Source organism: Vicugna pacos, chromosome 30, assembly GCF_048564905.1.
Source record: "Vicugna pacos chromosome 30, VicPac4, whole genome shotgun sequence".
Taxonomy (NCBI): Eukaryota; Metazoa; Chordata; class Mammalia; order Artiodactyla; family Camelidae; genus Vicugna; species Vicugna pacos.
This window is the reverse complement of record NC_133016.1, coordinates 34,040,600-34,112,688: the sequence shown is the minus strand read 5'-3', so window position 1 is coordinate 34,112,688 and position 72,089 is coordinate 34,040,600. Positions and strand designations below refer to the sequence as shown.

The following is a 72,089-nucleotide window of genomic DNA, read 5'->3' as shown; positions in this document are numbered from 1 at the left end:
GTCATACATTTGAAGACAATTATTCACCAATTCTACCCCAAATCTTCCAAGAATTTGAAGGGGGTGAAAGATTCCAAACTTGTTTTATGATGCCAGATTTATTTGCATAACAATGCTAGAAAGGACATTATATGCAAAATATAGAATATTATCCCTGATGAACATATGTGCCAAAATTCTCAACAAAACACAGGCAAAATGAATTCAACAACACATTTAATGTATCATACACATACATGAGTAAAGGGATTTATCCCTGGGTTTAAGGATACTTCAAAATATTCAAATCAATAAAGGTGACATGCCACACTAATAGAATGAGAAATAAAACACATAATCATCTCAATAGGTGCAGAAAGAGCATTGTATATAATGCAACATCCTTTTATGATACTCCCAACAAATTAAATTAACCCTGTCAGTGGCACGATATCATATACACACAAACACTGTGTGGAGAGAAGCGAAGCAGTTCTCTGTTTATTGATTCTTAGAAGAAGGTTTTATATAGGACATGCACAATGCCTCACATATCATCTAAGTTATAACAATGTGAATAAACATAAACTATTTATGTCCCCATGCTCCTGCAGTAAGCACAGGATGTTAAATAATCAAGGATTGTTTTAAAGTTCATCACGGAAATTCATTAAGTAGGCCATCTCTTATGCAGCCGGCTGTGCCTGTCTTAGTTTGTCCTCATCTGAGGATCTTACCCAGCATAGGCTATCCAGCCATCCATACTAGATACATTGATTAGGCCATTTTTTATCCAGCCTGGATATGTGACATTCCTCACAGCTTGTTTATCATTTCAGCCCATGGGCTTATTCTCTAGAGCCTTCAGACAGGGGCCTACACCCAACATCCCTTGATAGCAAACTGGATGAAAAAAATTTGATGTATATATGCACTGGAATCAATACTTTGCATTCCTATCAAGAGTGTCCACGGTGTTCCTTGTTCTCCACAATCTCACCATCATTTATTTCCTTTCTTTTTGATGAGAGCCTTCTGACAATTGTCAGTTCTTGTCTCATTTATGGTTTATGACTTTCCTAATAATTTATAAATCTGAATATAATTTCATGTGTCATTTAGCCAACCATAAGTTTTCTACAAAAAATTGATTCAGATCTATCTGTTCATTGCTATGAACTTTTTTTAATTGGATTGTTTGGTATTTTTTGTTGTTGTTGTGGGGTAAGAGTTTGCCATATATTTTGGATATTAACACTAGTTTGGAAAATATCACTTGAAAATATATTCTCCCATTGTGTTGGTTGACTTTTCATTTTATTGATCATTTCTTCAGCAGTGTAAATCTGTTTACAGTGATACAATCATATTTTGTTAGATTTGCTTCTGCTTCCCTTGCAAGAGGAAACATATGTAAAATCAAATTAAGTCCAATGTCAGAGTGTACTTCTTATGTTTTACCCTAGGATTCTTTGTTTTCAGGTTTCATCTTTTATATGCCCAGGAATGGGATTGCTGCATCATATGATAGGTCTATGTTTATTTTTTAAAGAACTTCCATACAGTTTCCAATGTTGTTGCACCAATATTCATTCCCACCAACAGCGTTGGAGAGTCCCTTTTTCTCCACAGCCACCTTAGACTTTATTATTTGTAGACATTTGCATGACAGCCCTTCTCACTAGTGTGAGGTAAAACATTACTTTATTTTTGTCTTCCCTTTGTATAATGATTAGCAATGTGAGCATAACTTTATGTTCCTGTTTGTCATTTGTGTGTCTTCTTTGGAGAATTGTCTTCTGCTCATTTTCTGGCTGAGTTGTTTGTAGATTTTTGAAATGGAGTTCTATGAGCGATGTGTGTATTTTTGAAATTAGCCTCTTGTTAATTGAATTGTTTCCAAATGTTTTCTCCCATTTGGAATTTCATCTTTTCATTTTGTTTACTTTGCTGCGTAAAAGCATTTAAGTTTAATTAGGACCTTTTTGTTTATTTTGCTTTTATTGTTTTCAGCTTGGGAGAGGGACATAAGAAAATTTTGCTACAATTTATGTCTTGTTTTGCCTATGTTAGTTTCCTGGAGTTATATTTTGTCATATATTAGATTCAGATATTTAAATCATTTTGTGTTTATATTTGTACAGTGTGTGGGAGTGTTCTTTTTTGGGTTTTTTTTTAACATTTTGTATTGATTTATAATCATTTTACAATTTTGGGTCAAATTCCAATGTTCAGCACAAATTTTAAGTCATTTATGGACATATACACACTCATTGTCACATTTGTTTCTCTGTGATTTAGCATAACATTTTGTGTATATTTTCCTGTGTTATACAGTGTAATCTTGTTTATCTACTCTACAATTTTGAAATCCCCATCTATCCCTTCCCACCATCTACCACCCTCCTCACCACAATTCTGTATTCTCTGTCCATGAGTCTATTTCTGAACTGTATTTTTGCTTTGTTTTTGTTTGTTTGTTTGTTTTTGTTTTTCTTTTTTAGATTCCACATATGAGCGATCTCATATTGTATTTTTCTTTCTCTTTCTGGCTTGCTTCTCTTAGAATGACATTCTCTAGGAGCAACCATGTTGCTGCAAATGGCATTATGTTGTTGGATTTTATGGCTGAGTAGTATTCCATTGTATAAATATATCACATCTTCTTTATCCAGTCACCTGTTGATGGACATTTAAGCTGTTTCCATGTTTTGGTTATTGTAAATAGTGCTGCTATGAACATTGGGGTGCAGGTGTCATCCTGAAGTTGATTTCCTTGTTGATACAAGCCCAGGAGTGGGATTCCTGGCTCATATGTTAAATCTAATCCTAGTCTTTTGAGGAATCTCCACAATGTTTTCCACGGTGGCTGCACCAACCTGCATTCCCACCAGCAGTGTAGGAGGGTTCCTCTTTCTCAACAGCTTCTCCAGCATTTGTCATTTTTGGATTCTTGAATGACTGCCATTCTGACTGGTGTGAGGTGATACCTCATTGTAGTTTTGATTTGCATTTCTCTGATAATTAGTGATATAGAGCATTTTTTCATGTGCCTTTTGATCATTTGTATGTCTTCCTTGGAGAATTGCTTGTTTAAGTCTTCTGCCCCCTTTTGGATTGGGTTGTTTATTATTTTCTTTTTGAGTCGTACGAGCTGCTTATATATTCTGGACATCAAGCCTTTGTCAGTTTCACTTGCAAAAATTTTCTCCCACTCTGTAGGTTTCCTTCTTGTTTTACTTCTGGTTTACTTTGCTGTGCAGAAGCTTGTAAGTTTCATTAAGTCCCATTTCTTTATTCTTGCTTTTATTTCTTCTAGGAGAAAATATTTGAAATACATGTCAGATAATGTTTTGCCTATATTTTCCTCTAGGAGGTTTATTTTATCTTGTCTTATGTTTAAGTCTTTAATCCGTTTTGAGTTGATTTTTGTATGTGGTTTAAGGGAGTGTTTTAGCTTCATTGTTTTACATGCTGCTGTCCAGTTTTCCCAACATTTGCTGAAGAGACTGTCTTTTTTCCATTGTATATTCTTGCCTCCTTTGTCGAATATGAGTTGACCAAATGTTTGTGAGTTCATTTCTGGATTCTCTATTCTGTTCCATTGGTCTATATGTCTGTTTTGTTACCAATACCATGCCGTCTTGATGACTGTAGCTCTATCGTATTGTCTGAAGTCTGGGAGAGTTATTCCTCCAGGCTCTTTCTTTCTCTTCAGCAATGCTTTGGCAATTCTAGGTCTTTGATGGTTCCATATAAATTTTATTATGATTTGTTCTACTTCTATGAAATATATCCTGGGTAACTGGATAGGAATTTCATTAAATCTGTAGATTGCCTTGGGCAGTGTGACCAGTTTAACAATATTGATTCTTCCAATCCAGGAGCATGGAATATCTTTCCATTTTTTAAAGTCTTCTTTTATTTCCTTCATCAACGGTTTATAGTTTTCTGTGTATAATTCTTTCATCTACTTGGTTTGATTTATTCCCAGATATTTTATTATTTTGGGTGCTATTTTAAAGGGCATTGTTTCTTTACTTTCTTTTTCTGTTGATTTATCGTTAGTATAAAGAAATGCAACTGATTTTTGAAAGTTAATTTTGTAACCAGCTGCCTTCCTGAATTCTTCAATCAAATCTAGTAGCTTTTGTGTGGACCTTTTAGGGTTTTCTATATATAGAAACATGTCATTAGCATATAATGACACTTTTATCACTTCATTTCCAATCTGGATCCATTTATTTCTTTCTCTTGCCTCAGTGCTGTAGGTAGGACTTCCAGGGCTATGTTGAATAGGAGGGGTGATAGTGGGCATCCTTGTCTTGTCTCAGATTTTAGTGGGAAGCTTTTGAGTTTTTCAACATTGAGTACTATGCTGGCTGTAGGTTTGTCATATATAGCTTTTATTATGTTGAGATATGTTCCCTCTATACCCACTTTGGCGAGAGTTTTATCATAAATGAGTGTTGAATTTTATCAAATGCTTTTTCTGCATTGATTGAGATGATCATGTGGTTTTTGTCCTTTCTCTTGTTGATGTGATGTATTACATTGATTGATTTGCGTATGTTGAACCAGCCTTGTGTCCCTGGGATGAACCCCACTTGGTCATGATGTATAATCTTTTTTATGTGTTGTTGGATTCAATTTGCTAAAATTTTGGTGAGGATTTTGGCGTCTATGTTCATCAGTGATATTGGCCAATAATTCTCTTTTTTTGTAGTGTCTTTGCCTGGTTTTGGTATCAGGGTGATGGTGGCTTCATAGAATGTATTTGGGGGTATTCCCTCCTTTTCAATCATCTGGAAGAATTTGAGAAGGACTGGTATGCGTTCTTCTTTGTATGTTTGGTAGATTTCCCCGTTGAAGCCATCTGGTCCTGGACTTTTATTTGTAGGGAGGTTTTTAATTGCTATTTCTATATCCTTTCTAGTGATCGGATTGTTCAAGTGTTCAGTTTCTTCTTGATTCAGTCTTGGTGGACAGTATGTTTCCAGAAACTTGTCCATCTCCTCTAGGTTATCCAGTTTGGTTCCATATAGTTTTTCATAATATTCTCGTATGATATTCTTTATTTCTATTTTGTTTGTTGTAATTTCTCAGTTTTCCTTTCTTATTTTGTAATTTGTGCTCTCTCTTTTTTCTTCTATGTGTGTTTGGCCAGATGTTTGTCGATTTTATTTACTTTTTCAAAAAACCAGCTTTTGGTTTGGTTGATTTTTCTATGGTCTTGTTAATCTCAATTGTATTTAATTTCTCTCTGATCTTTATTATTTCCTTCCTTCTGCTGCTTTTTGGGGCTTTTTGTCCTTTGGTGGGTTAACTTGTTTATTTGAGATTGTTCTTCTTTTTTGAGGAAAGCCTGTATCGCTATAAACTTCCCTCTTAGCACTGCCTTTGCTGTGTCCCATAGGTTTTGAGTGGTTGTGCTTACATTATCATTTGTCTCAAGGTATTTTTTAATTTCAGCTTTAATTTCCTCATTGATCCATTGGTTTTTCAATAACATATTGTTTAATCTCCATGCTTTCCTTTTTTTCTCCTTTGTTTCTCTGTTGTTGATTTCCAGTTTCATGGCATTGTGGTCAGTAAAGATGCTTGGGATAATTTTATCTTCTTAAAATTGTTGAGGTTTCTTTTGTGCCCAAGCACATGATCGATCCTGGAAAATGTTCCACGTTCCCTTGGAAAGAATGTATATCCTATTCTTTTGGTGTGTAATGCTCTGAAAATATCCACCAAATCTAGTTTTTCTATTGTAGTATTTAATTTCTCTGTTGCCTTGTTTATTTTCTGTCTGGAAGATTTGTCTAGTGATGTTAATGCAGTGTTAAAATCTCCAACTATGATTGTATTCCCATCAATATCCCCCTTTATCTCTGTTAGTAATTCTTGTATGAACTTAGGTGCTCCTATATTGGGTGTATATATATTGATGTGTGTAATATCTTCATCTTGTATCACTCCTTTAATCAGTATTAAATGTCCTTCTTTATCTTTCTTTATGGCCTTTGATTTAAAGTTTATTTTGTCTGAAATTAGTACTGCAACACCTGCTTTTTTGGCTTTTCCATTTGCATGGAATATTCTTTACCATCCTTTCACTCTCAATCTATATGTGTCCTTCTCCCTAAATTGGGTTTCTTGTAGGCAGCATTTTGAAGGTTCTTGCTTTATTATCCAGTCTGCCACTCTATATCTTTTGACTGGATCATTTAGTCCATTAACATTTGCAGTAATTAATGATAGATGTGTGTTTATTGCCATTTTGAACTTATCTTTGCAGTTGAATTGGTATATCCTCTTTGTTCCTTTCTTCTTCCTTTTGTGGTTTGGTAATTTTCCTTTGTATTATCATGGATTTTATTTAATTTTTGTGACTCCCTTGTAAATTTTTGACTTGTGGTTACCCTTTTTTATAAATCTATTAACCTATTATTATAACTGTTTTTATTAAACTGATAGTAACATGATCTCAATCCCATCTTACGCTTTAGAAAATTTAAATAAGAAAGAAAAAATATTCTATATTTCCCTGCCTCTCTCTTCCACTCTCAGTGATTTGTATGTTTTCTTTATTTGTAATTCATGAATTATTACCTTTCCAGTGGTGAGTTTCTCATTTCTGTAGCATCCTGCTGCTTTCCTATTTAGAATAGCCCTTTCAATATTTCTTTTAGCGTGGGTTTAGTGTTGCTAAACTCCTGCAGCTTTTTTTTTTTTGTCTGTGAAACTCTTTGTTTCTCCTTCTATCCTAAAGGATACCCTTGCTGGATAAAGTATCCTAGACTGCATCATTTTTTCATTCAGGGCTTTGAATATATCTTCCACTCCTTTCTGGCCTGTAGTGTTTTTGTAGAGAAATTAGCTGAGAGCCTTTTGGGGGTTCCCTTGTAATTCACTCTTTGCTTTTCTCTTCCTGCCTTAAGAATCATTTCTTTAACCTTGACTCTGGCCATCTTGATTATGAAATGTCTTGGTGTGGGTCTATTTGGATTCTTCCTCTTTGGGACCCTCTGTGCTTCCTGTACTTGGATATCTGATTCCTTCTTTAAGTTTGGGAAGTTTTCAGTCATGATTTCTTCAAAAACCTTTTCTATCCCCTTTGATTCTTCTTCCCCTTCTGGGAACCCTCTTATGTGAAGATTGGGATTGTTTATATTATCCCATAGGTCCCTTATGCTATTATCATTATTTTTTTTTTTTTGCTTATCTAGTAGTTCTTCTGAATGGGTGCTTTCTATTGCTCTGTCTTCTAGATCACTAATTCGTCCCTCTGCATTAACTACTCAGCATTGCACAGCTATTAGGTCATTCTTTGTCTCTGTCAATGAGTTTACCCATTCTTCTTGGCTCTTCTTTATAGCTTCAATTTCATTTTTGACATATTTTATATCTCTAAACACTATCTCTTTTTATTCCTTCAGCAATTTGATCAATCCTTTTTTGAAATCTTGATCTAGTTGGCTATCAATGTCTAGTTCATTGATCTTTCTTTCAGGGGATTCCTCTTGTTCTTTTAATTGGGAAAGGTTTCTCTGCTTTTTAATCTTGCTCATACCTCTCTGGTATTGTGCTTTATGGAGTATCAGTTGTCTATTTTGGATCTTAAGGATTTTATCTGTCTAGTGCCTATTTAGGAATAGAACTTAGAAAAAAAGAAAAAAAATAAGAGAGAGAGAGAAAGATTTTTAAAAGAAGGGAGAGAGAGGGTTTGAAAACAGTGTATAATGAATAATAGAAGAGCAAGGTAAAGAAGAGTATTAATCGGGTTGAGACGTCCTTTTAAAACCTAAAAAAAAAAAAAGAAGCGGTGGGGAAATGAATAGATGTATTTGAAACCTGTGTCTAATCAATAACAGGACATCAAAACCCAAGAGAAATAGAAATGAATTAAGAAGTAAAAATTAAGGGTGTAATTGAAAATAGAACAGGTAAAAACAGATTTAAAAAAAAGGGGGTTGTCGGTGTTCTCCTGGAGTCTGTGTGCTTTTAATGTGAAGTCTTTCTGTCTTCGTCCTGTTTTGGTAGCTCAGCTTGTTTTCATAAACCCTCTGTTGGCGCCCTCATCTGTGCTGCTCCCAGCACCTGTCAGCAAGCAGATCGCTCCTCCTCCTAACCCAGGGTCAGATGCAGCTTTCCTCTGCTGTGGGCGGGCGGGTCACTGCCCCTCCGGATGCCATAGTCAGATGTTGTAGACAGGACAGGTAGGAGGGCGGGTCGTGCCCCCTCCCAGCACTTCAGTCAGGGGCTGTGTTCTTGCCCGACAGGCGGGGGCTGCTCTCCCTCTACCTGCGCCGCTGGTAGCTCCGCTCCTCTGTGCGGCTGCGCGCTCCGCCCTGGTCGGCGCTCCGTGGGTGGCTCAGGGAAGACTGAGGGACAGCCTCATCCCTGCTCCGAGCCAAGACCCAGCTCCTTGTTTGTCTTTGTGGAGCAAGTTCTCTGAGGGTCCAGGATGGAAGGATCCTATCTGCCCCGGGCTGTAGGCGAGTCTCAGTCTGGCCTTTGAGGCTGCTAAACCCTTCAATGCGGATGAAGGTTTCGCCCCCGCCCCCGCCTGAGGGTTCAGCACCGGAGAATTTGGCGGCTGTGCCTGAGCCCCACCTCTCTTCCCCTGAAAAGTTTCTGCGGGTTTTCAGAGATGGGGGTAGGCACCCTTCCCCCGAGAACACATCAATCTTGCCGTTTTAGAGGGCCCAGGTTTTTCTGTCCTGTACACCCACAGCCACGGCCCCCAGCCCCTTGCAGTTCCCAGGGGCTGCCTCCGTGCAGCCGCCCCCGTCCTCCGCCCGGCTTGTGCAGCCTGGCCCTGCCCACCGCTGCCTGCCCGCGTCTCAGGCTGGGTGTCGGGAGAACGCTTTGTGCCCGTTTAACTTAGTTCTGTCAGACAAGGTCTACTCTGTACAGGTCCGAGCCTCAAAGGCTCCCCCTCCGTCCCGCTGGCCTCTCAGTTGGAGAGGGGAGACCCAGTGAGCGAGCTCCTGCCCTCCTTTGCCGCTCCCTCCCCGCGGGACCCGTCCCGTGCTGCTTTGCCTTTTGTTCTTTCTTTTTTCCTTTTCCCCTACCAGATTTTTGGCGTCTATATCTTTTGAAGAGGGCGATGTTCTGTCAGATTTCCGCAGGCACTCTGGTTGGTTGAGTGGGTCTGTAGATGTGGGTATTGCTGTATTTGTGGGAGATGGTGACTTACGAGCCTCCTTCTACTCCGCCATCTTGCCTCTTCTGGGAGTGTTCTAATTTCATTGATTTACATGTAGCTGTCTAGCTTTCTTAACATCACTTGATGATGACTGTCTTTTAGGCATTGTATAATTTTGTTTCCTTTGTCATAGTTTAGTTGACCATAGGTGTGATTTTTATTTCTGTCTCTGTGTTCCATTCCAGTGATATAGATATTTCTTTGTTTTCCAGCATTGTGCTCTTTTGATTACTGTATTTTTGTAATATAGTCTGAGATCGGGGAGGGTTATGGGCTATGCCTCCAACTTTGTTCTTTTCCCTCATTGTTACTTTTGCAGTTCTGGTTCTTTTGCAGTTCCATACAAATCATAGGACTGTTTTTAGTTCTGTGGAAAATATCATGTAGTTCAATCTGAATCTCTATATATGTAGACATCTTTTGTAGTATGAATATTTTAACAATATAAATTCCTTTAAACTAAGACCATGAGATTTTTTTCCATTTCTTTGCATCATCTTCAAATTTCTTTATCAGTGTCCTATTGATTTTATTATCTTGGTTTTTTCATAGGTTTATCATTTTTTGATCTGATTTCATATGGATTTTTTAAAATTATGGAATATTTCATTCTTAGTGTAAAGAAATGTGACAGTTATTGTATATTAATCATGAATCATGCTACTTTGCTAAATGTCTTTATTAGTTTTAGTTGTTTTGGTGTGGAGAATCTTTAGGGTTCTCTATATAGATTATCATGTCATCTAAAATAATAACAGACTTACGACATTGAATCCAACATGAATAACTTTTTTTCTTGTCCGAATTCTGTTGCTAGGTCTTCACGTACTGTGTTTAATACAAATGGTGAGAGTGGGCATCCTTATCTTATTCCTTAATTTGGCTTCCAGTATTTCACTTTTGCATGTTATGTTGTCTGTGGTTCTGTAATTAATGACTTCAGTTATGTTGACATATATTTCCTGAATCCTAATTTGCTAAGAGGATTCTGTCGTTTTTAATGTTGTTCTTGTAGTTGTTGGTGTGAGGTGATACCTCACTGTAGTTTTGATTTTCATTTCTCTGATAATCAGTGATATTGAGCATTTTTTGATGTGCCTTTTGATTATTTGTATGTCTTCCTTGGAGAATTGCTTGTTTAGGTTTTCTGCCCATTTTGATTGTTTTTTTTATTTTTTCTTATTCAGTTGGATGAGCTGCATATATACTCTAAAGATCAAGCCTTTGTTGGTTTCATATGCAAATTTTATTTCCCATTCCGTAGGTTGTGTTTTTGTTTTACTTCTGGTTTCATTACTGTGCAGAAGCTTGTAAGTTTCATTAGGTCTCATTTGATTATTCTTGCTTTTATTTTTTCTATGAGAAAATTTTCGAGACTTATATCAGATAGTGTTTTGCCTATATTTCCCTCTAGGAAGTTTATTTATTTAGTCTTATGTTTAAGTCTTTGATCCATTCTGAGATTTTTGTGTATGGTGTTCTAGCTTCATTGAGAGTGTTCTAGCTTCATTGATTTACATACTGCTGTCCAGTTTTCCCAACATCATTTGCTGAAGAGTCTGTCTCCTTTCCATTGTATTTTCTTGCCTCCTTTGTCAAAGATTAATTGACCAAAATTTTGTGGGTTTATTTCTGGACTCTCTGTTCTATTCCATTGGCCTATATGTCTGTTTTCCTACCAATACAGTGCTGTCATGTTGACTGTAGCTCTATAGTATTATCTGAATCATTAGCATAAAGAAATATCACTGATTTTTGAACCTTAATCTTGTAACCTGCTACCTTGCTGAATTATTCCATCAGTTGTAGTAATTTTTGTCTGGATCTTGCAGGGTTTTCGATATATAATAACATATTATCTGCATATAGTTATAATTTTACCACTTCCCTTCCAATTTGCATCCCTTTTACTTCTCTCTCTAGTTTGATTGCTGTGGCTAGGTCTTCCAAGTTTATATTGAGTTGGAGTGGTGTTACTGTGCATTCTTGTCCCAGATTTTAGTGGGAAGTTTTTAACTTTCTCATCATTGAGTACTATACTAGCTGTAGGTTTGTTATCTATAGCTTTCATGATGCTGAGTTATGTTGCCTCTATGCCCACTTTGGTGAGAGTTTTTATCATAAGTGTGTGTTGAATCCTATCAAATGATTTTCCTGCATGTATTGAGATGATCATGTGGATTTGCTACTTTCTTTTGTTGATGCGCTGTGTTCATTGATTAATTTGCATATGTTGAACCACCCCTGTGTCCCTGGCATGATCCCAACTTGGTCATGATGTATAATCTTTTTTCTGTGTTGTTGGATTCTGCTTGCTACTATTTTGGTGAGGATTTTGGTGTCTGTGTTCATCAGTGATATTGACCTATAATTCTCTTGTTTGGTAGTGTCTTTGCCTTGTTGTGGTATCAGGGTGATTGTGGCTTCACAGAATGACTTTGGGTGTACTCCTTCTTTTTCATTATTCTGGAAGAGTTTGGGAAAAACTGGTATGAGTTCTTCTTTCTATATTTGGTAGAATTCCTCGGTGAAGCCATCCGGTCCTGGACTGTTATTTTTAGGGAGGCTTTATATTGCTATTTTGATTTAATTTCTAGTTCTCTGCATTTTCAAGGGATCAGTTATGTCTTGAATCAGTCTTGGTGGACAGTATGTTTCCAGAAAACTTTCCATCTCCTCTAGGTTATCCAGTTTGTTTCCATAAACTTTTCATAATATTCTCGTATGACATACTGTATTTGTATTTTATTTGTTGTAATTTCTCCATTCTATCTTATTTTGATAATTTGTGCTCCCTCTCTTTTCTTCTATTTGAGTTTGGACAGAGGATTGTTGCTTTTACTTACTTTTTCAAAAAACCAGCTTTTGGAATGGTTGATTTTTTTCCAATTATTTTTCGAATCTCTATTTTGTTTATTTCCTCCCTAATATTTATGATTTCCTTCCTTCTGCTGCCCTTTGGGGTTTCTTGTTCTTCTTTTTCTAGTTCATTCTGCTGGTGGGTTAAATTGTTAATTTGTGATTGTTCTTCTTTTTTGAGGAAGGCCTGTATGGCTATAAACTCCCCTCTCAGCACTGCTTCTGCTGTGTCCCATAAATTTTGTGTGGTATTGCTTTCCTTTTCTTTTGTCTCAAGGTTCTTTTTCATTTCAGCTTTGATTTCTTCTTTGACTCATTCGTTTTTTAGTAACATATTGTTAACTCCCCATGTTTTCCGTTTGTTCTCATTTGTTTCTCTGTTGTTGATTTCTAGCTTCATGGCATTGTGTTCAGAAAAGATGCTTGAGGTAATTTCTATCTTCTTAAAATTGCTGAGGATTCTTTTGTGCCCAAGTACATCATGAATCCTGGAATATGTCCCATGTGTACTTGAAAAGATTGTATATACTAATTTGTGGGGGGGTAATGCTCTGAAAATATCCACAAAGTGTAATATTTCTATTGTATTTTTTAACTTCTCTGTTGCCTTATTCATTTTCTGTCTCAGTGATAGGTCCAGTGATGTTAATTCAGTGTTGTAAATTCCAACTATGATTAGATTCCCATCACAATCCCCCTTTACATCTGTTAGTAATTATTTTATGTACTTAGGTGCTCTTCTATTTGGTGCATATGTATTAACGGGTGTGCTATCCTCATCTTGTATCACTCCTTCAATCATTATAAAATGTCCTTCTTTATCTTTCTTTATGGCCTATGTTTTAAAGACTCTTTTGTCAGAAATCAGTACTGCAACACCTGCTTTTTTGGCTTTTCCATTTGTATGGAATACCCTTTTCCATCCTTTCACTCTCAATCTATATGTATACTTCTCCCTGAAGTGGGTCTGTTGTATGCAGCATATTGAAGGTTCTTGCTTTATTATGCAGCCTGCCACTCAATGACATTTGACTGGAGCATTTCGTCCATTAAATTTACAATAATCGATGATATGTTTTTATTTATTGCCATTTTGACCTTATCTTTGCAGTTGATTTGATATTTCCTCTTTGTTCGTTTCATCTTCCTTTTATGGTTTGGTCATTTTCCTTTGAATTATCATGAATTTTATTTAGTTTCACTGACTCCCTGATATGTTTTTGTCTTTTTGTTACCCTTTTATAGAAGTCTTTTATACCATTATTATAACTGCTTTTATTAAACTGATAGTAACAAGATCTCAAACCCATTCTACTGAGAAAGAAAAATTTTAAAAGAAAGACAAAAAAATTCTCTATTTTCCTGCCTCTCTCTCCCACTCTCAATTATTTATATGTCTTTTTTAAAAATTTTATGTTTAATTTAGTTATGATTAATGAGTTATCACCTTTCCAGCTGTGTGTTTAACATTCCTGCAGTATCCTACTTCTTTTGATTTTAGAGTATACCTTTCAATATTTCTTTTAGCATGGGTCTAGTATTGCTAAAATCTTGTGGCTTTTTCTTGTCTGTGAAATCTTTATATCTCCTTCTACCAGAAAGGATACCATTGCTGGTTAAAGTAGCCTACAATATATCATTTTTTTCATTCAGGACTATGAATATATCTTGCCAGTACCTTCTGGCCTGTAGTATTTCTGTAGTGAAATCAGCTGGGAGCCTTATGGGGATTCCCTTGTAACTCACTCTTTGCTATTCTCTTACTGCCTTTAGGATCTTTCCTTTATCCTTTTCTATGGCCAACTTAATTATATGTCTTGGTGTGGGTGTATTTGGGTTCTTCCTTTTTGGGACACTCTGAGCTTCCTATACTTGGATATCTGATTCCTTATTTAAATTTGGGAAGTTCTCGGTCATTATTTCTATGAACACCTTAGCAATCCCCTTTAATCTTTCCCCCATTCTGGAACTTGTATCATGCCAAGATTGGCATGCTTTCTATTATCCCATATATTCCTTATGCGTTTTTCATTTTTTTCTCATTGTTTCTCTTGTAGCTCTTCTAATTGGGTGCTGTCAATTGTCCTGTCCTCTAAGTCACTAATTCTTTCCTCTGCATTATCTAGTCAACATTGCAACACCTTTAGATCAATCCTCATCTCAGTCAATGAGTTTACATATTCTAATCATTTCTTCTTTATAGCTTCCATTTCATTTTTGACATATTTTGTATCTCTAAATACTTTATTTCCTTCAGTCATTTGATCACTCCTCTTCTGAACTCCTGATCTAGTAGGATATCGATGTCTATTTCACTGATCATTCTTTCAGGGAATTTCTTTTGTTCTTTTAATTGGGAATGGTTTCTCTGCTTGTTCATCTTGCTCCTACCTCTCTGGCACTGTGGTGTATGGAGTATCAGTTATCTAATGTGGTCTTAAAGGAGTTTGTCTACCTAATGTCTATGTGGTAATACAACTTAGAAAAAAAAAGAGAGAGAGAGACAGAGAATTTTAAAGAAGGGATAAACAAAAGTTTGAAGACATTGTATAATTCATAATAGAAGATCAAGTTGAAGCAGAGTTTTGAAAAACAATAATAATAAAATTATTTTTTAAAAATTTCAAAGGGATTAAAATGGGTGTGTATATAATTGCCTTAGAAGTAAAAATTAAGAGGTTAATAAAAAATGGAACAGTTAAAAACAGATTAAAACTTTGGGGTGGTCCGTGTTCTCCTGGTGACTGTGTATATTTAATGTGAAATCTTTCTGTATTCATCCTGTTTTGGAATCTCATCTTCATTTTATCAGAGGCCCTCCATTGGAGCCCTCACTCTGCTGCTACCAGTGTCTGTCGGCAAGCTGATCGCTCTTACCCCCAACATTGCATCTGGAGCAGCTCTCTTTGACTTGGGCTTGTTTGTCACTCTCCTGCCGGATGCTGCAGTCAGCTGTTCCAGACTGACCAGGCAGAAGTGGGCATCACACCATCTCCTGGCACCATGTTCAGGGGCTGCGGTCCAGCCCAAAAAGTGAGGGGCCACACTCCCCCTCAGGGTGCTGGTCACTTCGCTGCTCTGTGTCACTGTACTGTCTGCCTCGGGTTTGCACACCAGAAGTTGGCTCCAGGAAGACAGAGGAACAGCCCTGTCCCTGGTCTGGCCCAAATCCCAGCTCCTTGTTTGTCTTGGTGAAGCAAGTTTTCTGAGGAACCAGGACAGAAGTGTCCTATCTGCCTCAGGCTGTAAAGAAGTCTCCGTCTGGCCCTTAAGGTTGCTATGTCCTCAGAGGTGCATGCAGATTTTTCCCCCACTGCTGCCTGGGTGCAAAGTACCAGAGGGTATGGTGGCTGTATCTGATCCCCAGTTATCTTCACCTAGAAACTTTTGTGGGTTTTCAGACATGGTTATGCACCCTTCCCCACACAGGGCACATCTGCCCTATTGTTTTATGGAGGGCCCAGATTTTTCTGCCCTGTGCACCCACAGCCATGGCACACAGCCCCCTCCATTTCCCCTGGCTGCCACAGTGCAGCCATTCCCATCTACCACCCAGCTTGTGCAGCATGGCCCTGCCCGCAGCTTCCGGGCTGCATTTTGATCTGGGTGTCTCTGCTTGTTTAACTTAGTTCTGTCAGCCTACTTATACTCTGTACAGACCCAAGCCTTGGAGGCTCACCCTCCATCCTTCCGAATTCTCAGTTGGAGAGGGGAGACCCAGTGAATGAGCACCAGCCCTTCTTTGCAGCTCCCTCCCTGGGGGACCTGACCCCCTCTGTTTTGCCTTTTCTTCTTTCTTTCTTCCTTTTCTCCTACCAGCTTTTCCACATGTTTACATAGTGAAGAGGACAATGTTCTGGCAGAGTTCTGCATGTTCTCTGCTTAGCTGAGTAGGTCTGTGTGTGTGAGTCTTGGTGCATTTGTGGGAAATGGTGAGTAACGAGCATCCTTCTAATCCACCATCTTGGCCTCTGCCCCCAAAAAGTTTCACTTTATGGTGGAAGATAAACACAGCCTGGAAATAGATGGAAGAGATATTTCATGGAAATTACAAGAAAGTGCATATTGCAATGATAAACTCATACAAAATACGTTTCAAAATAAGGGCCACAATGAAAGATAAATATGAGATTATATAATGAAAAAGAGATCAATATTAAAATAGGGTATTACACTCATTAAATTATATATGGACCCAACACCACAGATCCAAATTATATAAAGACATATTAGTAGACATGAAGGAATTAACTGATTATAAAACAATAATAGTAGATGAATTTAACACCTCTTTATTCTGAAGGCCAGTTCAACCAGAAAGAATATCTGTAAGGAAACAGAGGTCTTAATAGTATATTAGATCATTTGAACCTAACTGGTTTATTGGTCATAGCATCAGAAAATCAGAACACATAAACTTTTCAAGTGTGCACAGGATGTTATCTAAGGAATTAACCACAAATTATGTCATGAAAAGTGCCTCAGGAACTTTAAGCAAATATAGATTACAGCAAGTATTTTTTCATACTCATAATTATGAAAAAATGCATCAACTCTAGAAAGAAGAACAGGAAAAGCACAAACATGAGATTAAACCACACCCTTTAAAAAAATAAAACAACGTCAATTATGAAATCAAAGGGGTAATAAAATCATACCTAGAGACAAATTACAATGAAAACACAGCTTCATAAAATGTATGGGATGCAGCAAAGACAAATCTATCAAGTAAGTTTAGAACAATTAAGGCCTTTTACAAGGAACAAGAAAAACCTGACACAAAGGACCAAGCATAACACCCAAAATTACTTGATATAAAAACAAGCAAAACCCAAAGGCATTAGAATAAGAATTCTTTAATGAGTACTTTGAAAATAAATGAAATAAAAATCAAAAAATAAATTAAATGTCCTAAAATCAAGAGTTTTTTTCTTAAAAATATTAACAACCTGGTAAGCATTTAGCCAGGCTTATCAAGAAATACACAGAATGGACCCAAACAAAATAAGAAATGAAAGAGTAGAAATAACATTTGATATTACAGAAATACAAAAAAAGATTATGAAAGCACTGTGAGAAGTTATGTGACAAAAAACTGGACGACCTTAAAGAAATGGATACATTTCTAGAAACGTGTAGCCTACAAACACTTTATAAAGACAAAAAAGAAAACTTGAAAAGCAGAATCAGTATAAGTTAAATAAAATCTTTAATTTTAAAAACACCCCTTGAACAAAATGCCTGGGTGCCTTCACTGAAACCTCTTTCCCACCAACTCTTTCAAAAAATGCAGGAGGAAGGAAAATTCCCAGATTTATTCTATAAGGCCACCATTACCCTGATAACAAAACCAAAGACACTACCAAAAAAAAAATGAAAATCCAATATCCTTGATGAATATACATTCAAAAATCCTCAAAAGAACATCAACAAATTAATCCAGCAATACATAGAAAGGATTATACACGATGATCAGTTGGATTCCTTCCAGAATCACAAGGATGGTTCAACAAACACAGGTCAATCAGCATGACACATATCTAACAAAAGAAGGACAAAATTCACAGGACCATGTCAATACACACAGAAAAAGCATTTGACAAAATTCAACATACATTCATGATCAGAACACTCATGGATGTGAGTATAATGGGAACATCTCCCAGCATAATAAAGGCCATTTAAAACAATTTATAATTCTCAGGGGGAAAAGCTGAAAGCCTTCTGGGTAAATTAGGGTAAAATATAAGGGCTCCTACTCTCACCATTTCTGTTCCACAGTAAAACAATAAAGGAAGAGGAAAAGAAAAGGAAGTAAAAGAAATGCAAAATGGAAAGAAAGAGGCAAAACTGTCGCCAGTACTGATGACATAACAATCTGCATAGAGAGTCCTAATGGATCCACACTGCCTATTATGAATAATAAATAATTTCAACAAAGGAGCAGGGTACAAGATTAATGTAAAGAAGTCTCTTGCATTTCTACACATTAATCATGAGATACCCTAAAATGGACGTTGAAAGCAATACTATTTAAAATCCATCCCCTCGAATATCTTGGAATAAATGTAACCACATATGGGAAAGGTCTACACACTGAAAATTATAAAACATTGACAAAGAAATTAAAAATTATTCAAAGAAATGGAAATATGTCTTGTGCTCTTGGATTGAAAGAGTTTGTATTGTTAACATAGTCGTACTACACAAAGAAACCTGCAGATTTAAGCAAATTCCTGTTAGATAGCTATAGTGTTTTCCGTAGAAGTAGAAAAAAATAACTGTTTTACATGAAACCATTAAAAAATTGCCAAAATGATCTTGAGAAAAACAACAAATCTGTAGATATTACCCTCCCAGATACCTTACTATACTACAAACCTACAGGAATAAAAACAGCATGGAATTGGCACAGAGATATAATCAATAAAAACAGTCTAGAAATAATTCAACACACCTATGAGTAATGAATCTATGATAAAAGAGGCAAGAGTACACAATGGGTAAAATGTCACGTCAATGGATGGTGTTGGGAAAGCTGGACATCTACATGTAAAACAGTGAAATTAGAGCATTCCCTGACATCATATACAAAAATATACTCCAAGTGTATTAAGGACCTAAATATAAGACCTGATACTATAAAACTGCTAGAAGGGAATATAGGTGATACCCTATTGGATATATATCATAGGAATATTTTCTTATATCAGTCTCCATAGGTAAAAGAAATAAAAGCAAACATAAGCAAGTGGGACCTAAACAAACTTGAAAACTTCTGCACAGCTAAGGACACAATCAATGAAATGAAAACGCTGCCTGTGTAATTGGAGAACATATCGGTAAACAATGCAAATGACCAGGGTTTAATAGATGTAGGTAAATAGATGCAACATACATTTAGGTTACACAACTCAATGTGAAAGGCAAAAACCCAATCAAAAACAAGGGCAGAGTAACTGAGCTAATATTTTTCCAATGAAAACATAAAGATGAGCAACAAGCAAGTGATAAAATTGCTCAACATTACTAATTATTAGGTAATTACAAAACAAAACAACAAAGAGGTATCACTTCACACTTCTCAAATGGCTATTATCTAAAAGTCTACAAATAGAAAGTGTTGGAGACCATGTGGAAGTAAGAATTCTCTTGAATTCTCTTGGTAGGAATGTAAATTTGAACAACTTCTATGGAAAACAATAGTCAGATTTCTTTAAACCTAAAAGACAAATACCATATGAAACATTAATAACTCTCCTCAGAAAAATCTGGGGAAAACACCATAAATTGAGAAGAATCAATGTTCAAAACAGCACTGTTTATTATATGCAAGACAGGGAAGCAATCCAAGAGTCCACAGTAGACTATGGAATTAAGAAGATATGATATTTCTATAAATATGCAATGGTATAAAATGCAGCCATGAAATAGTATAACACATTGCTATTTCAACGTCATGAAAGGACCTAGTAAATAATGTGCTTAGTGAAGTAACTTATACAAAGACAAAACTATATAATATAATTTATGTTTGGAATCTAAAGAATAACAGATATCTATGTAAATCTATCTATAGCTATCTATTGATAGATGGCAGATAAATAGATAGATAGAAGGATAATAAATGATAGAGAGATAGATAGATATATAGATAGATGATAGATAGAAAGATAGATAGATAGATAGATAGATAGATAGATAGATAGATAGATAGACAGATAGACAGACTGATTGATTGATTGAATGATTGATAGAGATATGGTAGAAAGAAAGAGAGATTAGATAGACAAGACTGAAGCAGACTGAAATATATGGGAAAACATTTATCTTTACCAAAGTGGAAGGGAAGTGCAATTTTATGGTATGATATTGAGGGATATAATATAGAATACATAAAGGAGAGAAGCAACAAGATAATCTGTATAGATCAGGGAATTATACACAATAACTTAGAATAATTTAATGTTAAAAATATTGTCATAATTTATAATGCAATATTATCCACAAAGAGGTTGGTATCCCTTAACTGTACATCTGAAACTGCACAATATACTACATCAACTGTACTTCAATTAAAAATAAAACATCTCATGTATAATTTAGCCCTTTTTCCGCTGATAGCAGCTCCTTTAATATTGATTTATTTTTACTCTTTAACTTTTAATATTACTGTCTCAAATTAGTTCATTTATTCTTGTGAAGTTGTTACCAGATTGATGTATATATATTTATTGCCCCTGATTTCCTATTTTTCTTTCTTGAATACATATAGTAGAGAAGCTTTTAAAAACATACCCAAAGAAACAGTTGCAAATTTCTCATGGTGTCTACTTAGCATTTTGTTCAATGTTTTGCATATTTTTGCTCTCTTATTTTTCTTAGTAGAGCTCTTTTCTGCACCCCGTATAAGGTGTCTCAGTTTTGTTTTTTCATCTCATTCAGGTTTTTTTTTTGTCTGGTAAAGACTTTATTTTCACTTTATACCTAAGTGATAACTGTGCAAGGTAGGGTATTCTTGGGTGAGAGGTTTATTATTTCAGGAGTTTGAAAATGTCATTTTATTTACCCTTGGCCAATGTTTTCTGCTGAGAAATCTGCTGAAAGCCTAATGAGGTTCCTTTGTAGATTATTATAATATTTTTTGGCTGCGTTTAAAATTTTCCTCTGTCATTGAGTTGTCAATTTGCATCTGACGTATCTTGAATGTCTCTTTGCCTTAAAGTTATTGGTGTTTTGTTTGCTCACGGACTTGTATATCAGTTCCTTACACAGGTTTGGGAAGTTATCAACTATTACTTCTTTAAATAAACCATCAGCTACATTCTAACTTTCTTCTCCCTCCAGGATGTCGCACTAAAGTGCATTTCCTGAAGAAGTCTGATGGCTATTGTAGAATTTCCTCACTTTTTAATATCTTGTATCTCTGCCCTCTTCTATCATTTCTAGTTTTGTATTGGTCAGCTTGGTAAATTCTCTTCCACATAGGCAGTCTGCTTCCAGTGCTTTCTGTTGCATTCTTCGTCTCAGTTTTTGAGTTCATCTCGTCCTCCAATTATGTTTGGTTATTTTATAGTTTCAGTCTCTTTGGTAATGTATTGCTTATCAGCATTTAATTTATTCCTAAGCTCACTAAACTTATATCTGAGTTTTGTTTTATGTATTGAGATTCTGTATGACACCTATTTGGAGTCTAAATTATATGGCAATATACCATGACTTTAAGTTTGCTGCAGGGTTGACATTGTGTGTGTGTGTGTGTGTGCGCGTGTGTGTGCTCGTGTGTGACTGTGTCTGTTTTGGTGTCTGTGTCTGTGTATCTGTATGTTACCATGCCCTATAATTTTACTGTGATTGGTCATGGTCTTGGTAATTTACTGCTCTGATGACACTAAATAACAGATTGGGAGTTGAAGACCTTGCTTTTGTTTTCTGGTAGTTTGCAATATTGCACAATTTTTGGTTTTACTTACCTGAGCTACCTCTGATAATATTTCAAAATGGCACTTTCCAGTCGTTACTGTCTGGATAAAAGATGTGCTTTCATTGTCACTTCTTAGAATTCTCCGGTAGTTAATGCCACTCTTGTCACTGGTATGGTGAACACTTCCTTTTATCTGATATGCCTTGAGACTCAGTGTACACATTGAGGAAACATGCAAAGACAGGTGGGTAATTGGAATCAGGCAAGTGCCTTTCCCATGACCAGTTTTGCAAGGTAACTTGTCTCCACCAATATGAATTGGGAGTTAGGACAATGTCATGAATGTCTGAGTGTCTGAAGGATGGAATTCCTGTCTCCATTGTGGCTCCCTCCTAGTTACCTGTGACCATGAGTACTGGTGCAGTTTGAGGCTGAAGCTGTGTGAACCACTGAGACCCTGTTTCTACTGGGTTCTCTGAACCTGTAGGCTCAGATACCCTAGTCAGTGGTCCTTGGTTGCAGGCACCAAATCTTCTCTTCCCTCAGTAGAGCCTCCTTTATGTGTTTTAGCCCACCAAACGTCAGCTGTACATATGCGTTCTGGAGTATTGTTTTGTGTTGTAGTTATTTTTGTTGAGATGTGAACGTTTTACTGACTGTAGATTTAAGGGGAGAGACAGAAATAATTTAAACTTATGTCACTTTTTTCAAAGTATATACTTTTTCATTTAAATGCTTAAATTATAATAAGGACATTATAAGAAGAATAAAGAAATTGAACAAATCACCCCCCTTAATGTCATAGTACTACAAAATATTTTATTTTCCTGGGTTCTTTTCTTCAATATTTTTCCCACATACACGCACATTTTACTAAAATATATGCCTATAATTTCTTTAAAATCATTTAAATTATTAAAATATTTCTGTGCTGTAAATATAGCACTGTTGCTCCTCTAATTTATAACTAGTAGCTTGCATATTTCTGTCTTCCCCATCCTTCTTGTCTGTCCCCAAAGGAAACCACTACTTGGAACAGTACACATATATATGTGATTATGTTACTGTTTCTTTATGATTATTACACTTATATCTTTAATTTTCTCATGTAAGTTATAACTTAAAGTGTTTTTGTCTGTATGATTTATTTTCATATATACAACACTCTCTGGGTCCAGTCACATTGTTCCAATTTGAAGAATTTTATTTTTTGATATGGCAATGACTATTTATTATGTTACCTATATCTCACATCTACTTCAGCCAATCATCTCTTGATGGGCAGTTGATTTGTGCATCTATCCTTGGCTATTATAAATGATGATGTAAAGAACATTGGGAGTAAAATATCCTTTAAAGTTAATGTTTTCATGTTTTTACAGATTTATACCAAAAACTGGAATTGCTGCAACATATAATGCTTCTATTTCTAGTTATTTGTGCACTGTTTATACTTTTATATAAGTGGATGCATCAATTTTTATTTCCACCAACAGTGTACCTGGGCTCCATTTTATCCTTTGATGGTTGTCATTTGAAGACTTTTCTAATAGCCATTTTGGTTGCTGTGAGATTATATTTCATTCTGGTTTTGATTTATGATTCCCTTATGAATAGCAAAATTATGTTTCTTTTTATGTGCATGAAAATCATCCACATGTCTGTTTTTGAAAAGTTTACATGAAGACCCTTAAAGTGTTTTTAAGATGGGGCATGTGTTTTAAAATAATGGGTCTAATATGCTACATATATATTATGGCTATTAACACCATCTTGGTCTCATTGTCTGAAGTTTTTCCTTCTATTCTATGTGTTGTCATATTTCTTGTAGAAGGTTTCCTTTGCTCTGAAAACGGTTTTGCACTTCACACTTATACAAGAATTAGAATCCCTGTATCACGTAGAAAATCTAATTTTTCCTTAGTAAACTTAAAACTATTATTAATTTTCCTTTTTTTAATTAGGAGACATATCAAAAATAAATATTGCTATGATTTATCTCAAAGTCAGTTCTCCTCATGTTCTTGGTCAGAAATTGTATAGTTTCAGGTTTTACATTAAGGAAATTAATCCATTTTTTTTGTATTCTATGGAAGGAAATGCTCATACATCTTCTTTTTACATGTACTGTCCTGTTTTCCCAGAACTACTTGTTGAAGGGATTGCCAATTTTCCATTGTATACTCTTGCCTCCTTCATTGTGGACTAATTGACCATATGTGTGTGGGTTTATTTCTGGACTTTTTATATTGTTCCATTGATCTATGTGTGTCTTTTAGTGATAAATTTTGATGTTTTGAATACTGTAGCTTTGTAATATGTTCTAAAGTCAGGGAGGGTAATACCCACAGCTTTGTTCATTTTTCAAAAATAATTTTAGGAAATTTGTGTCTTCTGATTTTGAATATTATTATTTTTCTCCTTGTTTTGTGAAGAAACATATGGATTCTGGGAGAATAGAAATTTTCTAAAGGAAAAAACAAAAGAAAAATACTAAAATTTAGATTATAAATCATACAATATTAAACAACCAATGGATTGCTGTATAAATCAAAGGAAATATATATAAAGAAAATGACAACAAAAACAAAGTCCATGGGGTATAGCAAAAGCAGTATTAATAGGGATGAATATAGCAAAATAATCCCACTTATTCAAATAAGAAATATCTCTCTCTTATAACATAATCGTACAAACAGATGATGTAGCAAAATATGAAACAAACTTGTTAGTAGAAGGAAAGACAGCTGAAAGATCATAAGATACACGAATAAAAAGATTAAAAATAGAACCATTCAATCATACTGAATAATGGCTATTGAAAGATAGATAAAATTGATAAAATTTAACCAGACTCATGAGTAAAACCAGAATACAGATAAATAAGCTCATAAATAAATGGAAGTTACAGTTTATATCAAAGAAATACAAAACATTATAAGAAGATACAACAAATTATATGTCAATAAAATGGAAACCCAAGAAGAAATGGACAATTTCTTAAAAAGACATAATCTCCAGGATGGAATGAGAAAGAGAAAATATGAACAGATTATCACTAATGAATTTGAATAAGTTATTAAACAAAATCTTCCAAGAAACAAAATTCCAGGCCTAGACAGCTTCACAGGTGAATTCTGACAAACAATTAGAGAAGAGCTATCACCTATACTTCTCAGAGAATTCCAAAAATTTGCAGAGGAAGGAAGGCTTCCTACCCCAACTTTCTGTATCACACTACTATTAAAACTGGAACAAATACCTCAAAAAATTACAGGTTATATACTACTGATAAGCATAGGTGTAAAAATCATCACTAAAATGTTAGCAATGAAAAAAATACAGTAAAAGGATTATACAGTATGATTAGTCCATTTTATTCAAGGGATGCAAAAGCGATTCATTACCCACAAATTAATTAATATGATACACCACACTAACAAATTGAAGAAAAAATAATATGCTCACTTCAAAAGAGTCATAAAATGTTTTGAAATATTCAGTATCTATTTATGAGTAAGTTTCTCCTCAAATTGGGCATGAGGAAACATACCTCAACACAGATAAGATCATATATTACAAGAACTCAGCTAACATGACACTCACTGATTAAAAGCTGAAATCATCTCCTTTATGGACAGGAAAAAGACAAGAATGCACACTCTTTCAACTTTTATTCTGAATAGTATTGGAAATTCTAGCCATAGTTATCCAAAATAAATGTAAATAAAATATGGCTAATTTAGAATAGGAATAAAAGTATCTGATTGCAGATGACATACTTTAAACAGAAATCCTTAAGATGGCACCTCAAAACTACTAGGGCTTATCAATGCATTTGATAAAATTTCATATTGTAAAATTAACATACAGAAATCTTGCATTTCTGCACACTAACAACAAGCTAACAGATAGAGAAAGTGAGGGAACTGTCTCACTTAGAGTTGCATTACAAAAAAAATAAACCTGGAAATATATCCAATCAAGGAGGTGAAAGAACTGTACACAGAAAACTATGAAATATTTATAAAAGAAATTGAAGATAATGCAAACAGATGAAAGTATATATTGTGTTCATTGATGAGGTAATAATATTGTTTCAATGACAGTATTAGCAAAGAAAATACACTAATTAAATTCAGTGCCTATCAAAATACCAAGGGCATTTTCATAATTTACAATAAATAATTCTAAAATTTACATGTAAACACAAAATTGTTGAAATCACTAAAACAAATAACAAAAGAAAAAAACAAACCATAAATACAAATTTATTTTATAAACAACAAAGAGGATGTATCACTTTCCCTGATTTAAAACTATAATACAAAGCTACAGTAATAAAAAGAATTTGGTAGTGGCACAGAACAAAGGGAATAATGGCACACAAAGAATGCCTAAAAATGAAATCAGACAGTTATGGTCATTTAGACCATTACAAAAAATGAATATACAGTGGGGAAAAGGTAACCAACAGGCATATGAAACCGGTCAACATCACTAATCATCAGAAGAATGCAAGTCCAAAACACAATGAGAGTTTATGTCAGCCCTGTCAGAAAGAATATAATCAAAAAGATAACAAATATAAGTGTTGGTGAGTATGTAAGAAAAACAAACCTGATGCACTGCTGGAGTGAATGTAAATTTGTGCTGCCACTGTGGAAAACAGTATGCAGTTTTCTTGAAAAATTAAAAATGAAATATAATCCAACATTTCCATATCTGGATACTTATTCCAAGAAAATAAAAACACTAACCAGAAAAGATAAATTCAAACATATATTCCCTGCAGCATTATATACAATAGACAGGATATAGAAGCAAATTAATTGCTCATCAATAGATGATGGATAAAGATAATGTGTGTTTATAATATATATATCTACACAGCTATATTTTTATCTTTGATTTTATTGATTAATCTATATTTACATGTATATATAAATATATATGTATATATATATGCACACACACAGATAAAATTCCAATGGGTTATTACTCAGCTATAAAAAGAATAATTTTTTCATTTGCAACAAATTTGTAGACCAAAAGGGTAATATGTTAAGTGAAATAATTCAGAAATAGAATGACATATGATATATGATTTTACTCATATTTGTAATTTAAAACAAATGAAAATAACACAGCAGCAAAGGAGATATAGATATACAAAGAAACAGGTTGTTCACAAGAATGGGGGAAATGGGGTGAGGAAAAAGAAATATTTCATGAAAATTAAGAGAGAAAATTTTCCAGTTGCAAATTAAATGAGTCAGGGTCAAGAAATGTGCTGTATGGGGAATAGTAAATAACTACGAAATATCTTTAAATAGCAACATATCATATCTAGATATATTCTGGTTATCAGTTTGAAGTGTACTAAAAGTTGCAAAGAGTTTGATGTTTAAGAGATACTAACACAGTTTATAAATTAATGTTCACTTCGTAAAGAAACATACATTTAGAAAGAAATTAGATTTGTAGTTAACAGGGGCAGGGGTTGGGAAAGGAGAATTTGATTAATGCACTCAAATGCTATAAACCTCCAGCCATAAAATAAACGTGTTCAAGGGATGCCCCGTAGTAATATGAAAATTACAATAAATACTGCTTTATGTTATATATGAATGTTGTTAAGGAAGTAGACAATAAGGTTTTATATCACAACCAAAAGGCAAATCGTATTTCTTTAATATTGAATCTAAATGAGATAATGAATTCTCCCTAATGTTGCTATGATATTTGTTTCAAGATACTTGTTAATCAAGCCAATATCCTGGACACCTAAACTTACACAATGTTCTATGCCATTTATATCTCAATAGATGCAGAAGGAAAAATGGAAAGACAATATTCATTTTTCCCATGATATTTCTCATGATTGTTTCTGCAGCAAGTAAATTTGAGTTATGATATACTTATCCTAGGTAAAGATACTAATAAATATGTGATTCTAATAAATAATACATAAAGATACTAATATAATTAGTTTTACCATGCCTTAAACATTGTTCATGTTAACAGCCCACTGCTTCTGTAGGCATCAAAATTTCACTCTGTGTATTCATCTGAGATTAGGAAATGGATGCTCTTCTGCTGAGTGATAAAGTTCACTGTCTCTGACCGATGGTCTCATCTCCATGACAGCATCAGTAAGAAAGGAACATGCTAGGTTGCTAAAAATCTCAGCATGGGAAAATCTCAGAACCCCTACAATTCTTAACTGTTTTGCAATGGGAAGTCAATACTGACAAAGACTTGATTTTGGATAACAATGTGGTGTTTTCTCATGGTTGCATTAGAGAATGTGAGGATAATCATTGAGACCCACAACAAATATTCTCGCTCAAGAGCTGGGCAAAGAACTGTAAATGTTCTGCATTATTAGGACTGAGGACTGCTTTCAAAATGATGACAATGCAAACTCTACTCCATGTAGTCCAAGGAAAGAAAGATTATTGCAATTTCTAGGTGAACAGGAATAAGTCAGTGGTTCAGTCTCTATAAATTAGTCAACGGGTGTTCAAAGCCAAAATAAGTTGTGACAACAATGAGAATTAAAAGAAAAATAACTTAGATGTAAGCTTAAATTAAAAAGGAGACACAATCCTGTTCTGGGCTCTGTGGACTGAAGAATGTACCTGCCTCAGTCCAATTCAAGGGTTCAGAGGCTTGGCCCTAGCTTCAGCTCGGGATTCAATGAACAGTTAACAATTAGTATACTGGAGGAAATATAATCTACCTCTCCCTGATCGGTAGAAAATCTGGTGGCTCAATGAAACTCTTAATACACAGATATTCTGCCAAATGCAGAGGAATATTTCACTGATGACTCAGCTAAGACAAACTTAACAATCCATCTTCACACACACACAGTGGTAGACAGATTTGTAGTATTTACTGGGAAGAATTCAGTGGGCAGTGCACAGAGAATAGTTTTCAAAGCACCAGCCAACTTTTGTACTTTTGCCAATGGTCTAGATTTTACCAGGGAGAAAACTACAGATGGACAAACAAACAATATTCTTCTTTAGGATTTTGAATTTTGAAAGTAAACTGTAGCTTTTGGCTTATAAGTATAGAACCTTGTTAAGATGATTACGGTAAGACCCACTGTCTGATAAGAGAGCTGGAAACTAGCTGCTGAACCAGCCCATCTGAACCCCAGACTGCTAATGTAAGCAAAAACATAGCCACCATCAGATTTGAGCTGACAAACTTAAAAGCGTGATGTTTCTGTTGTAGGAAAAACCACTGCTGTCAATACACAGATCTCCTACTGCAAGTGGTCTCTTTCTTCTCTTGATAAAGGTCATATTGGTGGGATGTTCCAAGAGCTTACCCTGGACCATTTGCCCATTCTCCAGATAATCAAATACTTTCTTCACAACTGGTGACACATTTTCAGGACTCAATTTTACCATTCCAGTCTTATCAGCTGACACTGGCTGCATGATTATGACCAGAAGCCTTAGACACCCTGACCTTGCCTACAATTTTTCCAGCCTTTCAGGGCATTTCACATTCTGAAAATGCTTCACCTTTTATTTTAAATAAATGGGAAATACTCAAAGTCTTCCAGGAATATATTATATTTCCTAATATCTGCAGAAATTTGGTAATCTTGCAGTTGGACAAATTTTAATTCCACCACCCTCACCTCCTACTATTCCACACATATTAGATTGCAATTTCGTTACTGAATATGACCACCACAACCAAGGGTCTAGTACCTCTTAGATACTTCCTGTGTTAAGGTTAGAAGGGGCACAAATTATGTGGGGTGTATAAATCTACATTAAAAGTTTGAAATGGCACTGTCTCTTCTGGACAAAGCTCTGATTCTAAGAAGTAAATTAATTAGAAGGCAGTATAGTTATTGGTATGGGGAAGAGAATCAGCTATTTTGGGTGGGTGTGTGATGAAGAGATAGGAAGAAATCCAGCAAATGAGAATGGAATACTTTATGCCTCTTGAGGCATGAATTAAGAAGAAAATAATACTTTGTCTACTTTACCTACTTCCACTTACTGTTTTGAGTGACTAGTCCTTGGGCTATGAAAAGAGCTAGTTTGTGGGGAAGAGTAAACACCATAACGAAATAGTTTGAAAAGCATGAGAGATTTGTTGTTTCAGGAAAGTAGATTTTCCTTAAAGTCAACATGTATCTTTCATTCACTAAATATTAAATTGCATCCTGTGGCATGTGCTGTGCTTACAGTGCTGGTATCCAAGTTAGACAATGAAAGGGGGATAGACAGAAAACATCTGGAGGAGGTGGTTTCATGCTGAGACTGGGAAAGTCTAAGAAGGTAAAAGGAGGATACCTAAAGTCCATGGATGAGCTGGAACAAAAGTGGTAAGGTTGGAGCTTACATTGTTGACAAGCATTTGCCTGGATATATCTCCAGATACTGTGAAACATAAAGATATTCCAAGGAAGTCAGATACCAGATTTATTAAGGAATGACTAAACTAAGTTGAGTTTCTGGGCTTAGAGATGGATAGGCATTAATTGCCAACCTGAGGACATAAGCTTGTCTTTAGCTGGAACCTAAAAGCAACATAAATTATTGACTTGTTAATATACTGTAGACTCTTTAGTTCAGGAAATGAAACCACCAATTGGAATGTTTTGAGAACAGCACAAAGAATACCATAGATAAAATTGCTTCTTAAATTCTACCACATGCTTAATATGCCATCTGAGACTACATTATGTGAACTTTATGGTTCCAGGAGTGACACAATAGAGACCATGATCCCTGGGCTTGTCCTACATTTACCTTCTGTTCCAACCTATCCTAACTTAACACTATTAATACTTTCAAGGATGAACCAGAAACCATTTAGTACATTTGTCTCTCTCCATGTGTTAGTTTTTTTCCAAATTCTTCCATTTTCTCTTCTTCCTTACAAGAAATTATTTAAATTTACTTACATATTGTTCCATCAAATGATCAAATCAATCAAATATTTTTTTTCTTAAATGGTTACTTAGTCTCACATTTAAATTTTAACTCCATTTAAAACAAATAAGGAAAATACAGGTACAAATCTATGTTTATTGTTCAAATAAGAAATTTGCAGATATTTGTGGACATTTGACAACATCAATTTTAATCTTTGTTATCTTGCATAATCTGGTAGTCCTCTGGTAGATCAGTTTTAATTAGGATGACGTTGATAAACTGAAGATGGTTGATGAGTTGGCTTTGAAAGAGAGGTAGTTGATGTATCAGCTATCCCTGGCACTGGAAACCGTGGGTTGCTCCCTGGTTGAAGTTTAGAAAAACGACCTTCACTGGCAGATTTGTTGTGATATCTATTTGGAAAAGTAGAAGGCTCCAACATCAGTCCATAACAATTGCTCTGTATGGGAGACAAGATGCTGTATTGAGAATTAGAAGTTGTAGTTGTAATGAAGTTCACAACAGTGTCATTTGCTTCATTGAAGCTGCTTTGAAAGTGCCCGTGGACAGTGGTAAACTGACTTAAAATAGCACGTTGATCCACTGCAATTTGCACTCGTGGTCTAACTGATATTGATGATGGAGGAGAAAAATCACCTCTGATCGGGGTATTTGTATCACCAATAATGTGGCTAGTAGGGGGCTTACTTATTAGATTCATATTTAAATTTGCAGGAGATAAAAATGGACTTTCTCCACTAGTGTCAGCCACAAAACCAGAATTAAGATTATCCACATTACCACCTGATTTAAAGTGCTTCTTTTTGAAATCTTCATCCAATGAAGATACCAGAGAGGCATTTTTAATCCCAACTCTTCTTTTTATTCTCACTAAAAGCTGGGGACAGACTCGTTTAAAATTTGGATAATGATAGAATTGCAGCTACAACCAAAGGAGAAAAATTTTAGTAATATTTTAAACCAAAATACAAGACTACAATAAGCCTAACTAATAAAACCTCAGATTTCACGTTTACTGTGCATAGAAAATATCATCAAAATATAAACAATGCTGATGATATTTTGAAGTTCCTTATTTGGAAAATACAAATTTAAATTTTGTAGTCATCAAATTTAAGAAGTTAACATTTGCAGCAACGGTGAATTCCAATTTTTAAAGCAACTTTAATACCTTTATTTAGATTTCTGGTGTGATTCATAGTTGCAAGCAAAGTTTCTCATAATCTTGACTACTTAAGGCACTGTCCTCATTTTTTTGAAAAAATAAAGGATTTTAGTCTTAGTAGTTCTATACAATTTTCAAAATCTAGCTTTACATTTATATTACCATAGATTGATGTACAAAATAAACTTTTATATATAAGTTACCAAGTCGTAACTAATATTTCTGAATATCTTGCTTAAAACAGAGACTAATTTTTCTTCTGCCAGAATGTCAGCTAGACAAGCAGATCTTTGAAAATTCTGCCACTCTTTACTAAACCCATAAAGCTTAAGCTCTCTAACTAAACTTTTCATACTTCCAGTTTCAAATATAGTGAAAGGGGACTTTCTTTCCAAAACTTCCTTCTTAAAGACATCTTCATCAATCACTACAGAGGTTCCATTATCATCCCAACAGATGGATTTAAATTGGTCACTCCCAGTCATTTTCCAGAGTATTCTGGGAAATGTCAGAGAACGAAAATTATTATCTTCATCTGGTTCAGAGACACAATGTGTGTAACATGGTCTTTTTATCATGGATTCTTCAGAGAAAGTCTGGAAAATATTTTCCTCAATCATAGACCTCAAGTCCAAGTCCCCAGAGAATGTTTGATCACACAATAGAGATCTACCGGGGTTTCCTGAACCAGTTTGTTCATCTTTACGAGACACATCTTGAATTTCTGAAGAAACATGTGCCATCTCAAATAAATTTTTCCACAGCTACTTTTCTAATCAGCATGATTTTGAGCACTGCAGCTACAAATGCAGCTTTGGCAGTCTTGCACAGATAAACTGCTAGGCCATCACAATGGTTCTCAACCTGAGTAGCTGTCACATCACAAAGCGACTGATCTCCTACCAACCCAAGAGTAACATTCAGCCACTGTTTACTTCTCATTCATCCAGTTAAAATGAAACATATAGGATGCTTATGTTTATAGTGTTATCTGCAAATCTTATTCCCACAAAATCTTTTTAAATAATTTAATTTTGGGGTCTATGAAATAAAACCAATCTCCATCCTTTTGTACACAAATTTATACCAGATTGGTGAACAGAGTATAAATAATGCACAAAATATCTATAGTAATTTTAAAGTTTTGGAATTTAAAGTGAAATTTGTGTAAAAACTGTAAAGAAATGGTATAATGATTTCATCATCATTTGTAATTAAAGTGAAACTTAGTTTGATTTGGAAATGGAAGTAGTTATTTATCTGTGTACTTTACAATATGTATCTCTATATTCAAAACATGTGAAGAATAAATATGTTTATTTTTTATGTTTATAAATAAATAATAAATATTTATGAAATAAAATTAGATTAAAATAATCATTAAAATTTAAGAAATCCCAAAGGGTGGCATTTTTGTTTTAAATTGTAATTCAGTGCTATAAGTAAAACAAATGTAATTTAATATACTACTTTAAAATTACAAGAGAGACAATCTTATTGTATATTTACAAATGTTTGTTTTTGCCATTCTTTCACTCAGAGGTTTCTCAGTGCATAGAACTAATAAATTTTCTTGTCATCTATATAATACATACCCTTGGGGCTTCTGTTATGTGTTCCAAAATGATGTTGATTAATACTCTTATGCACAATATCCTGGGTTCAATAAATGTGCCTCCATTAAGGGGGAAACAAACAATCAAAAAACAAAGAAATAACAGTGTATGTGGGTTGGGGTGGAAAAGACCAGGTAATGCATTTTAGGAAGCAACATATTTCTCAGTCCTGAAACATTTGTCATTGTAAGTATAATACGGCATTTTAAGGCAAGTGTCTTGTGAACTAATTGTAATAATAGCTATGTTCTGTATCAGTAAACTGTAGTAAATCCAGTTCTACCAATACTTATATACTTATTTAGAAATAAATTCCGTTAAACATAAGCCAAATTCAAAATGGGAGATAAAATTTTTAAATAAATAAATGTACCCTCAAGCTACAATGTAAAATTTTCCTTCAGTATCTGTAAATTCCATTCTAAATAAATAATAGCAACCTGAATTTATTGCACGTTATAAGTATTAGAAATTATAGTTAAGTTGGGTTTAGTCCTCATTCATAAATATTACTTAACATATGTAAATGAATATATGTGATACCGTCTATTAGAAAACAAAGAATTCAAAAATAACAATCTGAAAATATGTAGGAAAATTATTCACAGATTGGATATTACCTTTTTTTATAAAAATATTCTTAACAAATTTGCTCTAGATTGAATGTAACTAAACATAATAAAAGCCATATATGGGAAACCCATGACTAACATCAAGTTCAATATTAACATACAGTAATGTTTTCATCTGGCCCAGTAATAAGAAGAAGTAGCTCATTTTCAGAAGTCCTAAATTACAGTACTAGATGTCCTAGCCAGAACAAGTAGTCAAGAAAAATTATAAAAGGCATCCAACTTGTAAAAATGCAGTAAAATTTTTACAGATGACATAATTATGCATAGATAGAAAACTCCATATACTCCTCCAGTGACTGTTAGAAATAATGAACAAACTTAGTAAACTTGCAGAATACAAAATCAATATACAAATATCCGTTGCATTTATGTATACTAAAAACACATTATCAGAAAGAGAAATTAGGGAAACAATTGTGTGTAAATTAATACCAAAAATATTAAAATACGAATAAATTTGATAAGTGAAATAAAAGATCTAAGCATAGATGTATAAATTACAGGTGCAAGAAATAAAAGCAAACAAAATAAATACAAAGATATTCTGTGCTCATGGATTGTATACATTGTGAGGAAATATTCTAATCTATCTTTTACATGTTCAATCTCCCAGCACTAATTATTGAGGAGAATGTCTTTTCTTCATTTTATACTCTTGCTTCCTTTATCATGGGTTAAAAGATCATAGGTGTGAGGGATTATATTTGGTTGCTCTATTCTCTTCAATTCATTGGTGTCTGTTTTTGAGCCAGTATCATGTTGTTTTAAATACTAAAGCTTTGTAGGACTATTTAACGTCAGAGAACTTTACACCATTATATTTAATACACTTTTTGAAGATTATTTTGGCAACTCATGATCTTTGTGGTTACATATAAATTTTGAAATTATTTGTTCTATTAAATGGAAAAATATCATGGGTATTTTGACATGAATCACACTAAATGTAGATTGCTTTGGGTAGTAGGGTTGTTGCAACCACATTGTTTCACATTATTAACACAAGAGATTTTTTTCATTTCTTTGGACCAGTTTTAATTTCATTCATCAATATTTTCTGTTTTTTAATGTATAGGTTTTCTCCTTATTTGTTAACTTATTTGTAGGTTTTCTTTACATATATATAATTAAATACATTGTATTTGTAAATACATTTCCTGCACAAATACAACAGGCAGAAGGCAGTGGCAAGTCATATTCAAAGTCCTGAATGAAAATAGCTGTAATCTAAGATACTTTATCAAGCAAGGCTACCTTTTAGTGTAGAAGGCGAGATAAATAGCTTCCACACAAGCAAATACTAAAAGAATTAAGCAAGAGAAAAAGAAATAATGAAAGATCTACTCTAAATAAAAAACAAGCAGGAAGCTATAGAAAAGAGAAAGGTATAATTAGAAAGGAAATAGCTACAATGACTTACAACAGAATAAATATGATGTTGTAAAACAGGACGTCAAAATTTTATGCGTCACTGACTGAAACATGAAAATACAGAGTGTTTTCTTCTTGTTTCTCTTCTCTGCAGGATGGGTTTGAGTTATATTCTTATCAGTTAAAATAAACAGAAATATCATAGGTCAATATAAATATAAAACAATGTAATAATAAGTCAAAAGCTTACAATGAATTCACAAAGCAAAAAAGAAACCAAGATTATAAAAGAATACTTATCAAGCCACAAAAAGAAAAAGAAATGAACAAAAAGGAAATACCAATCAACTGGAAAATGAAGTTAAAAATGGAAATAAACACTAGTCTATTAATAATTATCGCAAATGTTAATGGATTTAGTACTTCAATCAAAAGATATATATTGTCAGATGGGATAATATAACAAGACCCTACATTATGACAAATACAAGAGAACCACTTTTGCGAGAGGAACACACATCAAATTTATGTCAGAAGATGGAAAAATATATTCCATTCAAATGTACATATGAAGAATGCAGGACTAGCAGTACTGACTTCACACAATAGAGACTTTACAAGAAAGGCCATAGAGAAAGATAAACAAGGACATGATATAATGATTAAAGGAACAATGCAAAATGGGGGTATTATACTCATTAATGTATATGCACTCAATATAGTAGCCCCTAAATATATAAAGCAAATACAAATAGATAAAAAGACAGAAATCCCTGGGAACACAATCAGAGTTGGAGACTATAACTCCCCATTACATCACTGGACTGGTCTTTCACACAGAAAATTAATAAGGGAACAAAGATACTAAAAGACATTATAAAATAATTGGAGATGGTTGATATTTTTAAAACAGTAATTCTCCCCAAAACAGAATATGCACTCTTTTCTGTGCACATGGAACATCTTCTAGGAAAGATTATGAACTCAGGCTCTGAAAAAGCCTCAACAAATTTAAGAAGATAAAAAATATTTCAAGCATCTTTTCTGAGTATAATACCATGAAACAGAAAAACGGGGAGAAAAAATGACACCATCCAGAATAAAAAACATGGTACTAAAACAAGGGGGAGAGTTGATGAAGTAAAAGAAGAAATTACAAAATATCTTGAGAAATATGACAAAACACAGCAGAAATTCTATGGAAAACTTAAAGCAGGCTTAAGATGGAAGTTCATAGTGAAAAGGCCTTCGTCAAAGAAGAAGAACAATTTCAAATAAATAATCTAACATTCTATGTAAACTAATCAAGAAAAGAAGAGCAAACAAAACCAAAAGTCAACAGAATGATGTAAAAAATAAAGACCATGGAAGGAAGATTTGGAATAGAGATTAAAAAATAGAAAAAAATTAATCTAATTATTTTTTTAAATAGTAAACAAAATTGACAAATCTCTGTACAGGCTCACCAACAAGAAAAGAGAGAGAACACAAATAATATAAGAAATGAAAATGGAGAAAATACAAAGAGTACAACAAATTTGCAAAATATCATAAGGGATTACCATGAGCAACTGTATGTAAACAAACTGGGCAACCAGGAAGAAATGGAGAAGTTTTTGGAAAAATTCAGCCCACCAATATTGCATCAAGAAGAAATTAACCATTTGAACAGACAGATCACCAGAAATCGAATAGAAATATCAATAAAATAAAATTCTCTGCAAACAAAATCCAGACCCAATTACCTTCACTGGGGAATTTGATCAAACATACAAAGAAAAATCCATACCAGTCCTCCTCAAACTCTTCCAAAAGATTGATATGGAGAGAGTACTCCCAAACTGACACCATAGGCCAATATCAAACTGATACCAAAAGCAGAAAAAGACACTACCCCAAAAAGAAAACTATAGGCCAATATCATTGATAAACATAGATGTAAATGTCCTTAAGAAATTATTAATAAACAGAATCCAACAGCATGTAAAAAAAGATCATGCACCATTTACACTTTAGGTTCATCCCAGGAACACAAGGATGGTTTACCATTTGCAAATCAATCAAACAATTGTGATACACCATATCAACAAAAGAGAAGACAAAAATGATATGATCATCTCAGTAGATGCAGAAAAAGCATTTGATAAAATTTAACACCTATTTGTGATAAAAGTTCTTATCACAGTGGGCATAGAAGGACCATATCTCAACATAATGAAAGCTATTTATGACAAATATTTAGCCAGCAAATACTCAATGGTGAAAAACTGGAACCCTTTCCACAAAAACCTGAGACAATACAAGGATGCACATTCTCACAATTTCAATATAGTCTTGGAATTCCTAGCCACAACGATCAAGCAAGAAAAATAAATAAAATGATTCAGACTGTAAAAGAAGAGTTAAAACTGTCATGATATGCAGATATGACACTATATATAGAAAACTGTAAAAGCTTCACAAAAAATACTTAGGGTAAAAAAGGAATTGGGCAAGGTAGCCAGTGTAATGTACAAAAACCAATTAGATTTCATTACACTACCATTGAATCAACAGGAAAAAAAAGTATAGAAACAACCCCTTTTATAACTGCACCCAAAACTATAAAATGCTTAAAAAAAACTCTGACCAAGTAGGTGAATGACTTATACATGGAGAACAGGAAATCATTGTTTCAGGAAATCAAAAAGGATTTTAAGAATTGAAAAGATAACCAATGGTCTTGTAATGGAAGAAATAATATTGTTAAAATGGCCATACTGCCCAAGGCAATCCCCAGGCTTAATGTGATTTCCTATCAAATTATTCAAAACATTTCTTTTTAGGACTGAAACAAATGATCATAAGAATTATATAGATACACTAAAGATCTATAATTTTCCAAACAATATTGAAGACAAAGAAAGAGGCTGGAGGAATAACCCTCCTGGTCTCCATACACTATTGCAGACCTACAATAATGAAAACGACATGATATTGGTACAGAAACAGACATATGGCCAATGCAACAGAATTGAGAGACTAGGAATAAATCTACAGGCCTATGTTCAATTAATCTTTGACAGAGTAGCCAAGAATATGACTGAGAAAAGACCATCTCTTCACCAACTGGTGTTGGGAAAACAGGATAGCAGCAAGCAGGGCAATGGAGTTAGAACACTCCTTCGCTCCATACACAAGAATAAACTCAAAATGGCTTGAATACTTAAATGTAAGGCAAGACAGAGTAAATCTCCAAGAAGAAAACATAGGCAAAACACTCTGAGATAAATCTCAGCAATGATCTCCTAGTACAGTCTACCCAAGTAATGGATGTAAGAGCAAAATTATTAAAATTGGACCTAATTAAACTTATAAGCTTTTGCACAGCAAAGGGAACCATAAACAAAGCAAAATGACTAACTACAGGATTAAGGAAAATATTTAGAAATGATGCAACTGACAAAGGCTAAATTTCCAAAATATAGAGTTCATACAACCTAATAATAATACAAAACAAAAGAAACCCAATCTGAAAATGCACAGAAGCCCTAAACAATACATTATCCATTAGAGACATACAAATGCCACATAGAAATATGAAAAAAAAATTGCTAACTCTCATTATCAGAGAAGGGCAATTCAAAACTATAATGAATTATCACCTCACATTAGTCACAATGGCCGTCAATAAAAAGTCCAAAAACAATAAATGCTGGGGAAGCTATGATGAAATGGAACCCTCTTACACTGTTGGTAGGAATGTAGTTTGTTGAAGTCATTGTGGAAACCAGGATGGGTATTCCTCAAAAGAATAAAAGTATATTTAACTTATCCAGCAATCCAACTCCTGGGTATATATAAAAGAGGACCCTAATTCAAAATGTCACCTGCACACAAATGTTCTTAGCAGTGCTATATACAAAAGCCATGACATGGAAGCACCCTAAATGTCCATCAACAGATGACAGTATACAGAATTTATGCCTTATTTACAAAATGGAATAATATTCTGCCATAAAAATTGATAAAACAATGACATTTGCAGCAAAATATATCTCCCAAAATGTGTCATTCTAATTGAAGTAAGCCAGAAAGAGAAAGAAAAATTATACATGGCATGACACATGGAGAAACCTAAAAAAAAAATTTGGATGAGAACACTATGATTTCATCTACAACTATGAAACACACTTGCAGATCTACATAATAATCTTATGGTAACTGCCGAAATGGTCAAGGATAGGATATATTTGGGAGCTGTAGATTTATAAATGTTATCCACTATATATAAAAATAAATATTTTCAAAATGTCTATTGTATGACACAGGGCAGTATGTTAAATATCGTGAAGTTAAATTTAATAGGCATGCAAACATATGCATGAAGTGGGTCACTGTGTTATGCACCACAGATTGACACGTTGTAAATGGAAGTAGTTCAATGATAAATAAATGAATATATAAGTAAATAAGAAAATAAATAAGTAAATAAATAGACAAATTAAATAAATAAATAAATAAATAATATTTAATAATGAATGTAATACAAAGATTCACGCTACTTAACTTTACACATCAAGAACCTAGGAGAAAACAGAAAGAATGAAGAAGAAAATTGAATGAATGAGAGTAAGGCAAATAACAAGAGAAATAATTGAAAAGATAACAAAAAATATACCTAAGTGTGATTCTTTTAAACATAAACTGGACAAAAGTTTAGGTTGGCTAAGAAAATAAAGACAAATAAAATTTGAAATAGAAGAGAAGATATTAACACTGATGTTGTAGAGATGCATAGCATCATAAAAAATGACCACTAGATAACAATTTGAATGACCTAGAACAAAAGACAAATTCCCAGAAATATGTCTTCCAATACTGAATCAAGAAGTAATTAGAAAGTTAAATATAGCAAAACTGTGTATGAGCAAATCAGTAATCCAAACCTCTGAAACCAGAAAATATTTACAAAAAGTCTTTACTGGTATATTCTGTCATATATTTGAAGACAATTTTTCACCAATTCTTCCCCAAATCTTCCAAGAATTTGATGGGGTGAAAGTTTCCAAACTAGATTTATGATGCCAGCTATATTTGCATAAAATGCTAGAAAGGACATTATATGCAATATATATAATATAACCCTCATGAACATATAAGCCAAAATTCTCAAGAAAACACAAGCAAAATGGATTCAATAAAACTTTTAATGTATCATACACATACATGAGTAAAGGGATTTATCCCTGGGTTTAAGGAAACTTCAAAATATTCAAATCAATAAAGATGACATGCCACACTAATAGAATGAGAAATAAAACTCACATAATCATCTCAATAGGTGCAGAAAGAGTATTGTATATAATGCAACATCTTTTTAAGTTACTCCCAACAAATTAAATTAAACCTGTCAGAGGCACGATATAATATACACACAAACACTGTGTGGAGATAAGCGAAGCAGTTCTCTGTTTATTGATTCTTAGGAAAAGGGTTTATATACATCATGCACAATGCCTCACATATCATCTAAGTTATAACAATGTTAATAATCGTAAGCTATTTATGTCCCCATGCTCCTGCAGTAAGCATAGGATGTTAAATGATCAAGGATTGTTTTAAAGTTCATCACAGAACTTCATCAAGTTGGCCATCTCTTATCCAGCCGGCTCTGCCTGTCTTACGTTGTCCTCCTATGAGTATCTTATCCAGCATAGGCTATCCAGCCAACCATACAGGATACATTGAATAGGCCATTTCTTTTCCAGCCTGGATATGTAACACTCCTCACAGCTTGTTTATTAGTTCAGCCCATGGGCTTATTCTCTAGAGCCTTCAGACAGGGGCCTACGAACCAAACATCCCTTGACAGAAAACTGGATGAAGAAAATTTGATGTTTATATGTTATGGAATCAATACTTTGCATTCCTATCAACAGTTTCCATGGTGTTCCCTTTTCTCCACAATCTCACCAATATCTATTTCTTTTCCTTTTGTTGAGAGCCTTCTGACAAGTGTGAGGTGTTGTCTCATTTTTGGTTTATGACTTTCCTAATAATTTATAACTCTGAACATATTTTCATGTGTCATTTAGCAAACTGTATGTTTTCTACAGAAAATTGATTCAGATCTATCTATTCAGTACCTATGGACTTTTTTTAATTGAATTGTTTGGTCTTTATTTTGTTGTGGTGTATGAGTTTGCCATATATTTTGGATATTAACACTTGATAGGAAAATATCACTTGCATATATTTTCTCCCATTGTCTTGGTTGACTGTTCATTTTATTGATCATTTCTTCTGCAGTGTAAATCTGTTTAGACTGATACAATCATCTTTTGTTAATTTTGCTTCTGCTTCCCCTGCCAGAGGAGACATATGAAAAATCAAATTAAGTCAAGTGTACTTCTTTTGTTTTACCCTAGGATTCGTTGTTTTCAGGTTTTATGTTTTATATGCCCAGGAGTGGGATTACTGTGTCATAAGATAGGTCTATTTTTATTATTAAAAGGAACTTCCGTACTGTTTCCAAAGTGGTTGCACTAATTTTCATTCCCACCAACAGCGTTGGAGAGTCCCTTATTCTCTACAACCTCCACAGTCTTTATTATTTGTAGACATTTTGATGACAACCCTTCTCACTAGTGTGAGGTAAAACATTATTTTATTTTTGTCTTGCCTTTGTATAATGATTAGCAATATGAGCATGTTTTTATGTTCCTGTTGGTCATCTGTGTGTCTTCTTTGGAGAATTGTCTTCTGCTCATTTTCTGGCTGGGTTGTTTGTAGATTTTTGAAATGGAGTTTTATAAACGATGTGTGTATTTTAGAAATTAGCCTCTTGTTGATTGCATTTTTTCCAAATGTTTTCTCCCATTTGGAATTTCATGTTTTCATTCTGTTTATTTTGCTGTGTATAAGCTTTTAATTTTAATTCAGACTAATTTGATTATTTTGCTTTTATTGTTTTCAGCTTGGGAGAGTGAGATAAGAAAACCTCAGTACAATTTATCTATTGTTTTCCTTATGTTAGTTTACAGGAGATTTATTGTGTCATGTGTTAGATTCAGATAATTAAATCATTTTGAGTTTATTTTTGTACTGTATGAGGGAGTGTTCAAATTTCATTGATTTACATGTAGCTGTCTAATTGCCTCAACATCACTTGCTGAAAACTGTCTTTTAGGCATTGTATATTTTTGTTTCCTTTGTCATTGTTTAGTTGACCATGGGTGTGATGTTTTATTTCTACCTCTGTGTTCCGTTCCAGTGATATAGATGTTTGTTTTCCAGTATTGTGCTGTTTTGATTACTGTATTTTTGTAATATTGTCTGAGATCTGGGAGGGTTATGGGTTATGCTTCCAACTTTGTTCTTTTCCCACATTGTTCCTTTTGCAGTTCTGGTTCTCTTGCAGTTCCTTACAAATCTTAGGACTGTTTATATTTCTATGGAAAATATCATGTATATCGATCTGAATCACTTTATATCTGTAGACATTTTTGTAGTATGTATATTATAGCAATATTATTTCCTCTAAGCTAGGACCTTGAGATTTCTTTCCATTTCTTGCATCATCTTCAATTTTCTTTATCAGTGTCCTAATGATTTTTTATCTTGATTTTTAATAGGTTTTTCATTTTTCATCTGATTTCATATGGTTTTTTAAATTATGGAATATTTCATTGTTAAAGACATGTGACAGTATTTTATATTAATCATGAATCATGCAACATTGGTAAATGTCTTTATTAGTTTTAGTTGTTCTGATGTGGAGAATCTTTAGAGTTCTCTATATAGATTATTATGTCATCTAAAATAATGACTGTTGTACTACATTCAATCCAATTTGAATACATTTTTTTTCTATTCCAATTGTTGCTGCTAGGGCATCCCATACTGTGTTTAATAGAAATCTTGAGAGTGGGCATCCTTGTCTTATTTCTTATTTTGGCTTTCAGTTTTTCACTTTTACATATTATATTTTCTGTGGGTCTGTAATTAATGACTTTAGTTATGTTGAGATTTATTTCCTGAATCCTACTTTTGTAAGAGGTTTCTGTTGTTGTTGTTGCTGTTGTTGTTGTTGCTGTTGTTGTTGTTGCTGTTGTTGTTGTTTTAATGAATAAATGTTGAATTTTTTGAAATGCTTTTTATGGATTTATTGGGGTGACCACATCATTTTCACTTTTTCTTTTGTTAATTTGGTGTATCAAACTGATTTGTGTATGTTGAACCTCTCTTGTGACCCTGCAATAAATCCAAGTTGATCATAGTGCATGATTCATTTTAGCTATTGTTGCGTGCAGTTTGCTAATGATATTTGGTAGAACTTTTGCAACTAAATCAATCAAATATATTGGCTTGAAATTCTCTTTGCCTGTACTTTGTTGGCTTTGCTATCACATTGATGAAGTCTTCATTGAATTAATTTGGGAGTTTCCCACATCTTCACTATGTTTGAATAGTTTGAACAGTATAAGTCCTGTTTTGTATGTTTGTACAGTACTCCACGACAGCTGTTTATATCTGCACTAATGTTTAACGATTTTTTTAAATGAAGATTCTAACTTTCTTCTAGTAATTAGTTTGTTCAAATTATTTGTTTCTCCTTATCTCTGTCTCTTTCTAGACATTTGCCTATTTCTTCTAAGTTGTCCAGGTTATTGGCATGTATGTGTTGACAAAATGATCCTTTTTTTTGTATATCTGAGGTAACAATTATTATTTCTCTTTTTATTTCTTATTTTATTTCTTTGGAGCATCTCTCTTTTCTTCTTGGTGCACCTGGCTAGAGGTTTTTTGATTTTGCTTACCTTAAAAAGAAAACATAAAACAAAATCTGGTGTTTTACTACTCTTTTGCATAGTGTTTTTGCTCTCTAATTTATATTTACACCTGTAATATTTAGGATCATGTTTTCTTCTATTATTAACTTTTTTTATTCGTTTATATTCATTTTACAAAGTTGACTCAAATTCCAGCGAAGAGCACAATCTTTCAGTTACAATGAACATAACACATTTGTTTTCCCATTTTTTCCTCAGTGAGCTGCCGTAAGATGTTTTATATATTTCCCTGTGCTATATAGTACAATCCTGTTTATCAATTCTACAATTTTGAATTCCCAGTCTATCTCTCCCTGCCCTGTGCCCCCTTGGCAACCAAAACATTGTATTCTATATTTATGAGTCTATTTCTGTTTTGAATTTCTGTTTTTTTTTTTTTGTTTTGTTTTTAGTTTCCACTGATGAGCCATCTCATATGGTATTTCTCTTTCTATATATGGGTTACTTCACTTAGACTGATTTTCTCCAGGAGCATCCATGTTGCTGATAATGGCATTATGCTGTCAGTTTATAAGCCTGAATAGCATTCCATTGTATAAATATACCACCTTGTCTTTATTCAATAAACTGTTGATGGACATTTTGGACTTTTCCACATCTTGGCTATTGTAAATAATGCTGGCTATGAACATTGGGGTGCAGGTGTCATCCTACAATAGGGTTTTTTCTGGATTTATGCCCAGGAGCGGGATTCCTGTGTCATATGATAAGTCTATTCCTTGGCTTTTGAAGAATCTCCATCCTGTTTTCCACAGTGGCTTCACCATACTGCATTGCCACCAGCAGTGAAGGACTGTTCCCTTTTATCCACAGCTCCTCCAGCATTTGTCATTTGTGGATTTTTGAATGATGGCCATTCTGAGTAGTGTGAGGTGATACCTCACTGTAGTTTTGATTTGCATTTCTCTGATAATCAGAGATATTGAGCATTTTCTGATGTGTCTTTTGGTCATTTGTATGTCTTCCTTGGAGAATCGCTTGTTTAGGTTTTCTGCCCATTTTTGTATTAGGTTGTTTATTTTTTCTTATTCAGTTGGATGAACTGCTTATATACTTTGGAGATCAAGCCTTTATAGGTTTCATATGCAAATTATTTTCCCATTCCGTAGGTGGTATTTTTGTTTCACTTCCGATTTCTAACTGTGCCGAAACTTGTAAGTTTCATTACGTCTCACATGTTTATTCTTGTTTTTATTTCACCTGCAAGAAAATTTTGGAGACGTAAGTTAGATAACGTTTTGCCTATATTTTCCTCTAGGAGGTTTCTTGTATCTTGTCTTATGTTTAAGTCTTTGACCCATTCTGAGTTTATTTTTGTGTATGGTGTTCTAGCTTCATTGGGAGTGTTCTAGCTTCATTGATATTCCTGCTGCTGTCCAGTTTTCCCAACACCATTTCCTGAAGGGACTGTCTCAATTCCATTGTATTTTCTTGCCTCCTTTGTCAAAGATTAATTGACTAAAAGTTTGTGGGTTCATTTCTAGGCTCTCTATAATGTTCCACTGGCCTATATGTCTGTTTTCCTACCAATACAGTGCTGTCATTTTTACTGTAGCTCTTTAGCATTATCTGAATCGTTAGCGTAAAGAAATGTCACTGATTTTTGAACCTTAATCTTGTAAACTGCTACCTTGCTGAATTCTCCGTTCAGCTGTAGTAGTTTTTGGTTGGATCTTGCAGGGTTTTCTCTATATAGTAACATATTATTTGCATATAGTGAGAATTTTACCTCTTCCTTTCCAATTTGCATCCCTTTTACTTCTCTCTCTTGTTTGACTGCTGTGGCTAGGAATTCCATGATTATATTGAGTTGGAGTGGTGATAGTGTGCATCCTTGTCTTGTCTCAGATTTTGGTGGGAAGGTTTAATTTTCTCACCATTCAGTACTATGCTGGCTGTAGGTTTATCTTTAGCTTTCATGATGCTGAGATATGTTGGTGAGATTTTTTATCAAACTTGAGTGTTGAATTTTATCAAATAATTTTCCTGCATCTATTGAGAAGATCATGTGGTTTTATTCCTTTCTCTTGTTGATGTGCTGTATTACACTGATTGATTTGCATATGTTGAACCACCCCTGTGTCCCTGGCATAATCCCCAATTGGTCATGATGTATAACCTTTCATCTGTGTTGTTGGATTCTATTTGCTACAATTTTTGTGAGGAGTTTTGCATCTGTGTTCATCAGTGATATTGATCTAGAATCCTCTTTTTTGGTAGTGTCTTTGCCTGGTTGTGGTATCAGGGTGATTGTGGCTTCATAGAATGACTTTGGGAGTATTCCTTACTTTTCAATCTTCTGGAAGAGTTTGAGAAGGACTGGTATGAGTTCTTTGTATGTTTGGTAGAATTCTGCAGTGAATCCGTCCTGTCCTGGAGTTTTATTTGTAGGGAGCTTTCATATTGCTATTTTGATTTCATTTCTAGTGCTCTCCTTGTTCAAGGGGTCAGTTTCTTCTTGATTCAGTGTTGGTGGACAGTATGTTCCCAGAAACTTTTCCATCTCGTCTAGGTTATCCATATACTTTTAATAATACTTTCGTATGATATTCTGTATTTTTTATTTGTTGTTATTTCTCTATTCTCCTTCCTTATTTTGCTAATTTGTGGTCTCTCTCTTTCCTTCTTTTCGAGTTTGGACAGAGATTTGTTGAATTTACTTACTTTTTCGAAAAACCAGCTTTTGGATTTGTCGATATTTTTCTATGGTGTTTTTAATGTCTATTTTATTTATTTCCTCCCCAATATTTATTATTTCCTTCTTTCTGCTGCCTTTTGTTGTTTTTTGTTCTTCTTTTTCCAGTGCATTCTGCTGGTGGTTTAAATTTTTTTTGAAATTGTTCTTCTTTTTGTGGAAGGCCTGTATTGCTGTAAACACCCCTCTGAGCACTGCTTTTGATGTGACCCATAAATTATGTGTGGTATTGCTTTCATTTTCTTCTGTCTCAAAGTATTTTTCATTTCAGCTATGATTTCTTCATTGACCCATTGGTTTTTTATTAACATATTTTTTAATCTACGTGTTTTCCTTTTGTTCCCCTTTGTTTCTCTGTTGTTGATTTCTAGCTTCATGGGTTTGTGGTCTGTAAAGATGCTTGAGATAATTTCTATCTTCTTAAAATTGCTGAGGTTTCTTTTGTGCCCAAGTATATCATGAATCCTGGAAAATGCCCCATGTGCACTTGAAAAGGCTGTATATTCTATTTTTTGTGGTTGCAATGCTCTGAAAATATCCACCAAGTGTAATATTTCTACTGTATTATTTACCTTCTCTGATGCCTTATTCATTTTCTGTCTCAGTGATCTTTCCAGTGATGTTAATGCAGTGTTGAATTCTCCAACTATGATTAGATTCCCATCACTATCCCCCTTTATATCTGTAAGTAATAATTTTATGTACTTTGGTGATCCTTTTTTTCATGCATATGTATTAACGAGTGGGCTATTCTCATTTTTTAATCACTCCTTCAATCATAATAAAATGTCCTTTTTTATCTTTCTTTATGGCCTTTGTTTTAAAGAATATTTTGTCTGAAATCAGTACTGTAACACCTGCTTTTTTGGATTTCCTATTTGAATGTAATTCCCTGTTCCATCCTTTCACTCTCAATGTATATGTGTCCTTCTATCTGAAGTGGTTCTCTTGTATGCAGCATATTGAAGGTTCGTGCTTCATTATACAGCATGCCACTCTTTGACTTTCTACTGGAGCATTTATTCCATTAACATTTACAGTAATCAATGATAGGTTTCTGTTTATTGCCATTTTTACCTTATCTTTGCTGTTGATTTGTTATTTCCTCTTTGTTCATATCACCTTCCTTTTATGGTTTGGTCATTTTCCTTTGTATTTTCATGAATTTTATTTTGTTTTAGTGACTCCCTGATATGTTTTAGTCTTGTTGTCACCCTTCATTATAAGTCTTTTAGACCATTATTATAACTGCTTTTATTAAACTGATAGTAACATGATCTCAATCCCATTTAACCAAAAACAAAAGAATTTTTAAAGACTAAAAAAAAAAAGTTCTATTTTCCTGCTTCCCTCTCCGACTCTCAATGATTTGGATATCTTATTTTAAAATTTTGTGCATATTTTATTTGTAATTCATGAGTTATCACGTTTCCAGCTGTGAATTTCACATTTCTGAAGCATCCTGCTTCTTTTCTATTTAGAGTAGACTTTTCAATATTTCTTCTAGCATGGGTCTAGTGTTGCTAAACTCTTGAAGCATTTTCTTGTCTGTGAAATTCTTTATGTCTCCTTCTACCAAAAAGGATAGACTTGCTTATTAAAGTATCTTAGGGTATATCTTTTTTCACTCAGGCCTTTGAATATATCTTTCCACTCCCTTCAGGCCTGTAGTACTTGTGTAGTGAAATTAGCTGGGAGAGTTATGGGGATTCCCTTGTATCTCACTCTTTGCTATTTTCCTGCTGCCTTTAGGATCATTTCTTTATCCTTGGCTCTGGCCATCTTAATTATATGTCTTGGTGTGGGTATATTTGTGTTCTTCCTGTTTTGGACACTCTGAGCTTACTGTACCTGAGTATCTGATTCCTTCTTTATGTTTGGGAAGTTCTCAGTCATGAATTCTTCAAACGGCTTTGCAATCACCTTTGATCTTTCCTCCCCTTCTTGGACTTCTATCATACCAAGATTGGCATGCTTTATAATATCCCATAGATCTCATGCATTTTTCATTTGTTTCTCATTGTTTCTCTTGTAGCTATTCTGATTGTGTGCTTTCTATTGTCCTGTCTTCTAAGTCACTAATTCTTTCCTCTACATTGTCTAGTCAGCTTTGTGATGCTTTTATATCATTCCTCATCTCAGTCAATGGGTTTACTAATTCTACTCAGCTCTTCTTTATACCTTTCATTTCATTTTAAACATATTTTATATCTCTAAACACTATCTTTAATTTCCTTCAATAATAAGATCACTATTTTTTTGAAATTTTGATCTTGTAGGATATTGATGTCTATTTCACTGATCATTAATTCAGGGGATATCTCTTGTTCTTTTAATTGTGAGTGGTTTCTCAGCTTCTTCATCTTGCACCTACCTCTCTGGCACTGTGATTTATGGAGTATCAGTTATCTACTGCGGTCCTAAAAGAGTTTATCTACCTAATACCTATGTAGTAATACAAGTTAGAAAATGGAAAAAAGAGAGAGAGAGATGAAGAATTTTAAAGAAGGGAGAACAAAAGCTTTGAAGACATTGTATAATGAATAATAGAAAAACAAGTTGAAGCAGAAATCTGATAAATAATAATAATAAAAATATTTTTAAAAATTTCAAAGGGATTTAAATGGGGGTATATATAATTGCATAAGAAGTAAAAATTAGGAGGGTAATGGAAAATGGAATAGGTAAAACAGATTTAAACATGGGGGTGGTCAGTGTCCTCCTGGAGACTGTGAAATTTTTCTGTATTCATCCTGTTTTGGAATCTCAGCCTGCTGTTTCCTGAGACCCTCCATTGGAGCCCTCATCTGTGGTGCTCCCAGGGCATGTCGGCAAGCAGATAGCTCCTAAACCCAACACTGGGTCAGGTTCAGCTCTCTTTACTATGGGCTGGCTTATCACTGCCCTGCCTGATGCTGCAGTCAGATGTTGCAGACTGACAAGGCAGGATTGGGCATCACAACCTTTCCCAACACCATGGTCAGGGGCTGCATTCCAGCCCAAAATGTAGGGGGCCACATGCACCCTCAGGGTGCCGGTCACTCTGCTGCACTGTGACACTGTACTTTCTGCCTCGGGTTTGCACAACAGAAGTGGGCTCAGGGTAGACTGAGTATCTGCCCTGTCCCTGTTCTGGGCCAAAATCCAGCTCCTTGTTTGTCTTGGTGGACAAGATCTCTGAGAAACCAGGACAGTAGTATCCTATCTGCTTCAGGCTGTAGGCAAGTCTCCATCTGGCTCTTGAGGCATCTAGGTTCTTAGGTGTAGATGCAGGTTTTGCCCCCACTGTCACCTGGGTGCAAAACACCAGAGGTTATGGTGGCTGTGTCTTAGCCCCAACTCTCTTCACCTAGAACTTTTTGCAGATTTCCAGAGATGGGGATAGTACCCTTCCCCCCAAAAGGGCACATCTGCCCTGTCGTTTTATGGAAGGCCCAGGTTGTTCTGCCCTTTGCACCCACAGCAATGGCACAAAGCCTTTTCCATTCCACTGGGATGCCTCAGTGCAGCCATCCCCATCTTCCTCCCAGCTCGGGCAGCAAGGCCCTGCCCCCTGCATCTGGGGTGCATTTTTGGCTGTGTTTCAGAGTGATCCTCTGTGCCTGTTAACTTAGAATTGTCAGTCAAATTATACTTTGTAAAGGTCAAACCTTGGAGGCTCCCCTTCCGTCCTGCCAAACTCTAAGTTGTAGAGGGGAGATACAGTGAATGAGCACCAGTCCTTCTTTGCTGCTCCCTCCCCATGGGATCTGTCCCACTATGTTTTGCCTTTTCTTCTTTCTTTCTTCATTTCTCCTACCAGATTTTTCGCACCTTTATCTATTGAAGAGGACAATGTTCTGGCAGAGTTTTGCAGGTCCTCTGGTTAGCTGAGTGGGTCTGTGGATGTGAGTCTTGGTGCATTTGTGTGAAAGGGTGAGCTACGGGCATCCTTCTGCTCTAACATCTTTGCCTCCCCCCCAAAAAGTCTCACTTTATGGTGGAAGATAAACATAGTCTGGAAATAAATGGAAATGATATTCCCTGGAAATGACAAGAAAGTGCAGATTGCAATGCTCAACTCATAGGAAATACATTTTAAAATAAGGGCCAAAATGAAAGAAACATGAGATTATATAAAGAAAAAGAGATCAATAAAAAAATAGGGTATTACACTCATTAAAGTATATATGGACCCAACACCATAGATCCTATGTATAAAAAGAAATTTTAGTAGACAACAAAGAATTAATTCATTATAAAACAATAATAGCAGATGAGTTTAAGATCTTATTATAATGATGGCCAGATCATCCAGAAAGAATATCTGTAAGAAAACAGAGGTCTTAATAGCATATTAGATCATTTGAACCTAACTGAAATGTTAGACACTGCATCAGAAAAGCAGAACACATAAACTTTTCAAGTGTGCACAGGATGTTGTCTAAGGAATTAACCACACATTATGTCATGAAATGAGCCTCAGGAACTTTAAGCAAATATAGATTACAGCAAGTATTTTTACATACACAAAAGTATGAAACTATGAATCAACTGTAGAAAGAAGAATAGGAAAAGCACAAACATGAGGTCAAACCACATCCTTTAAAAAAATAAAATAAAACATGTTCAATGATGAAATCAAAGAGGTAATAAAATCATACCTGGAGACAAATTACAATGACAACACAGCTTCATAAAATGTATGGGTTGCAGCAAAGACAAATCTAAGAGGGAAGTTGAGAAGAAGCCAGGGCTTCTACAAGGAACAAGAAAAACCTCATAGAAAGGACAAAGCATACCACCAAAAATAACAAGAAATAAAAGAAACAAAACCCAAAGGCAATAGAAAGAGAAATCTTTAATGATTAAGTTGAAAATAAATAAAGTAAAAGTTGAAAAATAAATTACAATTCATATCATCAACAACTTTAATTTTTCTTAAAAATTTAACAAACATGTAAGCATTTAGCCAGGCTTATCAAGAAATACAGAGACTGGACCAAAACAAAATAAGAAATGAAAGAGTAGAAATAACATCTGATATTTCAGAAATACAAAAAAAAAAAGGTTATGAAAGCACTATGAGCTTTTACATGACAACAAACTGGACTACCTAAAAGAAATGCACAATTTTCTAGAAATGTACAGCCTGCCAACAGTGAAGTAAGGGAAAACTGAGAACTTGAAAAGAGCAATCAGTATAAGTTAAATAAAATCTGTAATTTTAAAAACACCCCTTGAACAAAATGCCTGGATGCATTCCCTAAAACCACTTTCCCCCCAACTATTTTAAAAAATGAAGATAGAAGGAAAATTCCCAAAGTTATTCTATGAGGCCACCATTACACTGATAACAAAACCAGTCAAAGAAAATACCAAAAAAAAATGAAAATGAAAATCCAATATCCTAGATGAATATATATTCAAAAATCCTCAAAAAACATCAACAAATTAATCCAGCAATACATAGAAAAGATTATACATTATGATCAGTTGGATTCCTTCCAGAGACACAAGGATGGTTCAACATACACAATTCAATCAGTATGACAATTATCTAATAAAGGAAGGACAATATTCACAAGACCATGTCAATACACAAAGAAAAAGCACATGAAAATTCAACATACATTAACCTTCAGAACTCTCATGAAAGTGAGTAAAATGGGAACATCTCTCAACATACTAAAGGCCATTTATAACAATTTATAATACTCAGGGGAAAGGCTGAAAGCCTTCTGGGTAAATTCGGGAACAAGACAAGGGCTCCTACTGTCACCACTTGTGTTCCACACTAATACAAGAAAGGAAGAGGAAAAGAAAAAAAGTAAAAGAAACGCAAAATGGAAAAAGAGGCCAAATTTTCACCAGTACTGATGGCATAAAAATCTACATAGAGTGTCCTAAGGTCTCCACACTGACTATTATGAACAATAAATAATTTCATTAAGGGAGCAGGGTACAAGATTAACGTAAAAAAGTCTCTTGCATTTCTACACATTAATGAAGAGATACCATAAAATGGACATTGAAAGCAATAATGTTTAAAACCCCATTCCCCAGAATATTTTGGATTAAATGTAGCAACATATGTGAAATATCTACACACTGAAAATTACACAACATTGACAAAGAAATTAAAAATGTTTCAAAGAAATGGAAAGATGTCTTGTGCTCTTGGATTGAAATGTTTCAAAGAAATGGAAAGATGTCTTGTGCTCTTGGATTGAAAGATGTCTTGTTAACATGGCCGTACTACACAAAGAAACCTACAGATCAAGTGCAATTCTTGTTACGAAGCTGTAGTATTTTCTACAGGACCAGAAATTAAATAACTCTAAGTTTTACATGAAACCATTAAAAATTGCCAAAATGATCTTGAGGAAAACAACATATCTGGAGGTATAACCCTCCCGGACACCTTACTATACTACAAACCTACAGTAATAAAAACAGTATGGCATTGGGAAAGAGATATAATCAATTAGAAACAGATAGAGAGCCTAGAAATAATTCCACACACCTATGAGCAATGAATCTATGATAAAAGAGGCAAGAGTACACAATGGAGAAAAGACAGTCTCATCAATGGATGGTGTTGGGATAGCTGGACATCTACATGTAAAACAGTGAAATGAGAGCATTCCCTGACATCATATACAAAAATAAACTCCAAGTATATTAAGGACCTAAATATAAGACCTGATAATATAAAACGTCTAGAAGGGAATGTAGGTGAAACCCTATTGGATATATATCATAGGAATATTTTCTTATGTCAATCTCCTAAGGCAAAAGAAATAAAAGCAAAAATAAGCAAGTGGGACCTAAACAAACTTGAAAATTTCTGCACAGCTAAGGACAATATCAATGAAATGAAAACACTGCCTGTGTAATAGGAGAACATATTTGCAAACAATGCAAGTGACCAGGGGTTAATAGATGTATGTTAATAGATGTAAGATGTATTTAGATTACACAACACAAGGTGAAAAACAAAAACCCAATCAATAACAAGAGCAGAGTACCTGAGTTAATATTTTTCCAAAGAAAACTTACAGATGAGTAACAGGCAAGTGATAAAATTGCTCAACATAACTAATTATTAGGTAATTGCAAATCAAAACTGAAATGAGTTATCACTTCACATAGGTCAAATGGCTATTATCAAAAAGTCTACAAATAGTAAGTGTTGGAGATGATGTTGTGGTAACAAATCTCTTGTATACTCTTGGCAGGAATGTAAATTGCTACAACTTCTATGGAAAACAGTATTCAGATTTCTTTAAAACCTAAAAAGTTAACTACCATATGACCCAGTAATGTCTCTCATAGAGAAAATCTGGGGAAACACCCTAAATTGAGAGGAACCAATGTTCCCAATAGCAGTGTTTATAATATACAAGACAGGGAAGCAATCCAAGAGTCCACAGTAGACTATGGACTTAAGAAGATAGGATGTTTCTATAAATATGCCATAGAATATTACTCAGTGATGAAAAAGTATAACACTATGTTATTTCAGCATCATGAATGAACCTAGTAAATATTGTGCTTAGTGAAGTAACTTAGAAAAAGACAAAAGAATATAACATAATTTAGATGTGGAATATAAAGAATAACAATTATCAGTTTACATCAATCTATAGTTATCTTTTGATAGATGACAGATAAATAGATAGACAGATACATACATACATGGTAGATAGATAGATAGATAGATAGATACATGGATAAATAGACAGAGACATGATGGAGAGGTAAAGAGATTAGATAGACAAGACTTAAGCAGGCTCAAAGATATGGGAAAATATTTATGTTTACCAAAGCGGAAGGAAAAGAGAATTTAATGGTAGGACATTGACAGATACAAACTAGTATAAATAAAGGAGAGAAGCAACAAGAATAATCTGCATAGGTCAGGGAATTATACACAATGGCTTAAAATAATTGTATGTTACAATCATTTTAATAATTCATAATTCAATAAAATCTACAAACTGGTAAAAATAACTATGCTTTACTTCTGAAACTACACAATATACTACATCTACTGTACTTCAATTAAAAATAAAACATCTCATGTGTAATTTAGTCCTTTATCAGCTGATAGAAGCTTCCTTAAATATTATTTTATTTTTAATCTTTACCTTTTATGATTACTGTTTCAATTTATTTCTTTTACTGCTATGAACATGTAACCAGTTTGAAGTATCTATATTTATTGCAACTGATTTCCTATTTTTCTCTCTTTAATCCATATATTATAGTAGCATTTAAAAACATACCCAAAGAAACAGTTGCAAATTTCTCGTGGTCTCTCCTTAGCATTTTGGTCAATGTTTTGCATATTTTTGCCATTTTATATTTCTTGGAAAGCTTCTTTTTTACACCTATTATAAGTTATCTCGGTTGTTTATTTTACCTCATTCAGGTATTGTTTGTCTGTTAAAGTCTTTATTTTCACTGTATCTCTAAGTGATAATTGTGTAAGTATTAATGGGTGAGACATTTTGTATTTTAGTATTTGAAAATGTAATTTTATTTACCCTTGGCCTATGTTTTCTTCTCAGAAATCTGCTGATAGCCTAATGGGGGTTCATTTGTAGATTATCATAACTTTTTTGGATGCTTTTAAAATTTTACTCTGTCATTGACTTGCCAATTTGCATATGACGTATCTTGAAGGAGGTCCCTTTTTCTTATAGTTATTGGTGTTGGCTCACGGACATGTATATCAGCTTCTTACACAGGTTCGGAAAGTTATCAACTATTACTTCTTTAAATAAACCATTAGCTGCCTTCTAAATTTCTTCTCCCTCCAGGATTCCAGTCTAATGTGTACTTCCTGAAGAAGTCTGATGGCTATTGTAGAATTCCCTCACTTTTTAATATCTTGAATCTCTGCCATCTCCTATCATTTCTAGTTTTGTATTGGTGAGTTTGCTAATCTCTCTTCCACAAAGACAGTCTACTTCCAATGCTTTCTGTTGCTTTCTTCATCTCATTTATTAAATTCTCCTGGTCCTCCAATACTATTTGGTTATTTTATAGATTCAGTCTCTTTGATAATGTATTCCTTATCATCATTTCATTTATTCCTGAGCTCACTAAACTGCTTTCTTAGTTTTGTTTTTTGTATTGAGATTCTGTATGACACCTATTTGGATTCTCTATTAGTAATGTGGCAATATACCATGACTTTAAGTTTGTTTGCTGCAGGGTTGACATTGTGTGTGTGTGTGTGTGCAGTTGCATGTGCGTGTTTGACTGTGTCTGTGTCGGTGACTTTGTGTGTCTATCTGTGTGTGTGCATGCCCTATAATGTTACTGTGATTTGTCATGGTCTTGATAAGTTATTTCTCTGATGACACTAAATAACAGATTTTGAGTTGGAGTCCTTGTTTTTGTTTTCTGGTTGTTTGCAATATTGCACAGATTTTGTTTTACTTACCTGAGCTACCTGTGATAATATTTCAAACTGGCACTTTCCAGTCACTATTTTCTGGATAAAGATATGTTTTCATTGTCACTTCTTAGACTTCTCTGGTAGTTAATGCCACTCTTGTCACTGGGACTGTGAACCCTTCCTTTTATTTGATATCCCTTGAAACTCAGTGTACTCAGTGAGGAAACATGTAAAGACAGGTGGGTATTTGGAATCAGGCAAGTGCCTTTGCCATGTCCAGTATTGCAAGGTAACATGTCTCCACCACTGTGAATGGGGAGTAGGGACAGTGTCATGAATGTCTGAGCGTCTGAAGGATGGAAATTCTGTCTCCATTGTGGGTCCCTCCTAATTACATGTGACCATGAGCACTGGTGAAGTTGGAGGTCGAATCTGTGCGAACCACTGTGACTCTGTTTCTACTGGGTTCTCTGAACTTGTGGACTAAGATATCTTAGTCAGTGGGCCTTGGTTGCAGACACCAAATCTGCTCTTCCCTTAGTTCAGCCTCATTTGTGTATTTTAGTCCATCAAACTTTACCTGTTCACATGCCTTCTGGATTATTGCTTTGTGTTGTAGTTATTTTTCTTCAGATGTGAATGCTTTACTGACTGTAGATGTAAGGGGAGAGACAAAAATAATTTAAACTTATGTCACTTTTAAAAGTATATACTTTTTCAAATGAAAGCTTAAATTCTACTAAGGACATTATAAGAACAGTAAAGAAAGTGAACAAATCACATCCCTTAATATCATAGAACTACAAAATATTTTGTTTTTCCTGGGGTTTTTCTTCAATGTTTTTTACACCCACATACACATTTTACTATAATATATCCATATAACATCTTTAAAATCAATTAAATTATTAAAATATTTCTCTGTGCTGTAAATATAGCCCTTTTGGTTTTCTAATTTATTACCAGTATCTTGCACATTTCTGTCTTCTCCATCGTTCTTCCCTGTCCCCACAGGAAACCACTACTTGGTACACTACACATATATACGTGATTCTGTTTCTGTTTTTTTATGATTATTTCTCTTATATCTTTATTTTCCTCATTTAAGTGACAACATAGTGTGTTTTTCTCTGTATGACTTATTTTACTATGTGCAATAATCTCTGGGTCCACTCACATATTTCCAAATTGTAGAGTTTTATTTTTTAATATGACAATGACTTAGTATTTATTATGTTATCTATATCTCACATCTACTTGAGCCAATCATCTGTTGATAGGCAGTTGAGTTGTGCTTCTATCCTTGGCTACTATAAATGATGATGTTAAGAACTCTGTGGGTAATTTATCCTTTAAAGTTAATGTTTTCATTTTTATCAGATTTATAACAAAAACTGGAATTGTGGCTACATATAATGTTTCTATTTCTAGTTTCCTTAGCACTGTCCACACTTTTATAATAGTGGATGCATCAATTTATATTTCCACCAACAGTGCACCTGGGTTCCCTCTTATTGATATTCTTATTAATATTTGTCATTTGTAGAGTTTTTATTAAAAGCCGTTTTGGTTGTTGTGAGATTATGTTTCATTCTGGTTTTGATTTTTAATTTCCTAATGAATAGCAACAATATGTTTCTTTTTATGTGCATGAAAATCATCCACATGTCTGTTTTTGAAAAGTTTCCATGAAGATCCTTCAACTGTTTTTAAGTTGGGGTCTTTGTTTATTAAATATTTTGTCTAATATGCTATATATATATTATGAATATTAACATCTTGTTGGTCTCATTGTCTGAAATTTTTCCTTCTATTCTGTCTGATATCATGTCTTGTTGAAGGTTTCCTTTGCTCTGGAAAAGGTTTTGCACATCACACATATACAAGAATTAGAATCCCTGTGTCACATAATACATCTATTTTTTCCTCAGTAAACTAAAAACTGTAATTGTTAGTTTTCCTTTATGCTTGAAATTTGAAGACAAATCAAAAATAAACATTGCTATGATTTATCTCAGAGTCACTTCTGCTCCTGTTCTTGGTCAGAAATTGTATAAATTTGTGTTTACATTTGGGAAATTAATCCATTTTTACCTCATTTTTTATACTTTGGAAGGAAGTGCTCTTACATCTTCATTTTACATGTACTGTCTACTTTTCTCAGAACTACTTGTTGAAGAGACTGCCTTTTTTCCATTGTATACTCTTGCCTCCTTCATTGTAGACTAATTGACCTTAGGTGTGCGGGTTTATTTTTGGACTCTTTATTTTGTTCTACTGATCTATGTGTTTCTTTAAGTACCATATTTTGATGTATTGATTGCTGTAGCTTTGTAGTATGTTATAAAGTCAGGGAGGGTAATGCCCACAGTTTTGTTCATTTTTCGAAATACTTTTAGAAAATTTGGGTCTTTCAGATTTATGTATAAATTTTAGTATTATTCTCCTTGTTTTTTGAAGAAACTTATGGATTCTGTGAGAATGAAAATTTGCTAAAAGAAAAAACCTGAGAAAAATACTAAAGTGTGGAGGATAAATCATGCAATATTAACAACAAATGGATTGCTGAATAATTGAAAGAAAAAATATATATAAAACATGACAACCAAAACAAAATCCATGGGGTATAGCACAAGCAGTATTAATAGGGATGCTTATAGCAAAATAATCCCACTTATACAAATAGGAAATATCTCTCTCTTATAAAATATAGTTACCAGCAAATGTTGTAGAAAATAATAAACAAACTTTTTGCTAGAAGGAAAGACAGCTGAAAGGACAGAACATAATTAAATAAAATAAAGATTAAAATAGAAACATATAATCAAACTAAATAATGCCTTTTGAAAGATAAATAAAGTTGATAAACTTTAACCAGACACAAGAGCAAAAAAGATAGTTACAGATTAATAAGCTCAGAGATGAATGAGAAGTTACATCTTATTTCAAAGAAATACAAAGCATCATAAGATGATACAACAAATTATATGCCAATAAAATGGAAAGCCTAGAAGAAATGGACAATTTCTTAGAAAGAACTAATCTCCAGAATGGAATGAGAAAGAAAATATGAACAGATTATCACTAATGAAATTGAATATGTAATTAAACCAAATCTTCCAAGAAACAAAATTACAGGCCTACACAGATTCTCAGGTGATTTCTGCCAAACATTTTGAGAAGAGGTTTCACCTATACTTCACAGAGTATTCCAAAAATTTCGAGAGGAAGGAAGGCTTTCTACCCCACATTTCTGTATCACACCACTAGTAAAACTGGAACAAATACCTCAAAAAATTAGAGATTAAATACCACTGATAAGCATAGATGCAAAATCATCACTAAATTGTTAGCAAATCAAACAATATTTTCAGAGGATTATACAATATGAATAAGTCCATTTTTTTCTAGGGATGCAAAATTGATTAAATACCCACAAATTAATCAGTATGATACACCACACTAACAACCTGAAGAATAAAAATTATATGGTCACATCAATAGAGTCATAAAATGTTTTGACAAATTTGGTATCTTTTTAAGAATATATTTCTCCTCAAAGTGGGTATAAAGAAACATACCTCAACATAGTTAAGGTCATATATGACAAGAACTCAGCTAACATGACACTCACTGATTAAAAGCTGAAAGCATCCCCAATAAGAGAAGGAAGAAGACAAGAATGCTCATTCTTACCACTTTTATTCAGTATAGTACTGGAAATTCTAGCCATAGCTATCCAAAATAAAAGTAAATAAAATATAACTAATTAAGAAAAGGAGTAAAAGTATCTGTTTGCAGATGAAATACTTTAAACAGAAATCCTAAAAATGGTGCCACAAAATTTCTAGGAGTTATCAACGCATTTGGTAAAATTTCCGAATGTAAAATTAACATACAGAAAACTTGCATTTCTACACACTAACAACAAGCTAATAGATAGAGAAAGTGAGAGAAATATCACTTTTACAGCTGGATTACAAAAAACAAAAAAAAATCAAGAAATGTTTCCAACCAAGGAGTTAAAAGACCTGTTCTCAGATAACTGTATAATATTTACAAAAGAAATTGAAGATAATGCAAACAGATGAAAGGATATACTGTGTTGGTAGATGAGAAAATAAATTCTTTAAATGACAGTACTAGCCAAGAAAATAAACAAATTAAATTCAGTGCCTATCAAAATACCAAGGGCATTTTCAGAATTTACAATAAATAAATCTAAAATTTACATGTAAACACAAAATAGTTGAAATCAATTAAAAAAAAGAAAGAAAAGAAAACAAACTAAAAACACAAACGCTTTGACAAAGAACTAAGAGGGTGTATCACTGTCCCTCATTTTAAACTACAATTAAAAGCTACAGAATTAAAAGAATATGGTAGTGGCACAGAACAAACAGAATAATGGAACACAAAGAATGCTTCAAAATGAAATCAGACACTTATGGTCATTTATCCCATTACAAAAATTGAATATACAGTGGGGGAAAGGCAACCAACAGGCATATGAAACCGATCAACATCACTAACCATCAGAAAAATGCAAGTCCAGAACACAATGAGATTTTATGTCGCTCCTGTCAGAATGACTATTATCAAAAAGATAACAAACATAAGTGTTCATGAGGATGTAAGAAAAACAACCATGATGCACTGCTGGAGTGAATGTAAATATGTGCTGCCACTGTGGAAAACAACATGGAGATATATCTGAAAATTAAAAATGAAATATATACCAACATTTCCATATCTGGATAATTATTTCAAGAAAATGATAACACTAATTAGAAAAGATAAATTCAAACCTATATTTACTGCAACATTATTCACAATAGACAGGATATAGAAGCATATTTATTGCTCATCAATAGATGATTGATAAAGAACATGTGTGTTTATAGTATATATATCTACCCAACTTAAATGCAGATTTATCAATATTTATATATACATACACACAATATATATTTATATGCACTATATATATGCACACACACACATAAAAATACAATGAGTTATTACTCAGCTCTAAAAAGAATAATTTCTTGTCATTTGCAACAAATTCGTAGATCAAGAGGGTAATATGCTAAGTGAAATAAGTCAGAAACAGAATGACAAATGCTGAATGATTTTACTCATATGTGGAATTTAAAACAAATGAACATAACAACACAGAAAAGGAGTTATAGTTATAGAAAGCAACAGGTTGTTCACAAGAAGGAGGGAAATGGGGTAAGGAAAAGAAAAAGTTGAGGGAAATTAAGAGAGAAAATTTTCCAATTGCAAATTAAATGAGTCAGGGACAAGAAATATACTGTATGGGTATTAGTAATTAACAATAAAACTTCTTTACATAGCAACAAGTCATAACTAGGTATATTCTGGTGAGCAGCTTGAAATGTATTAAAAACTGCAAACAGTATGTTGTGTAAGAGAAACCAACACAGTGTTTAGATTAAAGTACACTTCAAAAACAAGGAAACATTTTTATAGAAAAAAATTAGACTTGCAGTCAACAGAGGCAGAGGTTGGGAAAGGAGAATTTGATTAATGCACTCAAAATCTACAAACCTCCAGCCATAAAATAAACGTGTTGTAAGGATGTCCCATAGTAAAATGAAAATTACAACTAATAGTGCTTTATGTGCTAAATGAATGTTGTTAAGAGAGTAGACCATAATGTTTCTCATCACAACCAAAAGACAAGTTGTATTTCTTTCAAATTGTATCTAAAAGAGATAATGAATTCTCCCTAAAGTTGCTATGATATTTATTTCATGATACTTGTAAATCAAATCACTATCCTGTGCACCTAAACTTACACAATGTTTTATGCCAACTATATCTCAAAAAAAAGTGGAAGAAAAAATGGAAAACCAATGGTCATTTTTTCCCATGTCATTTCTCATGATTGTTTTTGCAGCAAGAAATCTTGAGTCATGATAAACTTATCCTAGGTAAAAATACTAATAAATAAGTGATTCTAATAAATTATACATAAAGATACTAATAAAATTAGTGTTTTGTCATGCCTTAAACTTTCTTCATGTTAAAAGCCCACTGCTTCTGTAGGCAACAAAATATCACTCTGTATATTCATCTAAGATTAGAGAATGGAAACAAATGGTAACCCTGGCTGCTTTTGCTGTGAGTGATAAAGTTCACTGTCTCTGACCGAAAGTCTCATCTCCACGACAGCATCTGTAATAAAGGAACCTGCTGGGTTGCTAAAAATCTCAGCATGGTAAAATCTCAGAACTCCTACAATTCTTAACTGTTTTGCAATGGGAATGCAATACTGACTAAGACTTGATTTTGGATAACAATGTGGTGTTTTCTCATGGTTGCAACAGGGGATGTGAGTATAATCCCTGTGATCCACAACAAACATTTTCGCTCAAGTGCTGGGCAAAGAACTGTAAAGGTTCTGCATTATTAGGACTGAGGACTGCTTTCAAAATGATGACTACGCTCACTCTATTCCAGGTAGTCCAAGGAAAGAAAGGTTATTGCAATTTCTAGTTGAACGGGAATAAGTCAGTGGCTCAGTTGCTATAAATAAGACAACGGCTGTTCAAAGCCATAATAAATTGTGTCAACAATGAGAATAAGACAAAAAAAATTAGACATAAGCTTAAATTAAAAAGGAGACACAGTCCTGTGCTGGGCTCTGGGGACAGGAAAATGTATATACCTCAGTCCAATTCAAGGGTTCATTATAATGGCCCTAATATCAGCTTGGGATTCAATGAACAGGTAACAATTAGTATACTGGGAGAAATAAAAACTACCTATCCCTGATTGGAAGGAAATCTGGTGGCTCAATGAAACTCTTAACTCACAGAGATTCTGCTAGATGCAGAGGAATAATTCACTGATGACTCAAATAAGACAAACAGTTGCTGCTTAACAATCCATTTTCACACACACACACACACAATGGTAGACATATTTGTTGTACTTAGTGGGAAGAATTCAGTGGGCAGGTCTCAGATAATAGTTTTCAAACACCAGACTACTTTTCTATTTTTGCCAATAGTCTAGCTTTTGCAAGGTAGAATACTACAGATGGACAAATAAACAATATTCTTATTTAGGATTTCTAATTTTGAAAGTAAACTGTAGCTTTTCACTTTTCATTATAGAACCTTGCTAATATGATCGTGGTAAGAACCACTGTCTGATAAGAGAGCTGGAAACTAGCTGCTGAACCAGCCCATCTGAACCCCAGACTGCTAATGTAAGCAAAAACATAGCCACCATCAGTGTTGAGCTCACAAACTTAAAAGCTTGAAATTTCTGTTGTAGGAAAAAACCACTGCTGTCCAAAGTTCTCCTGCTGCAAGTGGGCTATTTTCTTCTCTTGGTAAATTTCATATTGGTGGGATGTTGCTACAGCTTACCCTGGCCCATTTGCCTTTTCTCCAGATTATCAAAGGCTTTCTTCACAACTGGTGACGCATTTTCAGGACTGAATCTTGCCATTTCAGTCTTATCAGCTGACACTGACTGCATGATTATGAGCAGAAGCCTTAGGCTCCCTGAACTTGCCTACAATTTTTCCAGCATTTCAGGGCATTTCACATTCTGAAAATGCTTCACCTGTAATTTTAAAATAATGGGAAAAAGTCAGAGTCTTCCATGAATATTTTATATTTCTAATATCTGCAGAAATTTGGTGTTCTTGCAGTTAGATAAATCTTTAATTCCACTACCCTCACTTCCTCCTACTCCACACATTTTAGATTGCAATTGGGTTACTGAATATGACCACTCCAACCAACGGGCTAGTACCTCTAAGATGCTTCCTGTGTGAAAGTTAGAAGGGGCACAATTTATGTGGGGTGTATAAACATACATTAAATATTTGCAATGGCACTGTCTCTTCTGTGTAAATTTCTGATTCTAAGAAGTAAATTAATTAGAAGTCAGTATAGTTATTGGTAAGGGGAAGAGAATCAGCTATTTTGGGGTGGGTGGGTGATGAAGAGACAGGAAAAATTCCAGCAAATGGGAATGGAATGCTTTAGGCCTCTGGAGGCATGAATTAAAAAGAAAATAATACTTTTTCTCCTGTACCTACTTCCACTTACTCTCTTGAGTTACTAGTCCTTGGACTATGAAAAGAACTAGTTTGTGGTGAAGAGTAAAGACCATAACGAAATATTTTGAAAACCATGAGAGTTTTGTTGTTTCAGGAAAGTAGATTTTGCTTAAAGTCAACATGTATTTTTCGTTCACTAAATAGTAAAATTCATCCTTTGGCATGTGCTGTGCTTACTTTGCTGGTATACAAGTTAGACAAGGAAAGTGGGATAGACAGAAAACATCTGGAGGAGGTGGTTTCTGTGCTGAGACTGGAAAAGTGTAAGTAGGTAAAAGGAGGACACACAACTTCCAAGGATGAGCTGGAGCAAAAGTGGTGAGGCTGGAGCTAAAATAGTTGACAAGCATTTGCCTGGATGTATCTCCAGATACAGTGAAACATTAAGATATGCCAAGGTAGTCAGATGCCAATTTATAAAGAACTGACTAAACTAAGTTGAGTTTGTGGGCTTAGAGTTGGAAAAGCATTAAGTGCCACCCTGAGGATGTAAGCTGGCCTTTGGCTGGAACAGAAAAGCAATATAAATTATTGACTAGAAAATATAGTGTAGAATCTTGAGGGCAGGGAATGAAAGCACCCATTCGATTGCTTTGAGAACAGCGCAAAGAAGACCATTGATAAAATTACTTCTTAAATTCTACCACGTGCTGAATGTGCCATCTGAGACTACATCATGTGACCTTTATGATTCCAGGGATGACATAATAGAGACCATGATCCCTGGGCCGATACCTGCATTTATCTACTGTTCCAACCTATCCTAACTTAACACTTTTAATACTTTCCAATATGAACCAGAAACCATTTAGTACTTTTCCCACTCTCCATGTTTTAGTCTTATTCCAAATTCTTCCATTTTCTCTTCTTCCTTACAAGAAATTATTTAAATTTACTCCCATATTGTTTCATCAAATGATCATATCAAATATCTCTTTTTTTTTAAATGGTAACTTACTCCCCATTTAACTCTTAATTCTATTAAAAAATAAAAGGAAAATACAGCTACACATCTATGTTTATCGTTCAAACAAGAAATTGGCAGATATTTGTCGACATTTTTCAACATCATTTTAATCTTTGTTACCTGTATAATATGGTAATCCTGTGGTAGATCAGTTGTAATTAGGATGACGTTCATAAACTGAAGATGGCTGATGAGTTGGCCTTGAAAGAGAGGTAGCTGATGTATCAGCTATCACTGGCACTAGAATCCGTGGGTTGCTCCCAGGTTGAAGTTTATAAAAACGACCTTCATTGGCAGATATGTTGTGATATCTATTTGGAAAAGTATAAGGCTCCACCATCAGTCCAAAATAATTGATCTGTATGGGAGACAATATGCTGTACAGAGAAGTAGAATATTTAGTTGTAATGAAGTTCACAACACGGCCATTTGCTTCAGTTTAGCTGCATTGATAGTGCCAGTGGACAGTGGTCAACTCATTTAAAATAGCACGTTGATCCACTGCAATTTGTTCTGTTGGTCTAACTGACCTTGATGATGGAGGAGAAAAATCACCTCTGATAAGGGTAGTTGTATCACCAATTATCTGGGTGGTAGAGGGCCTTCTTATTAGAGGCATGTTAAAATTTGCAGTAGGTTAAAAAGCACTTTCTCCACTAGCGTTAGCCACAAAACCAGAATTATGATTATCCACATTACCCCCTGCTTTAAAGTGCTTCTTTTTGAAATCTTCAGCCAATGAAGATACCAGAGAATCATTTTTAATCCCAACTCTTCTATTTACTCTAAGTAAAATCTGGGGACAGCCTCATTTAAAATTTGGATTATGATAGAACTGCAGCTACAACCAAAGGTGAAAATTTTTAGTAATATTTTAAATCAAAATACAAGTCAAAAATTAGCCTAACCTGTAAATCCTCAGATTTCACGTTTACAATGCAAAGATAATATCATCAAAATATGAACATTGCTGACGATATTTTTAAGTTTCTTGTTTGGAAACTACACATTTAAATAGAATAGTCATCAAATTTAAGAAGGTAGTATTTGCAGTAATGGTTTATGCCACGTTTTAAAAGCAGCATTAATACCTTTATTTTGATTTCTGTTAAGATTCAGAGTTTCAAGCAAAGTTTCTCATAATTTTGACTTCTTAAGGTACTGTCCTCATTTTTTAGAAAAAATAAAGTATTTTAGCCTTAGTAGTTTAATACAATTTTCAAAATCTATCTTAACATTTATATTACCATAGGATGATGTACAGAATAAAATTTTATATATAAGTTACCAAGTGGTATCTAAAATTTCTGTATACCTTTCTTAAAACAGAGACTTCTTTTTCTTTTGCCAGAAAGTCAACTAGACAAGCAGATCTTTGAAAATTCTGCTGCACTTTACCAAACCCATAAAGGTTAAGCTGTCTAACTAAACTTTTCATACTTCCAATTTGAAATATTCTGAAAGGGGGCTTTCTTTCCAAAACTTCCTTCTTAAAGACATCTTCATCAATCACTATGGAAGGTCCATTATCACCCCACCAGATGGATTTAAGTTTGTCACTCGCACCTTTTTTCCAGAGTTTTCTTGGAAATGACAGAGAACGAAAATCATTATCTTCATCTGGTTCAGAGACACAATGTATGTAACATGGTCTTTTAATCAAGGATCTTTCAGACAAATACTGAACAGCATTTTCTTCAATCATAGTCTTCAAGTCCAAGTCCACAAGGAATGTTTGATTACACAATAGAGATCTACCGGGGTTTCCTGAACCAATTGGTCCATCTTTATGAGACACAACTTGAATTTCTGAAGAAAAATATGCCATCTAAAGTAACTTTATCTACAGCTACCTTTTTATTCTGCATGATTTTGAGCACTGCATCTTCAAATGCTGCTTTGGTAGGTCTGCACAGATAAACTGCTAGGCCATCAAAATGGTTCTCAACCTGAGTAGCTGTGACATCACAAAACGACTGGTCTCCTAGCAACTCAAGTGTAATGTTCAGTCAGTGTTTACTTCTCATTTATCCAGTTAAAATGAAACATGTAGGATGTTTATTTTTATAGTGTGATCTGCAAATATTATCCACACAAAATCTTTTTAATAATTTAATTTTGGGGTCTATGAAATAAAACCAATATCCATCCTTTTGTACATAAATTTACACCAGATTGGGGAACAGAGTATAAATAATGCAGAAAATATATAAAATAATTTTAAATTTTGGAATTTACAGTGAAAACTGTTTAAAACCTCTACATAAAATTTATAACACTTTCATGATCAGTTGTAATTAAGGTGAAAAATAATTTGATTTGGAAATGGAAGTATGTATTTATCTGTGTACTTTACAATAAATAACTCTATATTCAAAATATTAGCAGAATAAATATCTGTTTATTTGGTATGTTTGTAAATAAATGGTAAATATTTATGAAATAAAATTAGGTTAAAATAAGCAATCAAATTTAAGAAATCCCAAAGGGGGGAATTTTTGTTTTAAATTTCATTTCATTGCTATAAGTAAAAAAAATGTAATTTAATATTCTACTTTAAAATTACAAAAGAGAACATATTATTGTATATTTACAAATGTTTATGTTTGCCATTCTTTCACTCAGAGGTTTTTCAGTCGCTAGAAGAAATAAATTTTTTGTCATGTTTATTATCCATACTCTTGTGGGTTCTGTTATGTGTTCCAAAATGATGTTGATAAATACATTTATGCACAAGATCCTTGGTTCAATAAGCAGTGCCTCCATTAAGGGGCAAAGAAATAAACAATCAAAAACAAAGAAACAACAGTATATGTGGTTTGGGGTGAAAAAGACCAGGCAATTCATTTTAGGTAGCAGTACATTTCTCAGTTCTGGAACAGTTGGCATTGTTAGTATAATACGGCATTTTAAGGCAAGTGTTTTGTTCACTAATTGTAAATAATAGCTATGTTCTGTATCAGTAAACTGAAGTAAATGCTGTTCTACAAAACTTTATATTTTTATTTAGTAATAAATTCCGTTAAACTGAAGCCAAATTCAAAATGAGTGATAAAATTTTTAAATAAATAAATGTACACTCAAGCTACAAAGAAAATTTTTCCTTCAGTATCTATAAATTCCATTCTAAATAAATATTAGCAACCTGAATTCATGGCATATTACAAGTATTATAAACTATAGTTAAGTTGTGTTTAGTCCTGATACATAAATATTATTTAACATACACAAATCAATATATGTGATATCATCCCTTAAAAAACAAAGAACTCAAAAATAACAATCTCAAAAAATGTAGGAAAATTATTGACAGATCTGATCATAACTATTTTATAAAAATATTCTTTACAAATTTGCTCTACAAAGAATGTAACTAAACATAATAAAAGCCATATATGAAAAAACCATGACTAACATCAATTTCAATATTAGCATACAGGAATGTTTTACTCTGGTCCAGTAATAAGAAAAACTAGCTCACTTACACAAGTCCTAAATTACATTACTAGAAGTCCTAGCCAGAACAATCAGTCAAGAAAAATATAAAAGTCATCCTACTTGTAAAAAAGCAGTGAATTTTTACAGATGACATAATTATGCATAGATAGAAAACTCCATAGACACCTCCAGTGACTGTTAGAAATAACCAACAAACTCAGTAAACTTGCAGAATACAAAATCAATATACAAATATTCATTGCATTTTTGTATAGTAACAACACATTATCAGAAAGAGAAATTAGGAAAACAATTGTGTGTTAACTTATATCAAATAGAATAATATAGGAATACATTTGGTATGTGAAATAAAAGATCTTAACATAGATCTATAAATTTCAGGTGCAAGAAATAAAAGAAAACAAAATAAATAGAATGATATTCTTTGCTCATGGATTGTATACAATATGAGGAAATATTCTAATCAATCTTTTACATGTTCAATCTCTCCAGCACTAATTATTGAGGAGAATGTCTTCATTTTGTACTCTTGCTTACTTTACCATGGGTTAACTGATCATAGGTGTGAGGAATTATATCTGGTTGATCTATTCTCTTCTTTTGATTGGTGTCTGTTTTTGAGCCAGTAACATGTTGTTTTAATTACTAAAGCTTTGTAGGAGTGTTTAACATCAGAGAACTTTACACCATTAAATTTAATACTCTTATTCAAAATTATTTTGTCAACTTATGGTCTTTGTGATTATATATAAATTTTGAAATTATTTGATCTATTTAATGAAAAATTCTCATGGGTATTTTGATATGAATCACACTAAATGTAGATTCCTTTGGGTAGTATGGTTGTTTCAACCACATTGTTTCACATCGTTAACATAAGAGATCTTTTCATTTCTTTGGATAAATTTTAATTTCTTCATCAATGTTTTCTGTTTTTTATGTATAGGTTTTCACCTTATATATTAACTTCATTTCTAGGTGCTCTTTACATAAATATATATAATTATATATATAAAATTTGTAAACTAGTTTCCTACACAAATACAGCAGGCAGAAGGCAGTGACAAGACATATTCAAAGTCATCAATAAAATAAAACTGGGTTCTAAGATACTTTATGAAGCAAGGCTATCTTTGAGAATTGAAGGAGAGATAAATAACTTGCACACAAGCAAATACTAAAAGAATTTAGCAAGAGAAAAAGAAATAATGAAAGATCTACTCTAAATAAAATAGAAGCAGGACACTATAAAGAAGAGAAAGGCATAATTAGAAAGGCAATAGATTCAATGACTTACAACAGAATAAATATTATGTTGTAAAACAGGACATTAAAATTTTTAAGTGTCACAGAGTGAAACAGGACAATACAGGGAGTTTTCTTCTTGTTTCTGTTCTCTGTAGGATGGATTTGAGTTTGTGTTCTTTTCAGCTAAAATAAACAGATATAGTACTGGTCAATATAAATACAAAACAATGTAACCATAAATCAAATACTAACAATGAAGTCACAAAGAAAAAAAAAACCAAAATAGTAAAAGAAAACTTATCAAGCCACAAGGAGAAAAAAAATTAACAAAAAGGAAATACCAAATCACCTGGGAAATGAAGTTCATAATGGAAATAAACACCAGTCTATCAATAATTATCACAAATGTTAATGGACTTAGTGCTTCAATAAAAAGATATATATTGTCAGATGGGATAATATAACAAGACCCTACATTATGAAGCATACAAGAGACCCACATTAGTAAGAGGAACACACATCAATTGAAAATCAGAAGATGGAAAATTATATTCCATGCAAATGCACTTGACAGGAAAGCAGGACTAGCAGTACTGACTTCACACAAAATAGAATTTACAAGAAAGGCCATAGAGAAAGATAAACAAGGACATGACATAATGATTAAAGAAGTAATACAACGTGAGGATATTATACTCATTATGATATATGCACTCAATATAGGAGCACCTAAAAGAAAAGCAAATACTAATAGATAAATAGAGAGAAATCCCTGGGAACACAATCACAGTAGGAGACTACAGCTTCCCATTACCACCACTGGACTGGTCTTTCACACAGAAAATTAATAAGGGAACAAAGATACTAAAAGTCATTATAAAATAATTAGAGATGGTTGACATTTTCAAAACAGTACTTCTCCCCAAAAGAGAATATACATTCTTTTCCTGTGCACATGGAACATTTTCTAGGAAAGATTATGAACTCAGGCACTGAAGAAGCCTCAACAAATTTAAGAAGATAATAATAATTTCAAGCAGCTTTTCTGAGTATAATAGCATGAAACTAGAAATCAATCACGGAAAACCAGGGAGGAAAATAACAGCATCCAGATTAAAAACATGGTACTAAAACAAGGGGGGTAGGTGACGAAATAAAAGAATAAATTAAAAAATATCTTGAGAAATATGACAAAACACTACACAAAGTCTATGGAATACAGTAACAGCACTCTTAAGAGGGAAGTTCAGAGTGACAAGACCCTCCTAAAAGTAGAAGAACATTTTGTAATAAATAATCTAATTTTCTATGTAAACTAATCAAGAAAAGAAGAGCAAACAAAACCAAAAGTCAGCAGAAAGAAGGAAAAAATAAAGATGAAGGGAGGAAGAATAAAATAAAGTTAAAAAATAGAAAAAAAATCAATCAAACTCTTTTTTGAAGTAGTAAACAAAATAGACAAATCTCTGGACAGGCTCACCAGCAAGAAAAGAGAGAGAACAAAAATAATATAAGAAATGAAAATGGAGAAACTACAAAGTGTACAACAAATTTACAATACATCATAAGGGAATACCATAAGCAACTGTATGGAAACAAACTGGATAACCAGGAAGAAATGGAGAAGTTTTTGGAAACATTCATCCCAGCAATATTGCATCAAGAAGAGATTAACCATTTGAATAGACAGATCACCAAAACTGGAATAGAATTATCAATTAAATAAAAAATCTCTGCAAACGAAATTCAGACCCAAATAGCTTCACTGAGGAAATTGACCAAACATAGAAGGAAAAATCCATACAATTCCAACTCAAATTCTTCCAAAAGATTGATATGGAGGAGTACTCCCAATCTCACACCATAAGGTCAAAATCAAACCGATAAGAAAACCAAAGACACTACCCCAAGAAGAATACTATAGGCCAATATCATTGATAAACATAGATGTAAATGTCCTTAAGAAATTATTAACAAACAGAATCCAACAGTATTTAAAAAAAAATCATTCACCATGAACAAGTTGGGTTCATCCCAGGAACACAAGGATGGTTTAACATATGCAAATCAATTAATAAATTATGAAACACCATATCAAAAAAAGAGAAGACAAAAACGATATGATCATCTCAGTAGATGCAGAAAAAGCATTTGATAAAATTTAACACCTATTTGCAATAAAAGTTCTTATCACAGTGGGC

At 33.8% G+C, this 72,089-nt stretch overlaps 1 long non-coding RNA gene across 1 annotated transcript; it reads right to left on the bottom strand.

Annotated features, from left to right (window-relative positions):
• Nucleotides 1-30,512: 30,512 nt before the first annotated feature.
• LOC140690396 (uncharacterized) lies at nt 30,513-66,995 on the bottom strand. The gene is made up of 4 exons (XR_012065663.1): nt 66,748-66,995; nt 65,302-65,492; nt 56,688-56,758; nt 30,513-30,839 (listed from the first exon to the last, which is right to left on the bottom strand). It is a non-coding gene; the product is annotated as an uncharacterized lncRNA (long non-coding RNA).
• Nucleotides 66,996-72,089: the final 5,094 nt, after the last annotated feature.